Source organism: Cryptomeria japonica, chromosome 10 (genome assembly GCF_030272615.1).
Source record: "Cryptomeria japonica chromosome 10, Sugi_1.0, whole genome shotgun sequence".
NCBI lineage: Eukaryota > Viridiplantae > Streptophyta > Pinopsida > Cupressales > Cupressaceae > Cryptomeria > Cryptomeria japonica.
Genome location: NC_081414.1, coordinates 630,533,831 through 630,605,919, shown reverse-complemented (window position 1 = coordinate 630,605,919; position 72,089 = coordinate 630,533,831). Strand labels below are relative to the sequence as shown.

Genomic DNA, 72,089 nt, shown 5'->3' with positions numbered 1-72,089 from the left:
CAAACTATGAACTTCATTTCCATTAATTCTTCAAAATATACTAGCAAAGCACAAGTATTCAATCTATAGCCTATTGCTAAATGTCTTTTGAAATAAAACACACTAATGATTGTTACTAAACTTGGACCTTAAATAATCAATTATTAGACCCTCAAAATGAATTTTGAAATTACATTTATAGGGAAACTTTTTCCTCAAAATTAGAGATTAAATTACACCCAAAACCTTATCAAACTAAGAGGTACAATCAACACACGAGATACTAGCCTATAACTGAATTAAGAACTATAAGTTGACTCATGAAAATGAAATATAAGTCAGAAGGAACTTAGAATATGGAGTCAAAGAAGCATGGAGAACAAGAAAAAGAGGATCTATCTAGGCCCCCATCCCCAAGATGACTCCTCCAAAAATTTTAAACTTAGGTGCACAAGCAACAAGATGAAGAACAAAGGCCAAAGTAGGTTGTAACTACCATGAACCCATCCATCCAAAGTGATGAGAATCTAGATGTTCCTAAGTGGCTACAATTCAACTTTGAAAGGATAAAGAAGAGAGTATTGAAGAAAGTAAGTTTGCAAAAGATGATCACTGAGGTTGAGGCCACAAGGAACCCAAATAAGGCAATGACTTTGTATGCCACCTAAAACTATGCAAAAGGAGAGATAGTTGCCAATACCATAAAATAGAGAAGATTTAGTAAAAACTACCAATACCCTAAACTAGGGTAACCCGAGATAGTAAGAAAATGGTTTGGGGGTCATATAGACTAGCTTTATAATATATGTTAATTACAAAGTGATAAGTTGTGTGGTTGGAGATTTTCAGTCCACCCCTTCTAGGTTAGGATTGTGCTGAACCGAACACAACTGTATCTCCCTAGGGCCTTCGGGTTGGGTGTGTTAGGCTGGCTGGCAAGAGAAAGAAAGGGTTTCCCAAACAACATTGAATGAAGGTTGAAAATCACTTGAATAATATTCAGTCCCATTGTTTTCTTGTGCGTTGGTTTGATCTCCATCAATTTAGCAGCTGAAGGCAGACACCGCCCTATATATTAGCTTGTACAATAGTGATCAATCAACACATATACGAGAGGAAGGGATTGCAGTGACAAAATTGAATGCTCACTCCTCAATCACAGTTCTATGGTTTTACGAGGAGTGGATTCCTACAGGGTATTATGCATTCAGGGAACCACACCTTTAACTAGGAGCCATCCAGCTTGAGATTGGATAATCAATATGAATATGAGATTGACCAATTTGCATTAAAAACTAGGGCAATTAACCACCACATGTCTCGTTTCCTAACATCTTTTGCATAAAAAAGGAATCTCTCATACTCCAAGAGTTGATTCCACAATCGGTCAATATCCCACAAGAATGTAGGCATAGCTAGCATGTATAAAAGCAAGCAAAAGTTGTAGAATCTCTTGAATGGTATATTTTTTGCAACATGAAATTAAGGTGAAGAATCTACCTCCTGCGCAGGATTGCAAGCAATGCACAAATGCCTTCGACGCGGGTTTGATGTTGTTGGGAGTTGAAGTTTCCACAGATGCCTACGTGGGATTGCAATGCACAAATGAATTGCCCTCTTCTTTTTTTTAAGTAATGGTCGTTGTCATTGGAATTACGACGAGCTCAAGCACTTTTTTGAAAAAAAGAAAATTTTCATTGCTAATGCCTTCTTCGTCAAGACCAAATGGCAAATTGTTGTCAGAATTACGACGAATTCGAGCATTTTTTCAAAAAAAAATCAAATTTGGTCACAATATACCTTCTCCATCGGAAACCTTAGTCGGAAATCTAGTCCAAATGTATTAGTGACTCTAGGCTAGGAGGACCCTACACAAGGTCTATGAACACTCACTTGGTATTACAATAGAAAGAGCCTTCCTCTAGAACTATGTTTGCAACACACACATCAATATTGGTAATAATTGTTATGATGGATGGTCTATTAGGACGGTAAATAAAATGCTTATTCTTTTTCCACCCTTTGAAACTACAACAAGTTATTTGACTTGGTAGGGTCCCCACACATCACTTCAACAACAAACATTAGGCAATTCAACCTTTTTCCTTCTCAATGCATTTTTTTTTGTCTTTCACTAGTTTTCTCAGTCCGATACATAGGGATATTAGACCTTTCATGGCATCATCACACACGCCTTCCAATATGTAGTCCTTTCATATTTTAGGTACCTACACACTATGTTGTTGTTAAGTATTGATGTAGTCTTAAGACATCTCATGACTCCATTACATGTCCACACTTGGGTTTACAAACACAACTCTGTCAAAACAAAAACAATATCACTAGTAAAACTATGACTGTGACAATCAATACCCTTAGGACAGTCATAGAAATTTAATCTATTTCATTTGGTTTTGATTGACAAACCCTTCAGAAGGTTTCATAGGGTCCCCTCACCCCTCTCTCTATCATCAACCACTCCAAAATACCAATTGCTTGGTCTTCCCACCAAATTTTTTACTCTTACTGCCTTTTACTGACTAATAAATAGAGATATCAGACTGTCCTCATGCCCAAATGTACCAAATCTAATTTGGAGCCCTGGACACAACATAATATGTTACATAGCATGAAAAAAGGTCTTCCCACACATTTGGATGAATTTATATGCATGGGAGACCAAACTATACATTATTTACTCCTCTCGGTAAACACTAGGCAGGGTTTTGACATTTTTTGGAAAAACTATGATATCTAATTTAAAACACAATTAAATTCAATTCCACACAAATAAAAAATGAAGTTAACTCACTTCTCTACCACATCAAATCGACTTCCCATCAAATTATGATGATTTTCACAATGAAAAATGAAGAAAATCAGACCAAACGTCAAAAAATGCACATAAAACCCCAATTTCATTAAGAAAAACTCTTGGATGGCATGCCAAAGGCCTATTTATTCCCATCCAAGTGGGTTACAACCTCAAACCATCATAAACTAACTTTCCAACCATATTTTAAAAAAGTTTCTATAAGAAATGCAAAAGTTGTCATGGCAATATGACAACTTTCTTCCCAATGGACCTCAAACTTTCACAATTAGCTCTCTATTTGTTGTTAGAATGTGATCTATGACTAAGTATTAGAGGATCTTACTAACTTGGGTATCATGCTTTTATGTGTCTCTGACATGACTCCTAGTAACTATATAAGGATCTTACTAGTCCTAGATCTATGCCTTATCTTTTTGATATGGTTCCTAGTGAGAATATATGAAACTTACTAGTCCTAAATGTCATAACTTTGTGTTTTTCATGCTCCATGTGTGTTACCAATGTTACTCATATTACACACTTTGTACTTCCCTTTTATCTCAATATTGTAGATTGACAATATCATAAGTCTTGGGAGCTACCACCTTTCCAAACTTGTAGTCATATTGACTGTTCCATATCTTGGTGAAAGAATATTTGGTTTCTCCATATTTTACCAAGAGTACATGAGCATAATTTCATACTCTTGCTAAGAGGGGGCTAGATATTGCATCATAAGTTGTATCTCTTTAAAAATATACACTAGGTTTGGACTCACTTTAGTGGTTGTGCCTTATTTATGCCTAATTGTACTTAGGTTTGACAATGCTTCCATAAATTTGGTTCATTCCCTTATTCATGATGTTCCTCATGGCTCATTTTTATAGGACTAGGGTCTTGGGAACCCTTATTCATGGAAATTGGAACTAAAATTTGAAAGATGAATGTTGGATTCACAAATAGTAGGAATTTCCTCTCCAAATTTGGACTTTTGCAAAATTTCAATTTGAAAAGGTGCAAGGACCATCCATATAAGGTCCATCTTGAAAATTAAATGATAATACCATCCTGTGTAGGAGAAAAAGTGACACTAAGCAAACATGCCCTAATCTCACTTTCAACCACACACTTGTGGAATACGAAAGAGCCTAGAGGTATCACACAATTGGCTACTTCTTCTTGTGAAAGAGAGAGCCACGGGCTACCTATTAGGATTTCTATTCCTTTGTTGTAATTGAAAGATAAAATGATGCAAGTTCAATCCCAAACCCCAAAGTGCAAGTATGAACTAATAACAAGATTTGCAGAATTGAACTTAAATAATGGAAAGCTGTAAACACAAGGACAAGACAAGAATGTAAATGCGTACCTGGAGTTAAAATCTAACTGAAAATGTTCAGGACGGGGGCGCGGGCGCCACTGTCCTGATTCTGCACCTGAAAATGCTCCTGAAACTACTGTTTTGCAACCTGAAAAGCTGTCAAAAATGCTGAAACTTGCTGTCTAACAGAAGGACCAGGGCGCCCAGCGCCCCTGTCCCAAGGACCAGGGCGCCCAGCGCCCCTGTCCCAAGGACCAGGGCACCCCACGCCCCTGTCCTGGTCTTTTGCTCTGCAATTTGGTGTGTTGTCCCGTCTCAGTCTGCTTCCATCGGATCTGCAACTTGCGGCGTCGTCTGAATCCCGAAATCTACACTTATATCTGAAAAGGTGTTTTGGGCGGCTATATAGGGTTTTGCCTTAGTCAAACCCCCGCTTCGGTGATTTCCACCTCCACGAATAGCCAAGTTGTATTGTAAAATGTATTGTGTGTGCAGACCTAGTGTGTGTGCAAGGTCCTTAAATGCAAGAAAGCAAACTAGAGCAACCTAGAAAGTAAACCCTAATTGCTTGTAAATGATAATGTAAATGCTCTAAATCAAGATGCAAAGTGATCTAAAGCATGAATACAAATGATATAATGAGGCTTATGCAAAGACATGAAAACAACATGAAATCATACCCAACCCCAAGGGAGGGGTACAAGCCAATCTTCAGTCGGTAATCTCTTATTGCTCTTCAATGTCTTCCAAGCCCTAAATGGATGAATGAAATTGATGAATGCTTGATGGATGGATGTTGAATGTTGTTGAAGTCTTCAAATATCTTCTCTTTCGCTGCATAGAAGGTTCCTCCAAACGAAAATCGGATCCTTTCCAATGAAGAAAGAGAGCTCTTATATATGAAACCCTAGGTCTTAATTTTGACTTTTGGCCGACCTAGAGATTGAATCTCCTGCTAATTTCTTGGGGTTAAGCTTTATTTTATGATTGGATCGCGCTCCTAAAATTTCGAGAAAAATGTCCGGGACCGTGTGCACTCCGGGCGCCATGGTCCCGACAACTTTTCACCAAATTTTCAGGGCCGTCAGATATGATGATTTTAGAGAGAATCCCGAAGTTACAGGTGATTTTAAGATGTTTTGACCCCCAAAATCAAGCCCCCAAGTTCAAAATAGGACCTAATTAGGGTTTTTGATTAAATGATGTATTGGAGGAATAAAATGAAAGGGGCACACTTTAATGAAAGGGCCCAACTTTATGATATGGGAGATGATAAAATAGGACCTTAGACCTAATTAATTTAATTAATTAAGTGCTAAAGGGGAAATGCAATGCAAGATGCAAAATGCGCCAAGGCGGGTGCTAAACTAGGTGTGAAATTGTACCACCCTAGCAAGTGCGTACAATTTACGACGCTACATATCCATGCATATTAAATGATATAGTCAAGTAATAAAGAAGGAAAACCATTTCATGAAGTTGTCAAATGATTTTTAAGATGCACAACAGTCCACTAAATGCAATTCACTAAAAAATATAACAAAGTATGCTACAAGATAGTGGGTAAGATGCAAGGAATGAAGTTAAATAGACAAATAAAAACCATGAATATTACCAAGTCAAAAGGAGTAGCTATGACCTCTTAGGTATTTTTTCGCTTGCATAAATTAGACTTCTTAAGGATAGAAACACATGTAGATAGTAGTATGAAGTCTTTTTGATGATTTTTGAAGTAGTTGAAGGAATGGCTTATTTTAGTTATATCTAACCCAAGACAATTTCAACTCAAAGTAAGGAATAAAACCATATATCCTATAAGTTTGGGAAGCTAATTGAGTAGTTGGATAAGGTAGAGAATGACTATAGGGTAGTCTTGAGACTCTTTTAACTCAATTAGAACATGTACCAAGTATCTAGGAGCTTACAAAGCCAATTCAACCATATTTCAAGTGAAAGTGCAGCAAAAGGAGTAAAAGCTTTGAATACACCTCAAAAACCACTCCTAGGGCTTAGTTCATCTTAGTTCTTTAAATTCTATGCCAAGTGCTGTAACTAAAAAAATTCTTACAACAAGAGATATTATTTAATATCATTTAAGGTTGCAGTAGTGCAAGGAATATAAATATGAAAAGAGAAGGGATGAAGAAGTTAGGGACCTTGAAATTATACATCAGAACTATCATACAACTAGCTGGGATATAATTTCCCCCTCATTGGGAAAGCCATTTGACTCCTATCAGGATAGCTGAACAAAGCCAAAGAAGGTGGATAAAGACAAGGGCAAGAAGAAGGTTAATGAAGAGGGAGATGTTGAAGAGGAAGAAAAGAACCAGAAAGATCAACAAAAAGAAAATGAATAAGATTAAGATGTGTAACCTAGTTTGATGTTTTATCTAGTTTTGGACTTGAAAATTATTTATGCCTTGACAATATTTTATGTTTTATGGCTCATGAAAACTCATGATCTAGTCACTATAGTATATGAAACTCACAACAATATGAAACTCTCTCATAGAAAATTAGAAGAACTAAGGAAGAAGGGCCTATCTTTTTATTGCAGGAAGAAATGGGAAAGAGGACACACTTGTAAACAAGATGAAACAGAAGAGGGAAAGATGTGTTTTTATGTGCAAATATCCATGGGCACCCAGGCATAAATGTAATGCAAGGAATATTTAAAGAAACAACTTGTGTTATAAATGCAAAGAAAAAAGGGAAAGTAGGACATATATGTGGACGCCAACTACAAAAAATAGAGGCAATATCTGATGAAAAAGCAAAAGCAAACCTGAGAAAAAAAGAAAGATATGGTGAAGGAGAGAATGCCATCAAAAGAAGAGGAGACAATTGAAGAATGGAGTTTTGTGGAGGAACCAATCCAATAATCACAACACCCTCATAAATATGATAGAAGAAACCTCTTCATAGAACCTCGAGGTTTCATTGTTAAGTAAAGAGTGAATGCATTCTACTAAATAAGAAGGATCTAATAATAGTACATATATTGGCATGTGTATACTTTGTACTTGGTTCATGCTTAATGTATTTTCAAGAATGATGCTTAACAACTAAGAGAATAAAAAGAAAAAAGAATTTATTCAAAAGAGAACATATGTTTAAGGTCATAGATGTGTGGCATGCTTCTAGACACTATATGGAAAGTTTGCCCTTATTTTGTCTCATGATTACAATTGATGAGAGAAAAGTTGTCTTAATATTACAAACCTTGGGAGGGGGATGATATATTTGATCATCTAAACCTAAAGTTGCTTAAGGACAAGAAAATTTTGGAGGGGAGGACTGTGATGCCCCCGATTTGAACAACTGACATTTCTTCATGGAAGGTCCAAATGATGAAATTGTCTTACACGGTAAGACTACACAATTTCATGGAGGAAATCATTGATTTACTATAGTCAAGCTTATATGGATTAAAGACAATAAAATATCAACCCTCACCATTAATCTCTAGCGATGGTGAATATTTAAGAGTGCTAACATATTAAGGGTGTGTAATATTATGAAGAGGCATGCCACTTGTTAGGAGGAGACATCATGGTTTAGGAGGGGATGCCACCACTCCAACAATCACCCCTTATTGAGTGGTCACCACTTCTGTACCCAATGAAGAGTTATAAGTAGTGCACTCCCAACAGTTTGAAGATCATCAAACCAAGCACTTAATACTTGATAAGGCACTGAATATAAAACAGATTGATTAATTAATACTATTTGGTATGAATTCCTTTGTATATAATAGAATGGATGTTGGATTAATCAATATACTTCTACACACTAATCATTGAGAAATACATTGTTGGCAGTTCCATTATTACCCAGTAAAGTATCAATCTGATCTTGTTGGGGAAGCATCTCGCGATCAAACCACAAGGTCTTACTGCCGATTAGTCTATTGTTACTAGGGTTCACCCTCTAAATTGTGAAATTTTATAACTTATTTATTTTATGCTAAGTATTTTTTTGATACTAGAATCTTTCATATGATTGAGTGCTCCCAACCATGGTAGAAGTGAAGTATGCTTGCAAGAGTGGTACGGTGATGGTTATGTGTGGGCAAAGGGTTACAAAGCGTACTGGCCTTGGGCGTAGAGGAGATGGATTCTATGGAAACCTATTGTAACCTCTTTCCCCTATCATGGTAAAGATTCAAATCCGAAATTCTGAAATTCCTCATCCAAACATTATGCAAATCCAAAATTCCTCATGCAAATATTATGCAAATACGAAATTCCTCATGTAATTATTATGAAAATGCGAAGATTCAATGAATGAAGGTGGAGATTAAACAATTCCTCATATTATGCAAATCCAAAATGAAGGTGAATTTCAGCAATTCCTCATATTATCCAAATCCAAAATGAAGGTGAATATCCTACCTCGAATGGTGAGTGTGTCATTTGATCTTACCAAGGGTTGAGCTCGACGTGGAAGCCTGCATGGGATTGAATGCACAAATGAATTGCCCTCTTTTTTCTTTTTTCTTTTAAGTAATGCTCATTGTCGTCAAAATTTTGACGAACTAGGGCACTTTTTCAAAAAAAAATCAAATTTGGTCACCATATACCTTCTCTGTCGGAAACCTCCGTCGAAATTCTAGACCAAATGTATTAGTGGATAGACCGGTTAGCTTAGTTTATCTTTCCTTGAGCTAATTGAACCTTTGATCATTCAATACCAAAGTTGTTTCCATGTATTGTAAGTCATCACTTTTTCTTACTAAAAAACAACACCACTCTACCTATACCACTTCATCGGTTAGGTCTTCACTGGTAAGTGTTGGACATCAATGCCAAATCTTAGCACATATATCGGTTCTCTGGATTGGCCGGTTTTGTCAATGCCAACAATCCAACAATCTCCCCCTTTGGCATTGATGGCAAACACTTCAAAATATAGCTAATTAGTTGCATGTTCCTTTATCTCTATACCAGTCCAGTCATTACTTCTGCCCTAAGTAATGAATATCTCCCCCTGTCATTGGTCATACTCTAATACAACAATTTCAGCTCAATCACTACCTGCCAATGCTCAAGCACTTTAATCATATCTCCCCCTTTGACAACAATGCCAAAGAGTCCTTTCTGAACACTTACAAGACTGCTCCCCCTAACTGGAGTAGTCCACACTCATCAATCTAGTCATTTTAAAAAAAAAATTTGAAATCATACCAAATTGATGTAGAACCCTGTTTTCTTACTTTACTAAATGGAGGGGCATAACCCCCAACTTACTTCTAAGATAGTCAAATGTGTCCTTTTGTAGTGGCTTGGTGAAGATATCAACCGCCTTCTCTTTTGTTGATATGTACTCCAATATCATTTCCTTTTCTTGAACTTGTTCCCTTAGATAGTGATATTTGATGGCTATAGCATCACCAAGTTCTTGGATATGTCAATGGCACTAGTGTTGTCACAATGAATCACTACTAGTCCAACCACTTTTTCTTGTATTCCTTCTAGCAGTTGCTTGATCCAAACTATTTGTGTGTAGTTGATTGCAATAGTTACATACTCAACCTCAGCTATGGATTGAGATATGCAACTTTGTTTCTTACTTTTCCAAGATACAATCCTATCTTTGAGAAAGAATGCACCTCCACTGGTGCTCTTTCTGCCATCGATGTTTCTAGCCCAATCTGAATTAGTGAAGACACTTAAACTGAAGTCTCCCTTGTGTAGATACCAGAGACCATACTCATCAGACCCCTTTAGGTATCTGAATATTCTTTTGACTGCCATCATGTGAGTCTCTTTCAGATTTGCAGAAAATATGGCAACCAAGCCAACAACTTGTTCTATGTTCGGTCTGCTATTTATTGCATACTGTAATTTACCTATCATGGACCAGTAAAGTATCTCATTTACTTCTACAGCCTCATCATGTTTAGATAGCTTGCAACCTATAACCATTGGAGTTCCAATAGGTTTGTAATCTTCCATTCCAAAAGTTTTTCAGAATTTCCCTTATGTACTTAGTTTGACTGATGAAGATGCCATTCTTTAATTGAGAGACTTGTAGGCCAATAAAAAACTTTATCTCACTAATCATGGACATCTCAAATTCTTGTTGCATTTGTTTTGCAAATCTTCTACTCATCTCATCATCTCCCCCAAAGATGATGTCATCTACAAAGAACTCAACAATTAGGTGTTTTCCTTCAACTCCACTCTTTAGATACAGGTTACTATTATCACTGGTTCTTTTGAACTCTATGCTTAGCAGATATGAGTGTAACCTCTCATTCCAAGCTCTTGATGCTTGTTTCAGCCCATACAAAGCCTTCTGCAACTTGCATACCATATTCTTCCCATCTTCAGATGAAAACCCTTATGGTTTCTCTATGTATACTTCTTCCTCTAACACCCCATTTAAGAATGTTGATTTGACATCCATTTGGTAAACTTTAAACTTTTTATAAGAAGCATAGGCTAGCAAAATTCTGACCCCTTCCATCCTAGCTATTGGTGCAAAGGTTTCTCCATAGTCCAAACCTTTTTCTTGAGCATAGCCCTTACAGACCAATCTTGCCTTGTTTCTTATCACCTTACCAATTTTATCCATCTTATTTCTAAACACCCACTTGGTGCCTATTACATTTTTATTTTCCGGTCTGGGCACTAGAGTCCATGTATCATTTTTCTCTATTTGCTTCATTTCTTCTTCCATGGCTTTGACCCATTTATCATCTTTTAGAGCCTCCTTTGTTGTTTTGGGCTCAAAATTTGGTAGCATGCACCCATTCTCTCTTTCTCTTCTTCTAGTTAGAACTCTTTCATCCTTGTCACTGATTATATTTTCTGCAAAGTGATTATTTCTGGCATATTTAGCCAATACCGGTTCACTTCTTGGATCTTCTTCTACCGGTTGTGTAGGTTCTACTTCACAGGCTTCTTCATTTGCCACTTCAACGGGATCTTCTTTAGTAGGTTCCACCGGTACATTGTACTCAAACCCTTTATAGCCCTCTGGTTCACTCTTATTGTCCTGTTCATTTTTCTCAAAGTACTCATTTACTCTAACATTTGCACTTTCCACAATCTTACCGGTCCTTTTTGTTTAAACACCGGTATGCCTTGCTCTTTGTTGAGTAACCTAAGAAGGTTCCTTCATCACTATTGGGATCAAATTTTCCAGTGTACTCATCCCTTTTGATATAGCACCTATTTCCAAATACTTTGAAATAACAAACATTAGGTGAGTATCCACTCCACAATTCATAGGGATTTTTTTTTGTCCCCTTCCTTACCTATATCCAGTTCCAAGTGTATATAGAAGTGCTTATTGCTTCTCTCTAGAAGATATGTGGGATGTCCTTCTGTATCATCAAAGTCCTTGTGCAATCAATAAGAGTTATGTTTCTTCTTTCAACAACTCCATTCTGTTGAGGTGTTCTGGGTGCAGACGTTTGTCTCATAATCCCATGTTCATCACAGTAGTTCATGAACTCTTGAGAGGTGAACTCTCCTCTTCTGTTTGATCTCAGGCACTTCAGATTCTTACTGGTTCCTCTTTCTAATCAAGCCTTAAACACCTTAAACATGTGAAAGGCTTCATATTTTTCCTTCAAGAATACAACCCACATCATTCTTGAGAAGTCATCCACAAATAACATAAAATATCGGTCTCCATAGAAACTCTTGGTTCTAATGGGACCACATAGGTTTGTGTGAACTAAGTCCAGCACATTTTCAGATGAGAAAGTTTTACTGCTGAAACTGGACCCAGTCAACTTTCCTAGTTAAAACCCTTTGCACATAGCATTTTCATGTTTTACTTTGTTAGGCATACCTCTGACAGATTAAATGCCTTACTGACTTTAGCTATGTTATCAAAATTAACATAACACAATCTTTTGTGTCACAACCAATTGTCTTCAACCTTATCCACTAGACAATTACCTATGGTGGTGTCTATATGAAACAAATTGCCTCTTAACTGTTTACCAGTTGCAATCAGACTTCCAGATTTGCCATTTATTTTACATATCCCTTCATTAAACTCTAACCGGTAACCCTTATTGTTAAGTTGTGCAACACTTAACAAACTATATTTTAATCCTTCTACCCAATAGATATCATCACAATTTGTCTTATCATTCAAGGCTATAGACCCCTTACCTTTTACTACACATGGGGCATCATTTATGAATCTCATTGTTCCTCCATTGCAATCTTCAATGCTGGGGAATTTTTTTTTGTCACCGGTCATGTGGTGAGTGCAACCACTGTTGATCACCCATTCTCCACACCAATTTGTGCTAGAAATCAATGCCATATATCCTTCCTCTGTGTTGTCCTTCTTGACTACCACAAATTCAATACCATCTCCATCAGATCCCTCTGATTCTTCATCAATGACTCCTTCTGCAAGATAACATTCCTTCTTTCTCTTATCCCTATACCTTCTAAAATTATCCTTCCTATCTCTATCATTGTCAGGGCATCTCGAAGCAATATGACCTATCTTATTACAGGAGAAGCACTTTAAGGGTAGTTTACCTTTGTATTTTCCTTTACCTCTTAGCAATCTTCTTGCCAATCGAGCTTCAATTTCATCTTGCTCCTATTCCTCAGTGAGCAGATTGTCACTCTCATGGGAATGACCAGTTCTGGTAGTAGAACTACTACCGGTTTCTTTCCTTCTCCTTGTTAGTGCATGCGTCATAAATTCTTTGAAAGCAACATCAATATTTGGTACGTTGTTGTCATAATTACTCAACTCAAAAGCAGTCAACTTACCGATTAGTGATTCAAGAGTTATATTGGTTGTTCCCAAGGATCTGAGTTCCTAGATAGCAGAGACCCTTATGGCATATTGTGGTAGCAGAGTTCTCAGGATTTTGCTAACCACATCATTCTCCTCGAGATTTCTTGCAACACTTTTAATGGATTTTACTACATCTTTTATCATCTTCCTATACTGCTCTATGTTTTCAGTTTCCTGCATTCTCATCTCATCATATTTTACTCTTAGCCTGTCTACTTTGGCCTTTTGAACATGGGGATCTCCCCCATAGTCTTTCTTCAGCTTATTCCATATCTGAAAAGTTGTTTTCAAATCTTGTACCTCAGAAAATTCATTATTTGAAAGAGTGCTAACAATCAAATCCATAGCACCAGTATTATCTTGCCTTTTCTTGATCTAGTCCGGAGTAAGAGTCCCTGAAGGTTCATTGTACTCAGTGATCACATGATTCCAATAGTGTTCACATAGGGATCTTAGATAGAGTTTCATTCTTCCACATCATAAGGTGTAATTCTCCTTAGAGAACTTAGGACCCTCCTTACGCATCATCTTGGATCTATCCCTAAGTTGATTGAGCTTCTTCTGATTCTAGGGACCTGATGCTCTGATACCAGTTGTTAGTCCCAATCGGTGCTGAGAGGGGAGGGGTGAATCAACACTTAATCAAATTTTTACAATTTAACTTTTAACTTAAATTTGCATTCATCTAAAATCCAACAATATACTTAATCACTAAAGTAAAATATGCAAGCATGAAAAGTTGACAGTGACACCAAGAAGTTATCTCGCGGAAACCCAAAAGGGAGAAAACCATGGTGTGAGTAGGAAATTACAAAATTTGTACTCTTCTGAAGTACGCCCTGTGAGGAGCCATCACTGTTAGGAGATTACAAAGACAATGTTAGGTGCCACCTAGTTAAGGGATTTTGATCAAGGTCGGTTAGTGCCTTTACCCTATTAAAGGTAGCCTAGTTAGAGGACTTAGAACATCAGTTAAGATGTCACCCGGTTAAGGGATTTTACAAATAGGGACCTATTAAATTCCACCTAGTTAAGGGATTTATGTTGCAGTTGTTAGAACGCAATAGATGGATGATATGTTGAATTAGATACTAATAGCTTGATCAGATCTCAATATGCATCACACTCAATACACATCGATTGTGTCTTCTCTGCACATTATTGGTTTCCTTCTTACACCTTCGAATCTTCACTCAACCGGTCACCTATCCCTCGGTACTGCACTCTACTGATCCTCAGACCTTTAACTTTGCACTTTGTCGATCCCTTGACCTTCGGCTCTGCACTCTGTTGGTCCTCTGATCTTCGGCTCTGCACTTTGTCGATTCACTGTATCTTGACTCTGCACTTAGTCAATCTACCTCAAATACACTCTACTGTGCTCACACCTCTTAGCACTTCCTCTCTCTCTACTCTTCACTTTTGGATCACCTTCAACAAAATCTCCTTGTAAATTTCACGATCAAACTTTCTGAATGAACTTCAAGAACACTTTATACTGTTTTTGTCGACATCTTTAGGCATTCCCTTAATCAAACGAATCATGAATTTCAGAAGATTTCAAATTCAAAATCTCCCACTCTTTCTCTACGCACATTACAACAATTTCACCAAGTGTTCCACCAATTCTGCCACCGCATCTCCCAAAGATAGAAACTTCTGAGTCGTGTTTAGCCAAATAAGTGTGAACTAAAAAATCCGCATGTAATCATGTTTGACTGCATGATAACGGAAAGTTGACCTTACCAACATATGATTTTGCATAGACACAAGCTCACCAACTCATCCTTTGCCACTTCAATTGAATAACCAATCACCGCTTTGATATTTATGGTGATCACATGTCTTCCTTCTATCATACCGGTGTACCGGTATGCTACTACACTTCTATATTACCGGTTCATCCTTTGATTGTCGGTTTTTTGTGCTAGCACCAAGTCTCTTCCCCTGTTTACCAATGAGTTACCAGTTTGTATAAACAAACTAGTTTTCTTGCCCGAGTCACCTTTTATGACTTCACCATCATCAAAGTGATCGATCTTCTTGAATGATAGACCGGTTGGCTTAGTCTATCTTTCCTTGAGTTGATTGAACCTTTGATCATTCAATACCAAAGTTGTTTCCATTTATTGTAAGTCATCACTTTTGCTTACTGAAAAACAACACCACTCTACCTATACCACTTCACCGGTAAGTGTTGGACATCAATGAAAAATCTTAGCACATATATCAGTTCTTTGGATTGATCGGTTTTGTCAATGCCAACAATCCAACACTAATATGAGTCTCCATTTGGATTTTCCATATCCCATCATTTGTTCCATCAAGCTTAGGGATTTCTCTTCTGAAAAATAGTTGTTGATGGATTTGAAGTATTAGTTGCCATAGGATCTACCTCAAGCAGTTAAGCTTCTACAAAAGAGGACCAAATATCTGATTCCAATTGTTAGGATAACCGATGGATAACTGAGAGGGGAGGGTTGAATCAGTTGTCAACATATTATAGCACATAAACATTGAATACTCGAATAGTAGAAACAGATACCGGTAAGCAATAAAACTTAAGAAGGAAATAGAGAATTAACACAATGCAACCATACCACATAACACCATGATTTTGTACGTGGAAAACTGGTAAAGGGAAAAACCATGGTGGGAAGGCTACCCATAGTCAGATGATACTTCTGTAGAAAGTATGTGATACAATAAGGGGCCTGCACATGCAAGAAGGCACAGTGCCTAGAGCGCACTACTCATTACAAAGGAGTCTCACTGACTATAGAGAGGTTATAACCACCTCAAGATAATTGGACAACAATCTATAAGAATGAACTACCAGTGATAGCATCTACCATGCCTGAGTATAGTCTCAGTTAAGCTTGTAGACACCCAAAATTGTCATGTCTAATTAAATAAATATTTTATTTATTTAATTATCTAAGCCTAATTCTTCTATTAATTAAATAAATTTTTATTTATTTAATTAATTCATTTATCCTCTTCTAGCCTTATTTCTCATTTAAATAAATACATTTATTTATTTAAATTATCCCTTTCCTATATTAAATAAATATTTTATTTATTTAATTGTCCTACTTCTTCTATTAATTAAATAAATCTTTATTTATTTAATTAATTCATTATCTTTTTCTACACATGACACATGTCATTCATCTCTTATTTCCTACACTACCTACCTCTTTCATTATTTTGGTATTTCTTATACCTACCCTCTAATCCTAGCCGACCTCTCTTTTTACACCTCTCAATCTTAACCCTCCATTTCTTATTGTGTCTTCTATTTAAGGAGATGCTCTCTTCATTGCCAAACCCTAATGACATACCCTAATGACTAATCCGAATGACTAATTTTGGAGTACTTGGCTACACTACGATCCTACTTGCAACCACATTCCGTTCTTTGTTGACCTCTTGTGCCTACAAAAATCTGAGAGCAAGCATATCAAACAAGATCAATGGAGATAGGAAGAATGGAGATCAAAACCCTAGTGGACATGTGATGGTATAATCTTTGTGATTTTTGAGTTATTTTGCATTGTCTTAGGTTATCTTCATATGTTATGGTGGATCTTTGTTCATTGTTAGGTTAGGGTTTGGTGGTTGAATCCATTTTAGTCTTTCAATATTGTTGTTTATTGCTATCCATTTTCACCATATACAAAGCTCAATACCGAAGGCCTTTGACCTCTTACATAAACCCAATTCGATCACCTATGATCAACCAAATCGCCTCCGCATATGATATTTCATTCCACGACCACGACACATGATCTACAATGAGATCTTACACCAATTTATACAAAACTTAAGGCCTAAACCAATTAGATCGGCCACCTAAAAGATATTACAATAAGATCATTACATACATCCATATTACAATGATATGCCATGTCATCTTTAGACCAAAACAACATTAACCAATCCATAAATCTTCCCGGTAATGTGTAGAGAACATGTTAATATGATACCGGTCCATAACCTAGATAGGTACCAGACCTAATCTGGGTCCACCACAGCAAAGGGATGTTTCCAATCAGTCGAGGCACGATCAAGGATCACCTTCTACATCCTGAATTCCATCTAGAAGTTGCACCAACACCACTTATGCATCCTATCAAAGATTCTCAGTAAAAGCTCTATTGATAAAGCCTAAAACCCTTACCTGTAACACTAGTTCTTCTACTGGTAACCAAAACTTGTCTGTCGATAACCAACCATAACAACTAGTGTTGACATCAATGACAAAACATCAATGCAACACATAATCAATTCCTTCATATTGCCAATAGGATATACTTATGCTTTTAGTGCATTTAATTTTTTAATTAGTTTGACTAGTCATATCATAGAATTAAAAAGTTTGAATCAAACTTCTATTGTCTACATTTATTTTGTATTTTACTTAATTATATAAATATCATTTCTCTTTTTTTATTTGGTTCATATAACCCACAATGGGTGCAAAAATAAATTTTCTTTTTCTTTAAATTCATTTAATTCCTTACCTCAAATATCATATGTCATGAATAAAATATTTACACAAAAATCAAGGTGCTCTAGGAAATTTTAATGTGTATGGTTACACCTCGAAATCTCTACGTCTTTCCTAACCTCCCTCCATGTCATGCACAATAATATCATAAAGGCAAATAAATAAATATCAATGAATAGCCTTTTCCTTTAATTATTATGAAATGTTGTTATAAAAAAATATTTACTAGCAAATGATAGGAATTTTCATATAACTTATGAAGATTTTTTTTTTGTTTATGTCTAGTCAAATAATGTTTACTTTTTTAATTATAATATTATATATTGAATTTTTTAATATACATATGATTTATTTTTTTATTATTTTATTATATAATAAAAAAAAATCATCGGTAATTGGTATTTGTATTAATTTGAAAGAAAATTGCATCCCATATCATCAATTTATCAACTATGCATAACAGAAGGTAAATAATCAGTCCAATATATACAACCTTTCACCATAATTCAAAACTTGTGATCTTAACCCCTAACAATACGAATTGATCTTGTTGGCAAAAACCAAAAAACAAAGCAAAGTACCACCATCCATCCTAGTCCTAAACAAAGCAAAGTATCACCATTCATCCTAGTCCTCCTCAATGATCGCTTTCTCTTTGTCTTTCGTCACCATAGTCGATGCTACATTCTGGCACACAATCTCTGGTTCGCATCTATTGTCGAAGGGTTCACCATGCATTAGACATCAGATCCTCCTTCTCTTTCTTGAACCTACAAGGCGGTCATGTTTGTGCTTAGGAGGGGCCAACTTTGCCTTCAGTGCTCGATAGCTTTCATGTGGTCCCCATTTTGCCTACTCCAACCTAATCTCCCAAGCATCGACCAACTCAATGCACGAATTCACCCCCTGCATCCCAATCTAAGTCATTGCCCTCCTCACTTCCTTGTTGCAATTAGCGCTCCATAATAAAAACAACTTCAAGGGTGGAGCAAATTCGCTAACATAAATCCACACTCCACATGGGCTAACGAACCCCTCCTTATCACGAGCAATTTCCAAAAAACTACCCATCCCTTGTGTTGGAACCCTAAAATTTGCAATTTTTAGAATTCCAAATTCCAAGACAAGGAGCAAGAAAAATTATATATATATATATATATATATATATATATATATATATATATATATATATATATATATATATATATATATATATATATATATATATATATATATATATATATATATATATATATATATATTGAATAGGTACGAGTAATATATTTTATATTTGTTGCACAATATGAAACCATAACATAAACACAATAATGGGCATAAAAAATGGAGTGTGAAACACCAAAGGGGTATTTACATCATTTAAAGACCATTTATCCATTATATACCATAAAATAGCCTTAAAATACCTCTAATATGCCTAAACAACTTGTAAAGTGACAATTAATTACATAAACTAAGGCAATTTCGGGATTTGGAATTATTTTTATTTAAAAGGGGGGTGTCTTTTCACCCAAAGGGGTATGAAAACCATTCAAACACATATATATGTGTGATGTAAAATGTAAAGAGAGGAGAAAAGAAGAGAATAGAGATACAAGAGGTGGAAGCAATTTTGTACTTTTAAACTTTTTATAAAAAATAACCAGTTGCATTTTCTTTCTCATATGTGTTGAGAGTTAACATATTTTTAGAAGGCAGTTGCTTATGATATTATCTAAAAGTGGATAAGGTTATTCATTTTCTTCCAGTAAAATTTTGTGTTTTATATTGTAGATTTGGATCAAAAAGATTTACTCGCGAATTGTAATTGTTCCTTGTATTTCTTCCTTCGATGGTCTCTTAAAAGTTAGGGTTAAATTCATTCAAGCAGTTTACAATATAGACATTGAAGTAGAGCTCATAAGAAACAGTAACTGACAGACTCATCGAGAGGTGGTGGGATTAAAAACTGTCTCATAAGTTTACACAATAAGTCCTAAAGAAATATAAGACTCTGTAGCCCAAATAGGAGGAAAGGCACTGATCATTTGTAAACAAACCCTTTAACCATACTAGTTACCCTTTACCTTTAAGTATTAGGATTAGTAGAGTAGGTATAGTAGGTAATTTAGCCAAAGTGTAACATATATACTTTTGTAAGATACATAGATCAATACACACATCTGAAATCAGTCTGTTTAAGAAACTTATGCCATTCTGAGAATAGGAGATATCAGATTAAGACATTAAATCTGCTATAAAAAGCATTAGTTGAAGGAACAACTAGTGAGTAGGTATACCCGCCTAGGTCCTGCAGAGCCTAAAGTGAGAGAGTTAGTAACCAAATAGGTTCACTCTATAAGTTGGCCAAGTCAATTGGAGGGTTTGATCATAGGAGTTGGCATTTCCTTAGAACCTATCCAATCTGTTGATTTGAGACCCAACACCTTGCAACCACTCTTTCTTCACACACCTATTCAAAATCTACACCACTTTGCTTCTTGGCTCCAACTTGAGGCACCACGCCATGAACAACGAGGCAACATCCAAATTGGTGCGATATCAAAATTCCACATTAAAATATTCATCTTCTAACACAATTTTTTCTGGAGTGATGAAAGTTTTGTCCTCAAAGATGAATATATTTGTGAGTCTTTCATCAGTGATTCAGCCCCAGAAACAAACTTCTTGTTTAGTCGCCTACAACGAAAAGTTGGCCTCCATCTTCAACCACCTCTCAAACTCTACACACCAATCTTCACCAAGACACCAATAACAAAAATGTCATTAAGAAATACCAGAAGATATAAAGTCACCTCTCACTTGTCTTGCTCCTTAAATGCCACTTCCAAGTTGCCATCCTTCAATAAATTTGGCAACATTTTCCTTGGATATAGATCCAACCCAACAAAATAAATATTTTGATTTTTGAACTCCAATTTTGAAATGACGGCCTTAATAAATTGCAAGTAATGCACATGCAAACAATATGATTTTCATATTCTTTCGTTATTTGTAAATTTAATTCTTGATTTTATTTCTCTATTTAAACTTGAATCTCATAATAAAAATCATAAACTAAATGATAGAAAATTTATTTTAATTTTAAAATTAATAGGGCACCCTACCCCAGATATAATTTACAAGTATAAACTAAAAATTAAAATTTTGCTAGTAGGTTTACAAGATGCCACAACATTCATCACCGCAAAAGATATCTTGAACTCTCTTTATGCAAATATCTACAATGCCACAATATATTTCAAATTATTTTATTACTAATAATAATTCTAGATTTTTTCAAGTAAATGGGTTTGCAATTAAAAACATCATACTAAATGCTTCTCTTATTCTACTTTCAAACTAACAATATTATTGACAAGAACTTGATGCATTGCATCTCTTATTATCTATTGTATTTGTCATATTACTAGCACTTTTTTTTACGATAAGCAGAAATCATACTTATTGTTTTTAGTCATCAAAAACTTTGATGATTACAAATTTTTCTAAGATAAACAAAAAAAACATACTTATTGTTTGTAATCATCAAACCATTTCACATCACATCTCACAGAAAGAAAATCATGATTATATTTTGCTGTCAACAAAACCCTTACCCCTATCAAATACTAGTAATATGACCAATACCATAAAATAACGTGGGAATGCGTTGTCCTCAAGAAACTTTGAATCCCACCATCCATGAGGTGGTCACAACCTAATATCATAATCCCAAAACCAACCACAATCAACAAAATAAAAAAAATTGACGTCCCTACCAACGAAAACCAGAAAAGGACTCAAAGCCATGAATGGTAGGTACTCAATTTTCATGATGATAAGTCTATAAAATTGGTTGTTGAGTGAAAGTGAGAACGCTCACCCTACAATTTCGCCTTTGCCCAAGATAGTGCGGAAAGTAACCAGTCAAATAATCCAACTCCACAAACGTAACAATCCCAACCATACCCACTGCTAAAAGATGGGCTGGAGACCATCTTGGAAACCAGTCTAAATGAATGAGCACACCAGTCTGAATATACTGCGACCAGTCTGAGCAATTGGATTACGGTATCTTGGGATGCCACAAGTCTAAAAATCTCAACACACCATTCGTTTAAAGCTCAATAGGCTGCTTATCTTACCAGATCAAGAGTTTCCCAATTGGTTTATAAAACTCCAAACAAGATTATTGTCCAATACAGTTCAAGATAGCCATGGACGGCTCTGGATCTCTGAACAATAGGTACTAAGCTTCTTATTTCTGTTCTTTTTTGTTTGTAGGGGTTCATTATAGTTTTTGAAGGCATTTAACCCCAGTTAATTTGAATTTCAGATGGTGGAAGGAGGAGACAGTGGGAGTGGTCACAGGGGCCAACAAGGGCATTGGGTATGCAATTGTTCATCAGTTGGCAGAGCATGGGATTTGTGTGATATTAACAGCAAGAGATGAGGAAAGAGGTAAGGCTGCTATCAAGAGGCTTAATGATGAAGGGTTTCATAACGTTGTGTTCCATCAGCTGGATGTGCAGGATGAGAAGAGCATCCAGGCGTTGGTCAATTGGGTGAAAGAAAAATATGGAAAATTGGATATCTTGGTATTGTATTATATTCTTCTTTGACGTACGTTTTTCTTTTATTTTGATAAGTAGGAGATATTTTTCATAACATGTCAAGGTATGATATTGCTATCAGGATTCAACTCTGTAATTTCGAATCAAATTCATTGACCTATGTTTCATGAGTAGTGGTTCACATGAACCCATCTCTCATCAGAATGAATGATTCACCTAGCAGATTGCATGCAGGTGATGCTCACCAAGGTAGGTTCTTATGAGTGCTAAGCGTACCATTCATTCTCATGAGAGATGGGTTTAAGCGTACCATTTATTCTCATGAGAGATGGGTTTTTGTAAACCACTACTCATGAAACATGTGTCAGTGAGTTTGACTCAAAAACTACATAGATAGTAAACCAGTAATCTCTTTATGTGTTTATTTGGAATCGATTTTCTTTTTCAGCAGACTGGTTTCTTTTCATTAGACATCCTTTCTACAGAGCCCATCCTTATGAACTTGAATGGTTCTCTTTGAAATCAGGGAAGCAACCAAAGATTGTCCACTGTATATGGTGATGTTATAATTTATTTCCACAAACTAATTAGGGAAGAGGATCCAACAGTTGAGCTCATTCCAATAACTGTGATAGCACTTGTTGAATTGATGCCCAATGTTTTTGACAATATTACACCAATATTATGACTATAAAATTGTTATTGCTGAGAATGACTACCCATAATTGAATGAAATGTATCCGTTAGATTTAAAAAGCAACAAATCATGTTATTCCACATCAATGCACCAATAAACATGACTTAGTGCACAAGTGTGAGACTCACTTGTTTTGGGGTCTTTTTGTACACCATGGTAAAAAGTATCCTAATGTGGCATAATATTTGATGATATGGCCTAAAACCTTAGTTATTAGTAAGGGACTTGCCACCTAAGTTGTTGCAAAAAAGTGGGAGTGATTTGAAATTTCCACATAGGATTTTGAGAAGCACGAAGCTAGGGTGCTCAATAGGGTGCTCAACTATTGAGTCCTCTCCTATGGAATTTTCTTCTTGCTTAAGTTTGGCTTAATTTGTCCAACAAATTTTTTGTTGTTTTTTAAGTCTAATAATTTTTAAACTTTTTCTTGATCTTTTTAAATCATTTTGCTCTTAACAATATTATTAATACTCAAATTCAAATAGATGCATAATTATACAAGATTTCTTATACACTTATAAGTACATGTTAATTTTTATTCTTGTTTATGTATCTAAATCTTTCAAACTTTTAAGATCATTTAATTTACTCTAAATTTTTTCTAATGAAAATACAGGTTAATAATGCTGCAATATCGGGACTTGAAATAGATTATGACATTTTGAAGGCCAATAATGCTAATCCCACCCAATTTTTTGTATGTCCTTTACCTGACTTTAATCATTCAAAGTTTTTATTAGATTTGAGATCATCTTACTAACTTTTTAACCTTGTCTTAAAAAGACTTCCCTTGGTAACACAATGGAAGGAATGTCTGAAACTTATGAAATGGGAAAGGAGTGCATTGATATTAACTACTATGGCACCAAAAGAATGGTAGAAGCTTTTCTGCCTCTTTTGAAACTTGCTAGTGAAGGTGGTGGTAGAATTGTAAATGTATCTTCTCGTGCTGGTGTCTTAGAGGTAAGTCGATAAATTTTAAATAACATAAATAATTTATTTTTATCTTTAATGATATATTTTTAAAAAATAATAGTAAATTTATCTTCAATTTAAACAATAGATAGTGTATGCAGTCCTCCTTAAATCATTTATTGATTTACTTATTATTGTTTGTTTGATATTTGTTATAGTACATTCCAAGCCAGACTTTGAGGCAACAATTGAGCAATCTTAATGATTTGACAGAGGAAAAAATAGATGTGTTTCTCCATAATTTTTTAAAGGATTTTCAACAAGGACTATTGGAAAGCAATGGTTGGCCTGTTCGACATCCAGCCTATTTCATTTCTAAGGCTGTTCTAAATGCTTATACCCGTCTTCTTGCACTCCAACATTCCGATTTGTATGTGAACTGTGTTCACCCAGGATTTGTGAAGACTGATATGAACTTTAATGCGGGGAAGTTATCAATTGATCAAGGAGCAAAAGGTCCTGTCAAGCTAGCCCTTCATCCTCTAGGCTCACCTTCTGGTCAATATTATGATCAAACTGAAATAGGTAGCTTTGATATTTTACCTAAAGTAGTAGGTCTATAATTTGAAAATATCAAACATCTTTGAAAAAAATTTAATGTTTGATTCTTCCTCCAAATCTAGATTTAATAAAGTATATTTTCATCATTAATGAAATGGTTGCATATGCACCTATAGTATATAGTATATTTTAATATAAAATTAATATATTATAATTTAGTATACTATAAATTTAATATATTATAATTTAGCTTCATAGAATATATCTATCTTATTTAGTAAATTTATATATATATATATATATATATATATATATATATATATATATATATATATATATATATCCATTTTTTAAAATCTTTGGTGGTTTCATTTAAGTTTTTTATAGAGTAAATTATGACTATTAATTTCTTTGATTATTGTAGTAGAAGTTTAAAATAACATCTTTAAATTAGTAGGTTTTTTTTAGAAACTCACACAATAATAATTAGTTTATATAAATGTATTTGAATTAAATAAATTAGTTTTAGGTATGATTATTAGTTTGAAAGGAAATGAAACATGATTTTCAAATAATTTAAATAAAATAAATATATGGCAATATTGAATATTTTAAAATTATTTAGTTGAGATATTAACAATCTTATATATGTAATTTTTTAAATAATAAAAGAAGGATTAAAGACTTATTTTGTAATGCAATAAATTTTAAATGAGTGTTTCAAAATTTAAGATTTATTGTTCAAACAGATTGTAAACTTGTTTATTCTCTACTCTAAATCCAATTCACATCTAAACTTTGAATTGACTTTCACTTGAAAAATAAATTCTCTGTCTTTTGATATGTGAAATATACTCACCTCACTATATCAACATATCAAATATGAATGCTAATTACAAAATGCATGGCCTTATTCTTCTCATATCTTGTTAAGAGTTTAGAGTAAGAGATTTAGGGAACTAACACAAAAGTAGATTAATAAGGATTAAATTTTTACAAAGTTTAATTTAAAATTTTATTAGTGTATATTCAACATTTTATTAGTCGTATATATCTTTTAGAAATATTAGTAATTAGTTCATTCTAAATTAACAAATTCTAGGTTAGTCATAAGTGGATCATGATTTATAAAATTTGATTTAATATATTAATTAATTTTAATAATTTACATTATTAAAAAAATTATCAATAAACTGTAGAGTAGGAGTATATCATATTAATATAGAAATTAACAACATTTACATAGGACATGACTATACTTGGTCATCCTAAAATGAAACCAAAACATAGAGCCCTCAACAAAAGGGACCTAGCCCAATCATCAGGGAATCACAAAACTAACCCAGGGATACATACATGCAAACAACGAAAGTATCCCAAAAAATTATCTAGAATGCCATCTATTAGAAGCATGAACCAAGAGAAAAACAAATTCCAAACAAGGTATCAAAAAACTAGAAGATTATTGAATACCACCATATGCTGAGAGGGAGGCGGGGGTGAATCAACATATACTAAAACTTAACCAGATTCAAATATTGAACATTCATTTCATCTAACATATGCATGAAAGTAAATAAGTAAGACCACAAAAGCAACCACACTAGAACAACAAGATGTTTACATGAAAAACCTAAGTTGGGAAAAACCATGGTGAGAACTATCTCACTATATGATAAACTGATTAGAAGGCTAGAGGCCAAGGAGCTCACTAACTCTGAGATGACTTGCAAATCTAAGGTGTACAACCTTAGGGCAAGATACAAAAAAGACTTGTGAATATTGAAGATCACTTCTTTGAGAAAACACTGTAACATTAACTTGTGAATATTGAAGATCACTTCTTTGGTGGATAGAAATATTATTCTTTGTGAACATTTTTTTAATTGGGAGAATCGCTTCCCACTGATGATAAAACCTTGGCATGAGGATTTCAACCCCTCATCTGAATCCTTTTGTAAAATGTCGATTTGGGTTAGACTCCCCAACCTCCCACTTCATTTTTGGGTGGACCAGCTCCTTGAGGAAGTGGGTGAGGCTTTGGGAGATTTCCTTATGGTGGATGTGGAGTCCTCTGATATCCTTCATTCTGCCTACGCACGTATTTTGGTAGATATTGATGCTTCTAAGGGGCTCCCAACAAAGATCAAACTTTCGACCCCCAAGGGTTTCTGGATTCAATCTTTGGATTATGAAGGGATTCCCTTCAGATGTAGAAGATGCTTCAAGACTGGGCATGTCGCAGCTAAATATGATTTAGAGAAAGTTAAAGTGAAGAAGCCCTCTTCATGGTGGAAAGGTGCCTCTTCTCAACATTATACAGTATTCAAGAGATCTTCTCAGATGGTTGGGCAAGATCTTCCCATTAATGTCTCTAAAGTGCATGTGGTAGATTCTATTGGATTTTCTCCCATGGTCCTTGTTGATAATGTTGTCCCTTTAGCTGATGTTTCAAAATGGTTTTCCTGCTTCGATTATTTCTAAGCTAACTGGTGGTTCTGATTTGTCTGTTGGATTTGCCCCTGTTACTGGATGTGATAGGATTCTTATGGGTACGTCTGTTGGTGCTGGCTCGTTGCCTGTTTCTACTTCTAATGCTTCTATTGGAGTTATTTCTATGTTTGTCTCATATTCTAGGGATGTGCCTACCCCTGGCTTTGTTGGTCCTGCTGGCTTTTTGAGATTTGTTGGTCTCTCCTTGGATGTTAGGTCTCTTGTTTTGGACTCACTAGTTTGGCAAGTTGATGTTGCTAAGGTTGAAGAAGGTTGGATTTCGGTTAAAAGAAAACATTTTAAAAGGTCTTCACCTTCTTTTGATATGACCCTTAGATCCCAAAAGAAGGGATCCAAAGGGAAATCCTAATGTTGGTTGGTTGCTCCAGGTTGGGGGTACCTGTTATTTGAACTACCTGTAGAATTTCCATGCATATGTTCTTATTTGTTAGGTAGCTTTTCTTTCTAGAGGGGTCCGTCTACTTTGATCCCCTTTCTTGGCTTTGTTCTGTCTCGTCTTTGTTCAACTTCATTTTGTGGATTATCCTAAATATTTTTAGTTATGGGTTTTAGGTCCCCCCTATTAAACCTGCTGTGTACAGGGTTTCGGGTCCCTTAAAAACCTTTTTTTAACTTAATAAAAAACATTGTAACATTAAATCTAATTTAATTGTAACATTGACTCTAACTCTAAAGCTAACATTAACATTATTACTAATTCAAACCTAATCCTAACTATAACACTAACTATAATATCTAATGCTAATTTGAATCTTAACACTAACTCTAATCCTAATTAAAACCTAATACTGACCCTAATCCTAAAATGATAACCCTAGTCATAACTTTATATAAAACTTAATAGAACCCTGATTCTAATGTACACTTTCCTTTATTGAACATCAAACATTAAAGCAAATACTGAAAAATGATAATCAGGGATCAATAAATGATAAAGGCTTAAATAAAACTTTCGCAAAGTGTTGACCTTAGGTTGGGAGAGTGATGATTGATTAATTGATTGATTGATTGATTGATTGATTTGGATTAGGATTAGGATGATGATTAATTTTATGTGCTAAGTCCTCAAAGATGGTATGAAAATGGTCATGGATGAATAGGTTGAAGAAAAGAAGGGAAGGTTACCTAGACGGAAAGATGACTCAATACATAATCTTTGGTTGGGCAAGGAGAGATTGTGAAATGCAACCACTCTTACTAAGTGATTGGAACAATGTTGACCTTTGGTTGAAGGCACGAGTTCTCAAGGGTTCTTCATCAAACTCGTTACCATAACTATGTAGATAATATGGAAATGGTGTAAAAAGACATGATGTTTCAACAATAGTTTTCAGTTCTTATACAAGAAGCTTCGATATTTGAGAATATATTTGTAAGTAGGCTTCTTCTTCTTGACTTGATGGTAAATTGATCTCTTGGGATGATTGAGAGACTTAGGTTTATGGTGCATGCAGGGAAATTGATTCAGAGTTTAGTCCAAGAAGAGATGTCGAAACAAAGGCAAAGACAACAAAATTTAAGTGAAGACGGTGATCCCCAATGAAGCACAAATGGTGAAACAAAGGCGAAGATGACAAAATTTAGGCGAAGGCATTGAAACTCAGGTTTGACAGTGACGAAGTGAAATTTGATAGATTTTGGTCAAATTTATAAATTTTTGGACTTGTTTGACTTGGCAAGAGATATCAAGCAAAGAATACACGTTGGCCAAGGTGACGCTTGAAACAAACATAAAAGGTGAGGGCCTAGATTAGCCCAACATGAAAAATTTACTAGTTTGCACAATAGAAAACATGTGAAATACACACAACCTAGGCTAGAAAGTGGATTCTACTTGTTGAATCCCCATTTGGATTTCTCCATATACTCAAAAAAAGTGGATAGATAGAGATCCGGTAGTACTAGATCCCCCACCACAACACTCACTTCTCAAGCATACTAGAATCTCATACCCCAAAGATTCAAAGATCTTATGAACTGAGGGACATTTATCTCTACTTTGAGTAGTACGATGTGGGGCGACTTCGGAGGTTTGACCTCCTGCACCAACAAGAAAATAAGATTTGAGCCACTACAACAAAGTGTCTAGTAATTTTCTGAAGGATCCGAGTCCACAATGAATCCGCAAAGCAAATTAAGCCTTTAACTGAGCTTATTGATGCAGAGAAGGCCTCCACATAGTTAAATTCACTCAACACTCTAACTATGTAACCAGATTATTTGTATAGCAGCTTGAAAAACACCGCTCGAGACTTGTTGGAAGAGATGATATCCCCAACATGCCTCAATTTTGAAACACTCTCATGGTGTGATGAGGCCCCCAAGAGGTGATTCTCTACTAAAAAATAATAATCAGGTGTTGTTAGTCACCTTTCTCTTTCACCCAAGGTCCACAAAGGAAAGGGGAGAGGATACTTGGTGTAATGGTGGGTTCACCCTACAGATGCGCAAGCGCACAAAACATAGAAGACAATTGTTCTTTTTAAGCACCATAATGAAAATGTGAGTTGATCTAAGACTAAAAACTAAACTAGTCTCAAAATGATGATTTCTTCGACACATGTCTTGCAACAAATAGCCATTTTGATTTTGGACTTTGTCAAGTGAAAAAGCTACAACAAAACAAATAAATATTGGCAAAAATATAAAAATGAGAACACTTCTAGCGGAGACACCAAATTGCAAGCGCAGATGTTGAAACGTCTCTGTAGACATCGATTAAGTCTCTACACCAAAACAATTAGCTTAGAAAATAAAAAAATTTAAAATAGAAAGTAGCGAGAAAATTGTAAGGCAGAGATGTCGATCTAACAACATAGACGTCACAATGTCTGCACAAACATCGATACACATTCTACAGAAAAATAGCTTGTTACAAAACCTGTACTATGCAGTGTTTATTAGAAAACAGAATGGTACTTTACAGAAATAAAAGCTAAAATAGGAAATGTACATTTTTGTGTTTTGTTATAACTATATATGAAAAAAAATTACTTTTTAGAAAATATTTCTACTAAAAATAAAATCCTACATAAAATATTAGTTCAAATGGAGACATCAATTTAGCCTAGCAGAGATGCTGAAACTACGACACAAACATTGATATGCAAACACATACGGTGACCCACAGTCCCTACAAAAAACATGATCAGCCATAATACCAGCATGGTGGAGACATCATTCTGGGAGCATAGAGGTCAATGGGCAGGCGTAGACATCAATGTACAAAGCAAAGACATCGATTCGTGACCTATGAAAAACTTTCACAAAAACTTGCAAAAAATGTTAAATTTAAGGGACTTGAGGTCCCACTAGGCATGTCAAAATGAAGAGGGGAAAACCAAGTTAGAGGTTAGTTGCATGAATCAAAACATGAAATACCCATAAGAATTCAAAACAAAATCAAATAACCTTTATACCTTGCCTTCCCTTCTTCCTCTAATTGAGCTAGAAGTGGAAATGTGCCCAATGCTCCACTTGATTTGCTCCTATGAAGATGGATTGTGGATTTCTCTCCACTACACAACAAAAGGGATTTGGATTGGATGATAATGGATTGGCTTAGGTGAGACAAGATTTTGACATTATAATGGTGTGATGGATGATTTTGGATCTCAAATGGACAACACGACAATACAATGAAAATTGGGGGTATGTGCAGGATCATGGTGTGCCAAAATAGGCCCTTAAGTGGCAATGAAATTTCAGAAAATCAGAGTTATGCAACTTGACATGAATATTTGAATAAGTTGTGAACATTGTTTTTAAAATATGTAAGAAGAGAATATATAGAAAATTGAATGTAGTTTCTAAGCTGCTAGTTGTTTTTTGAAAGAAAAAAAATCCTATTTGATGAAAATTTCAAATTTCAATGCAGTGGTACTAAAATTTCAGGAAAAATATAAGAAGTAGATGTATGTTTGACCACCCTAATCACAATCAAATCATAGTATTTTTTTATAATATTTATAATATATGTATTACATTCATGTTTGGACGTGACACATATTTTTTTTATAATTTTTTATAAAGTAAATAAATATTTATGATTTTTTTACTACAACTTTTCAGAAATTCAGAAACTCCTATGTCTGACCACCTTAACTTGGCCAAAACCTTATGAATTTTTATTTTTTTAAATTTTTCCCTATAGTAGACGAAGCATAGGATGTGATACATGTTTCAGATTCAAAAAATGTTATACCATTTGAAAGTTATGAGTGTTTTTCAATCAATCTATCAATCAGGACTATTGTCAGAATTCAATTAGAAAATAAATAATAATCATTTATTAAATTTGAAATAAGACAAGCCTTATATTGTTGGAAAGTTGAGAACGTCCTTAAAAAACCCTTTTTGTTTTATCAATTTTGGCTACAAAAAAAGTCGTCAACCACCAATGTAAAGTCTGGAAAATCAAGGAATATTGAAAAACAAGTTTTTTTCAGTTGACTTTCCAGGCTTGTCACTTCCAAGCCAAATCACAAAGCATTCCCAAGCCAAAATTTTTAATTTGAAATTTGTACAACAAAAATCGGATATTCGGTACAATTGGATATCTGATTTTAATAAGTAAATTCACTAACTAAATTTGCACATAATTAATCTATTATTTATTAATATTTTAATATATTAATTTATAAATAAATTAGTATATGATACTATGGAGAGAGAGAGAGAGGGGGGGGAAGGGAGAGAGAGATAGAGATTAGGGAAGAGGGAGAGAGAGATTAGGGGAGAGAGATAGGGGGATGTAGAGAGAGATAGAGATATTAGAGGAGAGGGAGAGAAAGATTATGGGTCCTATGGTGTCCTAAGGGGTCATATTGTGTCCTACGACCCCTTAGGACACCATATAACCCCTTAAGAGACCAAATTGTGTCGTTATGCATCATATTGTATTCTAAGGGGTCATATTCTATCATATGACCCCTTTAAGACACCATATGACCCCTTTGGACACAATATGGCCCTTTACAACTCTATACGGTGTCATTATGGGTCATATGACCCCTTATGACACCATATGGTGTTGTTAGGGGTCATATGGTGTCATAAGGGGTCATGGGACACCATATGACTCTTAAGGACAACATATGACCCCTTAGGACACCATATTGGGTTGTTATGGGTCCTATAGTGTCGTAAGGGGTCATACTGTGTTCTACGACCCCTTAGGACACCATATGACCCCTTAAGAAACCAAATTGTGTCATTATGGCTCATATTGTATCCTAAGGGATTATGGGATACCATATGACCCCTAAGGAGAACATACGACCCCTTATGACACCATCTTGGGTTATTATGAGTCATATGGTGTCCTAAGGGGTCATATTGTGTCCTAAAAACCCTTAGGACACCATATGACCCCTTAAGACACCAAAATGTGTCGTTATGGGTCATATTGTGTCATAAGGAGTCATGGGACACCATATGACCCCTAAGGACAACATACAACCCCTTACGACACCATATTGGGTCGTTATGGGTCCTATGGTGTCCTAAGGGGTCATATTGTGTCCTATGACCCCTTAGAACACCTAATTTTGTCATTATGGGTCATATTGTGTCCTAAGGGGTCATATTGTGTCTTAAAAGGTCATGGGACACCATATGACCCCTAAGGACAACATACGACCCCTTATGACACCATATTGGGTAGTTATGGGTCGTATGGTGTCCTAAGGGGTCATATTGTGTCCTACAACCCCTTAGGACACCATATGACCTCTTAAGACACCAAATTGTATCGTTATGGGTCATATGGTGTCCTAATGGGTCATGGGACACCATATGACCCCTAAGGACAACATACAACCCCTTATGACACCATATTGGGTCGTTATGGCTCCTATGGTGTCCTAAGGGGTCATATTGCGTCCTACGACCCCTTAGGACATCATATGACCCCTTAAGACACTAAATTGTGTCAGTATGCATCATATGGTGTCCCAAGGGGTCGCAGGATACCATATGATCCCTAAGGACATCATATGACTCCTAAATTGTGTCCTTATGGGTTATATTGTGTCCTTAGGGATCATATGGTGTCCCATGACCCCTTAGGACACCATATGGGTCATATGGTGTCCTAAGGGGTCACAGGACACCATATGATCCCTAAGGATAAAATACGACCCCTTATGACACCATATTGGGTCGTTATGAGTCATATGATGTCCTAATGGGTCATATTTTGTCCTATGACCCCTTAGGACACCATATGACCCCTTAAGACAATAAATTGTGTTTTTATGGGATATCATCTGACCCCTAAGGACAACATATGACCCCTTATGACACCATATTGGGTCGTTATGGGTCCTATGATGTCCTAAGGGGTCATATTGTATCCTACGACCCCTTAGGACACCATATGACCCCTTAAGACATGAAATTGTGTCATTATGGGTCATATGGTATCCTAAGGGGTCATGGGCCACCATATCACCCCTAAGGACAACATACGACCGCTTATGATACCATATTGGGTCGTTATGAGTCATATGGTGTCCATAGGGGTCATATTGTGTCCTACAACCCCTTAGAACACCATATGACCCCTTAAGACACTAAATAATGTCCTTAGGGGTCATATGGTGTTCTAATGGGTCATAGGACACCATATAACTCGTAAGGACAACATACAACCCCTTATGACACCATATTGGGTTGTTATGGGTCCTATGGTGTCCTAAGGGGTCATATTGTGTCTTACAACCCCTTAGGACACCATATGACCCCTTCAGACACCAAATTATGTTGTTATGGGTCATATTGTGTCCTAAGGGTTAATGGGACACCATATGACCCCTAAGGACAACATACGACCCCTTATGACACCATATTGGGTTGTTATGAGTCATATGGTGTCCATAGGGGTCATATTGTGTCCTACAACCGCTTAGGACACCTTATGACCCCTTAAGACACCATATTGGGTCGTTATGGGTCCTATGATGTCCTAAGGGGTCATATTGTGTCCCATGACCCCTTAGGACACCATATGACCCCTTAAGACATCAAATTGTGTCGTTATGGGTCATATTGTGTCCTAAGGGGTCATATTATGTCCTAAGGGGTCATGGGACACCATATGACCCTTAAGGACAACATATGACCCCTTATGACACCATATTGGGTCATTAGGGGTCCTATGGTGTCCTATAGGGTCATATTGTGTCCTATGACCCCTTAGGACACCATATGACCCCTTAAGACACCATATTGGGTCGTTATGGGTCCTATGGTGTCCTAAGGGGTCATATTGTGTCCTACGACCCCTTAGGACACCATATGACCCCTTAAGACACCAAATTATGTCGTTATGGGTCATATTATGTCCTAAGGGGTCATATGACACCTTATGACCCCTAAGGACAACATATGAACCCTTATGAAATGATATTGTTTCATTCTAGGTCCTATGGTGTCCTAAGGGGTCATATTGTGTCCTACAACCCCTTAGGACACCATATGACCCCTTAAGATACCGAATTATGTTGGTATGGGTCATATGGTGTCCTAAGGGGTTATGGGACACCATATGACCCCTAAGGACAACATATGACCTCTTATGACACCATATTGGGTCGTTATGAGTCATATGGTATCCTAAGGGGTCATATTGTGTCCCACGACCCCTTAGGACACCATATGACCCCTTAAGACACCAAATTGTATTGTCATGGGTCATATTGCATCCTAAGGGGTCATATTGTATCCTAAGGGGTCATGGGACACCATGTGATCCCTAAGGACAACATACGAGCCTTTATGACACCATATTGGGTTGTTATTGGTCCTATGGTGTCCTAAGGGGTCACATTGTGTCCTGCGACCCCTTAGGACACCATATGACCCCTTAAGACACCATATTGGGTTGTTATGGGTCCTATGGTGTCCTAAGGGGTCATATTGTGTCCTACTACCCCTTAGGACACCATATGACCCCTTAAGACACCCAATTATGTCGTTATGGGTCATATTGTGTTCTAAGGGGTCATGGGACACCATATGACCCCTAAGGACAACATACGACCCCTTATGACACCATATTGGGTCATTATGGGTCCTATGGTGTCTTTAGGGGTCCTATTGTATCCTACGACCCCTTAGGACACCATACGACCCCTTAAGACACCAAATTGTGTTATTATGGGTCATATGGTGTCCTAAGGGGTCATGGGACACCATATGACCCGTAAGGACAACATATGACCCCTTATGACACCATATTGGATCATTATGAGTCATATGGTGTCCATAGGGGTCATATTGTGTCCTACGACCCCTTAGGAAGCCATATGACCCCTTAAGACACCAAATTGTGTTGTTAGGGGTCATATGGTGTCCTAATGGGTCATGGGACACCATATGACCCCTAAGGACAACATGCGACCCCTTATGACACCATATTGGGTCGTATGGATTCCTATGGTGTCCTAATGGGTCTCTCTCTCTCTCTCTCCTGCCCCCTCTCTCCCATAATCCCTCTCTCTCCCCCTCTCCTAATCTCTCTCTCTCTCTCTCTCTCTCTCTCTCTCTCTCTCTCTCTCTCTCTCTCTCTCTCTCTCTCTCTCTCTCTCTCTCTCTCTCTCTAAAATATGAGTAATAAAATCAGATATCGGATTTTATTGGATATCTGATATCTGTCACTACCATTAATGTGGAAACAGTAAAAAAAAAAGTGGCAACAGGAAAAAAATTTGGGACCTCAAATTTATACATTAAAATCGGATATCTGATATAATCCGATATCCGATTTTTGTAAATAAAAAAGAGCCTTGTGGGCCATTTTGTGGATTCCAGTGGCCCACAGTCTTCACATTATGTTTTATGTCAATGATCACGGGTTTTCAAACAAGTTGAGACAAATTTGTGCTTTTGAGAGATTCTTAAAGTCAAATCTTACATTGTCAATCATTTAGGAGCATCTTTGTGGAGGTAAATGGGGAGTAGTAGTTGTCAGAAGTCTAAATGCAAAAGAAAACTTTCAAATGACCAAATTGAAGTGTATAGAGAAAGAGATAAAGAAGGTCATAGGAGGAGAAGCCAAGGTATGTTAAATATTGCTAATGTTACTTCAAGTGAAGAGGAAATAGAATTTGAAAATGTTGAACAAGTTATTGAAAATGAAAATGTAGATTTTGAAAGTGAAAATTTTGAATATGATGAAAATGTTGAAAGTGATAATGAAAATTCTCAACATGACGTGGGAATGGAAAGTGAAAATTTGGGAGTTGACAATGAAGGTGTCCATAATTTTGGAGTAAATATGAAATTTTTTGACATTGGAGGTGAAAATGTAGAAAATTTTGACATAGGAGGTGAACATGTGGAAAATTTTGACATTGGAGGTGAAAATGTGGAAAAATTTGACATTGAAGGTGGAATTGCTCAACCAAGTGAACAATATGTAACACCTAATTACTTTAGAAATGAAGACCCTCTCATGGATGAAAGACGAATTCCAAACCCAAGACCTTCAAGAACCCCAAAATGGTTACTTGAATTGATGAGAACATTATTGCAAATCTTGAAGGCAAGATGTCAACAAGAACCGTTCGGTTGTGGGCTACACAAATTTTTGACCAAAATTTTAGCAATAAGACATTGACCGAGCAATGCCAACTCTTTTTTCAATTGCTAAAGATGATAAAGATGAGACCATTGTTAAACAAATTGAATATTTGTATAAACAAGAATATGGAGAGAAATTCTATTATTGCCAAAAATCTATTTGATGATCTCAATTCTATTGGAAAGAATACCAAAGAAAGAGATAAGAGAGCCTCTCGAAGAGTGATTACAACCTCCTTAGTAAGCCATGAATTGAGGAAGGCTTGTCAAATGAGACAAACTTGTGTTGATTTGAACATAAACCGTAAAACTTTGGATAGAGCACTTGCACGAAGACAAAGACTTGACGATCCACTTCAACATGATACATGGGATTTTGGTGGGAGGCTTCCACGTGTTGATAGAAAGTTGTCTAACAATGTGAAGGAGGATATTCAACAATTAGGAGATTCAACAATTTTGGCACTCTAATTCTAGACTATCACCCAATGTAAATGACGTTTTGAAATTAAGAATTGACAACCAAGACCACACACCGCATCCCAAACATTTCTTGGAATCAAGCCAAGCAATGTTGTACAAATCTTTTTGTCAAGTACATCCAACTTTGCAAATATCACAAAGGGCCTTTGAATCTTTGAAGCCATTTTATTGTGTTCCTCTTAAGATTTGTAATATTTGTTGTTGCAAGTACCATGTGGAGTTTTCAATGTACCATGAACTTTTATGCCATATTCGTTCTACGATGCATACTAATGAGATGTTGCAAGAGTGTGGTGCAATTCTATTTCCAAGATCATCAAGAGGCTTGCAAGATCTATTTTTATGCCCTAGAGATGATGGTTGCTATTTCTATAGAAATGATTGTTTGAATGAGAAGTGCTCACAATGTGGTGGGTTGTCAAATTTTGTTTCATGTTTTCATGAGGGAAGCGAACATGAGTTTGGAAAGAATTATGTTGAGAAAAAAAGATATGAGATAGTGAAATATAATTTGAAGAGTGGAGGTGAAGGTTCTAGATGCGAATTAGTCTCAAGAGAAGTGAGTGTTGCTGATTTTATTTTGGATTTTAAGGAAAATATTTTTTATAAGTATGTAAGGCACACCCATAGGTCTTAGTGGTTGGATCAACAATTCATGATGTGTAAGAACTCTTTCCCAATTGGCACTATTGTATCGGTGGTTGATTTTGCAGAGAACTATACATTGCAACCACAGAATGAGGTACAGTCTCAGTACTACAATTCAATCCAGATTGTTATTTTTGTTCAAATTACATATAGACATGCTCCTGATAGTACAGAAGAGGACAAGAAGATAATTAGGGACTATCATTTTAATATGAGTGATGATAGATCACACTCCTCTGAGTATGTGCAACATTCTTTCAAGAACTTTTTCGAGTTCTTGCATGAGAAAGATATTGTAATTGATCGACATATTATATGGTCAGATAACTGTACTGGTCAATTCAAGAATGCCCGTATGTTTTATTGGTTGAGTAGAATGCATGTAGAGAGGCATATACCTCATATTTGGTGTTTTTTTGAGGTAGGGGATGGGAAGGGGGAGCATGATGGAGCAGGTGCATGTTTGAAGAGATCTCTAGTTAAGGAGCAATTGAGGATTTCAAGTGCAAATTTCTCTGATGCATGTTCTATTGTTGATTGGTGTAGTTTAGCATTGTCACATGGAGGTACTCTTGTTTCAACAGTGACCAGATTCTTTTGGTTGGTTGAGGAGAGCATGGTGGGATATAGACTGGATTGTCAAACAATTAAAGATTCTTCAAAGATGCATTCATTTCTCAACTCAGATGCAAGTACATGGACTATTTTGACATGAGCATTGGCTTGTTTTTATCAGAGTTGTGTTCAGTGTGATTGGGATTAGTGTGAGTCAAGTGAGTGGGTTGATATGTGGGTTCCCCAATATCTAACTCCTTTATCTCAAACAATATCCTTGTCAAATGATGACATGGAAAGTTCACTTGAGTATGACCATCTATCAAATCTTATATAGCCAGGACATGTTTTTGTAGTTGTTGCACCACAAGGGAATGAAGATAGATCAGAATATTCATTGGCACAATTTGTACAGGGAAAATAGAAGCTAACACAACTAGTGACAAATGATGATGGGTTCACATATCCTATAGGTTCAATTGTTGTCGTGGGAACTTGGTTGCGAACATACATGATTAGAAAGAATGACATACCTACATTTGAAGACTATGAGAGAGACAAAACCATTCTAATGTATTCAACCCTTATTATAGCTACAAATGTCAATTTGTTGAAGCATCAGGAAAAACCGAAGACCAAAGACCTATGGATAGTGACTACTGCTGATCATGAAGCAATACTGGATACTCTTAAGCAAAGAGATGACTCTTCAGGCATACTTGAGTAGTAGGTCTTTAATGGTGCCTTATTTTTTTTATCATGCATTTCATTTCAAACAATGATCATTAAACCTTAATGTTCAAGTTTGTTACATGTACATTAAGGATGTGTTCAAAATGCAGGTCTATTGATGAACCTTTTTTTTGGCACCACGGTTTTTGCATGCACATAGCGGGTACACTTGATATAATTGGAAGAGACGTATTTTTGCAACACAACTTATTATCATGCATTTGATGAGCTTTACAATTTTTGTTCTTAGACAACACTATTTGATAATTTTTAATGATAATTATCGCAAAACCTTTATGCTCATGCAGGTCTTTTTTGATGATATACAACAGTATCATATTATGATTTTTGCGTCAACATAGTGGGTTCTCTTGATATAATTCGAAGGGACGCATTTTTATGGTATATAATCCCACCTTTTAATTTATTATCATGCATTTTAGTTGAAGTGATTACCATAAAGCCTTTATGTTCGTCTATGCATTTTATATGTAGACTAACAATTCTTAAAAATACAGGTTCATGCTAGATCATTCGCCGTTGACTAGTTTACTCTTGGTGATGGTACATATTCCTTTGTGCATTAATGAGATTAAATTTTATGCATAAACACTAAGTCAAGTAAATGTATTGCTATTTATAAATGACCATATCTACCATCATCTTCAACCATGCAGAGAAATGCAGTGAGAAGGGATTTAATCAACATGCATCTTTCTTCAAAGTTATGCTTGTATACTTTGTAGAGAAACTGGCAAGTTTCATAATTATACAATCTTGTACACCTTAAAAATGTTTCAAATGATCTTGATGTCATGGAAATGGGGACAAGGAAACAACAAAGTTCAATGTTGATAAGTTAGTTTCAACCATAAAACCAGAACAAAGAACTAAAAACCATTTCAAACATATCAAAAGAGATTTCAAAAAGCATGAAAGAAGTTTAACAAAACAAAAGAAAGGAGAAGATCCTCCCTAAGATGCTTCCATGCTGCCTTTTTATGCTTCTCCCTTGTTTCTCCCCTCTCCAAGTCCCAAATGAGTGTAGCTCTCAGCTTTTAGCACTAGCCATGGATCCCATATGGAGATTCAAGATGGATGGATGTGATAAACAAATGCTATGCAAGTGTAGATAGTGATTCTATGAAAAAGCTCTATGCTAATACTAGTATAGCAACAATACTCTAATGCTTCCTCTTTTGCTTGAGGAGAAGGGTTCTATTTATAGAAGAAATGGGGAAATGAAGGGTTAAGATTGAGCAATCTTAACAAGGGTTAGGATTGAAAGATATTCAATCCATGTGAAACTTTCAACCCAATCCCATGTTGGAAAGTGTCACCATGAGGAGGCTTGAGAGGAGAGATAAGGAACATTAAATGCTTGAGGGGACATGATGGTTACCCTAGGGGGGTGGGTTAGGGTTAGGTTAATTCAATCCATGTGAAACTTTCAACCCAATCCCATGTTGGAAAGTGTCACCATGAGGAGGCTTGAGAGGAGAGATAAGGAACATTAAATGCTTGAGTGGACATGATGGTTACCCTAGGGGGTTGGGTTAGGGTTAGGTTAATGGATATTCCTTTTATCCGAGGGATAAATGAATGTGCAAGGGTTAAATGGTTACCTTAGTCAAAGAAATAAATATTTTGAAGAGACCCATGAGTCAAAAGGATGCTTAAGTTAGAGGAAAGTCTCTAACCAAAGGTAAAAGGTGAGTTAACCATAAATGGTTATGTAAGAGCCTTTAATGGTTTGGAAGACTTTAGAGGTTAACCATTTGAAGACATAAAGCCTTTAATGGTTATTGAAGACTTTGGAGGTTTTTGAGAAGTGACTTCCTTTTATTTAGGAATGTGACAATGATTAGGATAGGATTAGGCTAATTAGAAGGAGTTAGAAGAATCTAGAAGCGATTTAGGCATACAAGTGGATTTTGTAGGAGAATGCAAGTGGGAGGATTTTTGGGATTTTCAATTAAAATAAAATCATTTATTTCAATTAAATGGTGTAATCTACATTTTGGATAGATATTTAAATAAATGTTAATTTATTTAAATGTGAATGTCAATTTTAGATTTTATTTAAATAAATCTTAATTTATTTATATGAGAAAAAGGAAGATAAAGCATTAAATGCTTGAAGACTTTGAGGGAAACCTTTAAAGGCTTAAGAAGACTCTAGAAGGAAGCCATTAAGTTTGAAGACTTTAAGGGAAACCATTAAAGGCTTAAGAAGAATCTAGAAGGAAGCCATTGAGTTTGAAGACTTTAAGGGAAACCATTAAAGGCTTGAGAAGACTCTAGAAGGAAGCCATTAAGTTTGAAGACTTTGAGGGAAGCCATTAAAGGTTTCAAGTGGGTAAGGATAAATAGGATTTTAAATAAATAATTTATTTATTTAAAATAGTTATGCAACTTGCATTTGTAGGAAAATGTAAGTGGGTGGAGGATAAAGGTGATTTAAATAAATGTTAATTTATTTAAATGTGAGAGATGGGATTTTGGGGATTTAAATAAATATTAATTTATTTAAATGTGAGAGAAGATTTAATTAAACAAATATGATTTATTTATTTAATTAATGGTCTAAATTTGGTTAAGTGAATTAAAACAAATAAATTGAATAATTTATTTAATTAATAGGAGAAGAGGGTTAAGATGAATTAATTAAATATTAAATTATTGATTGATGGTTAACTAATCAAATAAATACTAAATATTCATTTAATTAAGTGAACAGATTTATGTGACTACGGATCTATTTATAATTTAACAAAATAATTTGTATTAAGTGTTATAATTTGTTTCTTGTAGCACATTCATTCCACATAAAAAAGGTTGCTTATTTTGGTCTTCATTTATATGCAGGCATTGCTATACGTAATCTTTTCTCTTAGTACATAAGGATGTCTAATGCAGATGAAGTGGGATGTTGTATTTGTATATGAATGTGAATTGGTGTAACTTTGTTATGATGATATACAATGTATCTGTACATGAGTACATTGGTGTAGTTGTATTGATAATGAAAAAAATCATGTTTGCATATCCCTTCATGGATGTCACATGCAAGTGTAATGGTAATTATGTGTATACAATACATGGAAATATTGATGATCATTATGTGTCTACAGTGTAATGCTTGTTTATCTATATTTTTCATTGAATGACTCTGATGATTTTTTTGCCAACTTTGCAAAACATGTTGCCCTAATAAAACTGTATGGAAACTTGAAAAACCAAGATAAAATTTAGTAGGGACCCCTCTCATGGCCTCGTAGGTTCAAATGGATCATTCATAGGTGCCACAGATTCTGAGTTAGGGCTCGTCGAAGTTTGGCAATTTTTAGCACTTAGGGTGCTCAAGGGACGACGTCGGTAGGGTATGACCCCAAGCATTTGATCGAGTGGGGGGGAAAATAGGAGCATGCATAGGGTAATAATGCCTAACTAGACATGTTAGAGTTGACATTTCGTTATCACGACGAGCAGAACAAGAAATTGGCCACGCGACAACATTCGATTGAATGAGACTGATGATTTTTTTGGCAACCAAAAAAATGCCACCCAAATAAAACCGTAGGGAAAATTAAAAAACTGAGATAGGATTTTGTGAGGACCCTTCTCGTGGCCCCGTAGGTTCAAATGGATCATTCACTAGTGCCATGGATTTTGAGTTAGGGCCCGTCGAAGTTTGACAATTTTTAGCACTTAGGGTGCTCAAGGGACGACACTAGAAGGGTATGACCCCGAGCGTCCGATCGAGAGGGGGGGAAAATAGGAGCATGCATAGGGTAATAATTCCTAAATGGAAATGTCAGAGCCGATGGTTTGTTATCATGACAAGCAAAATGAGAAATTGGCCACGCGACAACATTCGATTGAATGAGACTGACGATTTTTTCACCAACTGAAAAAATGCTGCCCTAATAAAACTGTAGGGAAACTTGAAAAACCGAGATAGGATTTTATAGGGACCCCTCTCATGGCCTTGTAGGTTCAAATGGATCATTCACAGGTGCCACAGATTCCAAGTTAGGGCTCATCAAAGTTTGACAACTTTTAGCACTTAGGATGCTCAAGGGACGATGTCGGTAGGGTATGACCCTGAGCACTCGATTGACTGGGGGGGGGGGAATAGGAGAATGCATAGGGTAATAATTCCTATCTAGACATGTCAGAGTTGATGGTTTGTTATCACGACAAGAAGAACGAGAAATTGGCCATGCGACAACATTCGATTGAATGAGACTAACGATTTTTTTTCCAACTACAAAAATGCTGCCCTAATAAAACCGTAGGGAAACTTGAAAAAATGGGATAGGATTTTGTAGGGAACCCTCTCATGGCCCTGTAGGTTCAAATAGATTATTCACAAGTGCCACAAATTTTGAGTTAGGGTTTGTCAAAGTTTGACAATTTTTAGCACTTAGGGTGTTCAAGGGACGACGCCAGTAGGGTATGACCCCGAGCGTTCGACCAAGTGGGAGGGGAAATAGGAGAATGCATAGGGTAATAATTCCTAACTGGACATTTCTGAGCTAAAGGTTCGTTATCACAATGAGAAGAACGAGAAATTGGCCATGTGACAACATTCGATCGAATGAGACTGACGATTTTTTTGCCAACCGAAAAAAATGCTTCTCTAATAAAACCGTAGGGAAAATTGAAAAATCGAGATAGGATTTTTTAGGGATCCCTCTCGTGGCCCCATAGGTTCAAACAAATCATTCACAGGTGCCACAGATTCTGAGTTAGGGCCAGTCAAAGTTTGACAATTTTTAGTACTTAGGGTGCTCAAGGGAAGACGTCGGTAGGGTATGACCCCGAGCGTTCAACTGAGTGGGGGGAAAAATAAGAGAATGCATAGGGTAATAATGCCTAACTGGACATGTTGGAGCCAATGGTTCATTATCACAATGAGCATAACAAGAAATTTCTCATGCGACAACATTTGATTGAATGAGACTGACGATTTTTTGGCCAACTGAAAAAATGTTGCCCTAATAAAACCATAGGGAAAATTGAAATATCGAGATAGGATTTTGTAGGGACCCCACTCATGGCCCTATAGGTTCAAATGGATCATTTGCAGGTGCCACAGATTTCGAGTTAGGGCTCGTCAAATTTTGACAATTTTTAGCACTTAGGGTGCTCAAGGGATGACGCTAGTAGGGTATGACCCCGAGCGTTCGACTGAGTGGGGGAGAAAAATTGGAGTATGCATAGGGTAATAATGCCTAGCTAGACATCACAGCCCACGGTTTGTTATCACAATGAGTAGAACGAGAAATTGGCCACGCGACAACATTCGATTAAATGAGACTGACGATTTTTTGCCAACTGAAAAAATGCCGCCCTAATAAAACCGTAGGGAAACTTGAAAAACTGAGATAGGATTTTGTAAGGACCCCTCTCATGGCCTTGTAGGTTCAAACAGATCATTCATAGGTGCCACAGATTCTGAGTTAGGGCTCATCAAATTTTGATCATTTTTAACACTTAGGGTGCTCAAGGGACGACGCTGGTAGGGTATGACCCCGAGCGTTCGACTGAGTGGGGGGGGGGGGGGAATAGGAGCATGCATAGGTTAATAATGCCTATCTGGACATGTTTGAGTTGATGGTTTGTTATCATGACGAATAGAACGAGAAATTGGCCACGTGACAACATTCAATTGAATGAGATTGACGATTTTTTCGCCAACCGAAAAAATGCTGCCCTAATAAAACTGTAGGGAAACTTGAAAAAACCGAGATAGGATTTTGTAGGGACCCCTCTCGTGGCCCCGTAGGTTCAAATGGATTGTTAGCAGGTGTCGCAGATTTTGAGTTAGGGCCCATCAAAGTTTGACAATTTTTAGCACTTAGGGTGCTCAAGGGACGACACCGGTAGGGTATGACCCCAAGTGTTCGACCGAGTGGGGGGGGGGATAGGAACATGCATAGTGTAATAATGAATTATATTGTATTGTTCGTTAAATGAATTTTATTGTATTGTTCATTAAATGAATTGTATTGTTCATGAATTATATTATTCATTAAATGAATTGTATTGTATTGTATTGTTTATTGAATGAATTGTATTGTTCATTATACAAACAACACTTATGATGAAATGAAATGAATTTAATTATTCATTAAATAACCATTATTAACCATTGTTAATTATTGAAATGAAGATAAAAGATTTCCATGATAACACCATGCACAGATAAGCAACAATTTATATGATCAAATATCAACTCTGTGTATATGAAAATGTCAAATGATTACAAGTGTATGTCCATACACAAATATGGCATAAACGCCAACTCAAACAAAATGTATGTCTATATACGTGAATGTATGTCCATATACAAAATATACATGCCAACTAGACATGTAAGCATCCCAAAACTATCTATAACATCCTAAGTTGTTGATGGATCATCAAAAATGATCCTCTTTGTTGCACTGCTCGGCTCTGAAGGATCGTGCATAAGAAAAAACAAACCATGGTTAAGATTAGTTATATTATATAACTCACATTCGAAAGGTTAACATAAAAATGAACTATAATTTAACTATTCTTGTTTACCTCATCTCCACGTTTTCTCTTCGTCTTTGCAGGACTCTTGATGTATGTCTTCGGTAGAGGAGGTATGTTTTCAATATTTTCATACACAACCTACATATGTTCACAAACATGACATTGATACAAGTTAGCATATAATTGTCACTAATAATAACAAATTATATCTACTAAACACAAAATAAAATAAACACACATGTACTCGAGTCATCTCTTCTTCTTCATCTTCAGGTATACTGGGTGTAGTCAACAAGGATGTGAAGCCAAGAATTCTCTGTACATATACACAACAAGTATATGAAACTATAAATCTATGTCTAGACGTGTATAATCACTATAAGCTATTTAAACTATTCATTCAATCATATTTGCATTCAATTACCTTTCCCTTGTCTCCCAATGCACTACCAGATCCTAAATCACACAGCCCCGCACTCGTGCTACTTGTGTCCTACAAGAGTCAAATAAGATATAAATGCAAGTTACTACATAATCTAATTAATACCAATATAAATGATGAGCATGTATGTACAATAAAATACAAATGACTAGGTGCAAAAATATATGTACCGTCAAGCTATCAAGGCCAAATGAAATGGCCATCAAGGTGCCCTCCTGGATCTGTGTCAACTCCTTCTCGGTCATCAACTGTTAAATAGACCATGTAAATAAAAATTAGAACTTAATATTATCTAGATTATAAATATTGATTTAAAATATAGACTGAACTGTGAAAATACAAATCTTACCACTGCATAATCAATGTATGATGAAGGTGCCTCCTCTCCTCTAGCATGTGAGGACTCCCCAGGGTATCCTCTAGTCTGTGTCATAACATCTGGTGCATCGTGCATCTCATGCACCTCATAATCTGCACTGTGCGCAAGAGGATCAACAGGCTGTCCAATTGGACCCAAGCATATGTGCCCACACATGACACAACTATGGGGCACACAAATGTGTGGAGCCAAGGAGGACGTGTCAGCACCACTGGATGCACCGCTACCATCAAAAGTAGGCTGAGCTACTGACCCAGCTTGAGAAACCGAAAGGCTACTCAAAGAGTGAATAACCGATATGGTCTATGATGTCACCTCATAAATGATATATGGATGTTGCACTGGAGGTGGGGGATGAACAGGAGGAGGGGGGACATATGGGCCTTGGACTACTCTGACTGCCCTAGGTCTATTTTGGGGCATACCTAAACCCACACCCTAGAAAGGTTGGATATCAAAGTAGTTCACATGTTTTCCTAAAATAAACTCAGCATACAATATTTTTATGAAGTAGAAGGGGACATCAAAATTGTTGTTGGGTGGTCTGTCGAAAACCATTCACCAATGATCCCAAAAAAATTTCACAATACCATCATCTGTGCACCATTTAATAGAATTTTTTTATTTTTTTGGGTCTATGGGTTGACCAGTGTGGGGATTCACAAACAATGCGGCAATAGTGGCTTTGGATATCTCAAGTTCCTTGATCTCCTTATAGGACAAGCCATTTGCATATTGTTCCCTCATAGAATCTCAACACAAAAGAGCGACATTGTGCTCCTCGGTGATGGTTTCCATACTCTTTATGATCGACGTGAGGGGATCAAACATTGGGTTTAGGTGATGGATCATACGATAGACATTTGCAATCCCCCTCAATTGGTTCAAATTTTGTGCAATTAAATCTTGAATTGAGGGGGGGTTTGGCAAAGGAGGGTTTGGTTGTTGAGATTGTGGTTGATCAATGTTTACATTATTATCCCCCATTTTTAACCTAATTGAATGTAAACAATTGAATTTAGCTAACAAATTTGAAAAAATTTGTATTTGATTTAAAAAAACCTAGTTTTCATGAAAAAAACCATATTTTCGATGAAAAACAAATAAACATTAAAAAAATAATAAAAATTGAATGAAAATGATTGAAAAGAATAAAAATCCTACCTTTTAATGTATTTTTTAGCAAATTTGGGTCGAACAACTGGATATCGGATTCCAAAAAATCGCACAGCCCATGGGTTAAAAATAACTCACGGGTTGTCATAGTCCAATTATATTGTCTCAGAAAATTTGATATCCGATTTTATCCAATTTTTATACTTAAATTATTTTAAAATAATATTATATTATATAATATAATAATATATTATATATTATATAATATAATAATATATTATATATTATATATTATATAATATATAATATAATATATTAATATAATATATAATATGTATTATATAATAATATAATAATATATTATATAATATTATAATATATTATATAATATTATAATATATTATATAATATATAATATATAATATATAATGTAATGGAAATGGAGTTCACTTTGAGTCATTCCTTCCCATGGGGCTTTAACAACTGGATTATCCTCACTTGTCAAATGTAGGATGGACAAATAGATGCCTCCCCCCCAATTCTCCAAATTAAATTTTGATGGGGCTGCTAAGGGTAACTCAGGGAAGTCAGGGATTGGGGTGATCATCTTTGATCATAATTCTAAAATTGTTAAAGCTACTGGTAAATACATTGGTGTTAGCTCCAATAATCCTGTTGAATTTCAAGAGTTATCTTTTCGTCTTGATCTTGCCATTTCTTTAGACATTAAGGACATCATCATTGAAGGGGACTCAATGTCGGTCTTTCAGTTGGTCTCTGCTAAGAAATGTGTCTCCTGACATCTACAGTACTTGTTAGAGCGCATCCTTACACAGATGAAGTGTTTTTCTACCTTTACTATATCTCATTGTTATAGGCAGATAAATGTTATTGCAAACTACTTGGCTAATAGGGCTATTGTTGAAGGTGCTGAGTATTTGGAAGTTTCCCCCCGGGATATCCCCGCTTCTTGTATTTGTATTCTTATTTAAAAATTGATTGGTCATGGTTGTAGCCTTCATCACACTCCTTGCTAGGTGTGGTTTTTCTTTCGCATACGACATTAGGGAGGGTGTTGTCTACCTTATGACAACACCTTTGTTGATGGCATACTCGGTAAGTATCTCCTCATGGAGCAAGGAGGGTGTGGAGGCTGTATTCGCTTGACCTGTATCCTTCCTGTTGAATTGGCCTTGTATTTGTTTTGGCTTTTCATTACTTGTTTGGTTGTGATGAGTTTGATCTTCATAGGACTGATGTTTCCTATTTCTGATGATATTATTCTATTTTTCTGAGTGTGGTGGTAGCATGAATATTCGGGCTCAAGAAGTTCATTGCTTGGGATCACTTACTTGTGCTCATTATTTGTGTACCTATTATTTTTATTGGGCATACTCTTATCATTATAGCTTTCTGGTTGGCGGTTTCGATTGGTAATCACGTTGTGAGTCTTCTCTATTGTTTATCTTCAATTGGGTAATCAGTGGGGGATGAGCTTTTGCAAAATGGCTTTGGTTCATCATTGTTGGGTGACTTCATTTTGCCAGCTTGGTTTTCCTTTCATTCTTATGATTATGTGGACCGTGTTATGTTCACTCCATTTGAACATTGCTTACTTATCATATTATGGAGTTGGTCTCTGCTCATTCGGTGAGGCTTCATGTTTTCTTTTGGTAGTTTTCACAATGACTCCTCTATTGGATTGGTATATATCGGGGCTCTATCATTGGCCTTCTCATGTTTTTTTCCTTCTATGGTGTCGCTTCTCATATGGTAAGATGCTCTATTTGTCTTGGTTAGGTTTGGAGGATGGCAGTTGTCTTTAAGAGCTTGGAACTTGCAGATTATTGTGTATACAAGATGGCTTCTCATCTTGTTTCTCTTTTCTTGGCTACTTCTGTGGGCTATTATGTGGCTTGGTTTTATTCTGGTTCCTCGAGGTCTTTAGCATCCTCTCCTTCTCCTTCTTTGGGTTATATTATGTTTGCTCACGATGTTTGTCTTGGCAGGATCTCTTATAATGATTTCTCTTCTGGTCTTTGGTATTTGTAGTCACATAAATCTGTCCAGTTTAATTAAATGAATATTTGATATTTATTTGATTAAAAATCCACTAGCCACCAGTTAATTAAATTAACATTTAATTAATTCATCTTCAATCATTCTTCTATTAACTAAATAAATTATTCAATTTATTTTAATTAATTCATTAAACCAAGCTAACAATCAATTAAATGAATAAATCCTATTTATTCAATTTAATCCCCTTTCCTCTTTTAAATAAATTAAATAAAACATTTATTTAAATCATTAAAACCCCCCACTTGCATCTTCCTAAAAATGCAACTTACACCTATTTATTGAAATAAATGAATTTTATTTTAATAAAAATCCTATTTTCTCTCACCCACCAAACCCACTTGCAATCCTAATCCCCTTCTAGATTCTTCTAAACCCTTCCTAATTAGCCTAATCCATCCCCTAAATATTGCCACATTCCTAAGCAACTTGGAGTCACTTCTCAAAGACTCCAAAGTCTTTGAAAAGCATTTATTGCTTTGTGTGTTCAACAATCTAACCTCTGAAGTCTTCCAAACCACTAATGGCTCTTACATGACCATTTATGGTTAAATCCACTTGCACCCATGGTTAGGGACTTTGACCCCTAACTCAACCCTTATGTAACCCATGTGTCTCTTCAAGCATTTATTGCTTTGACCATGGTTATCCTCACTAACTCTTGCACAAGAGTTTATCCATTGGATAAAAGCATTATTCTTTGGATAATGGATTTATTCACTCAACCCAACCTTAACCTTACCTCCCAAGTTAACTCTCAGGTCATGTCAAGCATTTAATGCTTCTTCCCTCTCCTCTCAACCCATCTCATGTTGACACTTGTCATCCTGGGATTGGGTTGAAAGCCCTCACATGGATTGAATACCATTCAATCTTGACCCTTGTTGAGATTATTCAATCTCAACCATCCATTGCTCTATTTTTCCTATAAATAGAGCCCATTTCTTCATACTCCAGATCCTGAAAACTTGCAAGCATTTACATTATAGCCATTTTTAGAGAGCATTTGCATATTCATTATTTTGTTTCAAAATCAACACTAGCTAATTATGAAATCTCTTATTTTAGCTCTTGTTCACATTTACATATCATTTTTATATTAATCATCTTTCATCTTGAATCTCCATAAGGCATCCATAGTGTAAAAAGTTGTTGAGAGCTACACTTATTTGGAACTTGGAGAGGAGAGGAATAAGGGAGGAAGAGCTACAAGCATGGTAGAAGACTTTTTGAGATGTCTTCTTGTAGTCATTTTCATAGTTAAATGCTTTACTCTATTTTTAGTGTCTCTCTTGGGATGCCTGCTTAGACTAGTTTTTGGTTGATTAACACTAACATTTCTCTTGGTTTCTTGTGTTTTCTTGTGTTATATGACCACGGGTTCTTGTCTAACATAACCCCATTTTACAGAGCATCAATATCATTCTAATCAGTGGATTGGAGAACTGTGCTTCATAGATAGGGGTGGCCTAGCTTCGAATATTATTGGCTGATCTTTTGGTTTTTTGGATGGATACACTTATTCCTGATGTTTCACTCTCACATTTTTCTCTTGTATGCCTTTCTGGCAGCTTCCTTTATATCTAATGAGGCTAGTTATGTAATTGGGTAGGGTTTTTGGATGGATTGTGTGCATGGGCTTCTTGTAAAGGGTAGACAAGCATGTGTTATTTGAGCAATACTGAAGGGTTTTCTTACTGCTTATTTCCCTTCGGTGCTCTTTGAACTAGACACACTGTAAAATAGATAATTATTAATATATTTCAGTGGTTTATCCACTTTTATCAAAATAAAATAAAATAATAAAATATATAATATATAATATAATAATATATAATATAATAATATATTATATAATATATTATTATATTATATAATATAATATAATAATATATTATATAATATATTATTATTATTATATTATATAATATGTAATATATAATATATTATTATATTACATTATATATTATATAATTTATTTTTTAATTTAAAATTACGTATAAAAAATTGGATATCCGATTTTGTGCGATATCTGATTTGCCTAGGTGTTTACCATGCCAAGGTGTATTGACACCCAGGGCAAGCAAAAGTCAACATGGATTTTTGCGTTTTTAGGCGAGTGAAGGCTATTTTTTCACATCGCCACTTTTTGGCCCCCCATGATCCTGCACTAACTCTTGGATGATTTGTGAGGAGCGAAGACTCCAATTTATAGATTGGAAGGGCCCAAAATAGAGGGTCAGGATTGAAGAGGAATGAAGGGATAGGATTGAAAAAGAGTGGGAAAGGATTGAGAGGACAAAGTGGGAGATCCAAGAGATTTTACATACAGGCATTTCTTGTCTCCACACTTTTCAAGTACATGGGGAAGAGTTCCCCAAGTACCTTGGGAAGTGAAGAAGGAATATAAAATTCCTTAGGAGAGGACAAGAGGAATTAAAAATTCCAAGATAAGGAAATGTGTTGGAAGAATAAATGGAGAAAGGAATTAAAAATTCCTTGGGAAGAGGGGGCATGGGGAGATTCAAGGAATGTGGGCTTCCTTGGAAGAGCCAAAGTTGGTGCATTTAAGGTTTAGAAGGTGAGATGGGAAAGCCATTTATGGCAAAGAGTTGACCCTTCCCTAATCAAGGTGATTAGGGATGTACAAATGATTGGGGGGACTGGTTAGGTAGGATAATGAGGGATTAGGGGTGCAAGTGGGAAAGTTAGGAGGATGGGACATGAGGAGAGAGAATGAGTGGATGAATATAAAATTGGAAAAAATAATAAACATGATCAGGATAGATTAATTAGGCTAAATGATGAGATTAAGAAGGATGATTTGTAGGAATCAAGGGGCTAGCTAATTACTAGAAATTAATTAGCTAATTAGTATTTGGAAAGAATATTTGGAATAAATGATTTTAGAAGAATAAGGAATGATTAATTTTGATACATTAATTATAAGGGCTATAGTGATAAAATTAATTAAATTTGATTAAATTAATGTTAAGGAGAAGAGGATTGACATATTTAATTTAATTAATTATTCATAAAAGGTTAAATTAATTAAATATTAATTTAATTAATTTTAGGCATCGACAAGATCCTTCATATCTTTCACTCAAGTCTCCTTGTAGGTTATGTGCTCTCCTAGATCACTTAAAACAATTCAATGAAATACCAACTTCTTTCTAATCTACTTCCTCATTTGGCCCCTTTGCCAAATTAAGCATTCTTGGGGTATATCTATGTTTCAACTTGAGTAAACATTAACTTGTTGAAGGGAAAACTTACATTGATCGATTTCTTCTCTTGTGTATCAATTTTAATGGCTATAATATTTGAGAAATGAATGGCCCTAAGGATTGAAAACCTTTTCAAGGTATCTAAGATTAATTGGATTCACATGGTAAATATAGGGATGTGTATGGCATTGCTCAAATCAACTATTTCTCCTATTTTCAATTTGTTGCAATAAAAAAATATTAGTCATGTTGTAGAGAGGGCTTCATAAAGGTGACCAAGTAGAGTCTTTCTCACATTTGGTCCCCTAAAACTCAAAAGTACATTATACCTCGTATCCCTTTGGAAGGCAAGTTTAGTTGTAGGAGGCTTGGATTGTTTCATCTTAAGATACAAATTTTAATATGAAGGCTTACTAATTACAAAAAGAAAATAGGGGCTTCAACCCTAATTTTTAAATTTGATGCAGTAATACAAATTTTTAACTCCTTCTTGATCATCTACCACCCCTACATATCTATTTCCCAAATGTAGCATGTACTATGCCTATGATAACACTATTTCCATGAGTATTGCAAGCCCACATAATCCTCATCTTCTCTCCCTCCTCCATTCACATCCTCCATTTTCATGACAATTTGCATGAGTTTTTGTAAGGGGAAAAACGGTTTACCTCCTTTTGTCATCCACCAAACTTCTTTCACATCAATCTTCTTTTTTAATATCTCGACACCCATGTTGTCTACCAAACTTCTTGCAAATTGCACTAATATATTGATAGAGGTCCATGCTATGTTCAAGAGCTTCCACCAATTTCTATGAAATCAATTTTATTATCCTTAAAATACTTGTAGTCATCACTTTCTTATTACCATATTCTAATAAATATATTTGTTAACCACTTTATTTTTTATATAATAATTATGGACAAAAATGTATACGACATATTCATCTTTCTTTATTTTATAATATATTTATATACTATTTCTAAACTCAACTACTTTAATGTACATTTATTATATATAATTCCTTAATCAACATAAATAGATATAAATAGCATCTCTTTTATTTATTCTCAAAGTTCAACGTCAACATCCTAACCCATCTTTCATTCAAGTCATTGGTAAGTTATATACGTGTGGGACGTTGATTGGTTGGTTGGCTAGCTGATGGGGCTTATTTTTTTATAAATAAAATCGGAAAAAATGACATAAGGCTTGCAACCTCAACCTAAATCTTAAGAAATTACCACATCTATCATTTTACCTACTAATCATGATAGTGTTAAAGAGTAAATAATCTATTCAAAAATATAATCACTTCAACACCACAAACATCAAAGTAAAAAACCCCACATAGAAAATTAGACTGCATAATAACCCATACAAGCCAGTCTTTAAAACACTGGAATGTGAATTATAGCTAAAAGACCAAAAAAAACTTGAAATGGGCACACCAGTGTGAACATTCTGTTACCCAATCAGAGCATTTTGAGCAAGTCTTAGTCTCAACACACCATTTGTTTATAGCTCAATAGATTACTTATCTACCCAGGTTAAGGCCCTTACAACTGGGTTAAAAGGGTACAAACAAACTCATTGTCTAATTCACTACAAGACAACCATGGATAGCTCTGAATCTCTAAACAATAGGTACTGATTTTGTCATCCTTGTTTTCTTTTGGTGGGGTTTCACCATTATAGTGTTTTAAAGCATTTAATCCCAGTTAATTTGAATTTTATATGGTGGAAGGAGGATACAGTGGGAGTGGTGACAGGGGCCAACACGGATATTGGGTATGCAATTGTTCATCAGTTGGCAGAGCATGGGATTTGTGTGATATTAACTGCAAGAGATGAAGAAAAAGGTAGGGCTATAGTAAAGACTCTCAATGATGAAGGGTTTCATAATGTTGTGTTCCATCAGCTGGATGTGCATGAGGAGAGCAGCATCCAGGCATTTGTCAATTGGGTAAAAGAAAAAAATGGGAAACTCGATTTTTTGGTAGGATCCAGTTCATTTTTGTTTTTTGATGATGGATCATAAATCATAACAGTTTTTAAGCCATTAACCATGGAATTTTCTTTAATTTAATATTGCCTAGCTTGCTCCAACACTAAGTATACCTTGTTAGGACCCGGAGGCAAATGAAAGGGAGGGGGGGGTGAATCAGTTGTCTCTTAATTTCAACCCAAATATAACTTAATCAAACTTGATGCATAATATCGGTAAACCAAACTTAATGCCAGTTGACAGTTTAATAGTTAATAACAATACCAGTGAAGCTTAATGCATGAAACAAAAAGAGAAATCACATCCACAACACATAACACAGATATTTGTACATGGAAACCCTGTAACGAGAAAAACGACGGTGGGAAACCTTACCCACAATCAGATGATACTACTGTAGATAGTATGTGTGTACAAATGGGGTCTGCACATGCACAAAGGCCAACTGCCTAGAGCTCACTACTCAATCACAAAATAAGAGTCACACTGACTACAATAGGATGGTTAAATCCTATATAATGTAATGCTCAAAATAGCATCTTCATATGCTAGATTCAGTACTGGTTAAGCTCTGATTATCTCCCTCAAACCTTCCTTTAATCTTCAAATGATGTCTACATGAGTAGATCTGCTTATATTCACATATACCAAATATCACAACCTTATTTTATCTCCTATCCTCTATATCATTATTAGTCTCACAATTGAGATCTTACATATATACCAAAACCTAAGACCAAATGTGTAGGTCGACTCATTAAGAATATTACAATTAAATCAATTACAAACAAATCAATATGTGATGCATCATGTCGGCTCAATGCATTTATAATAATAACCAATCAATAAATCATCTCCATAACATGTCGTGCTGATCTGGAATGGATAACGCATGCCGGTCTATAACCTAGACCAATTTGCCGATAACAACAAATATGTCAACTCGATTAGATCAATAACCAAATCACCAAAACCAAGTGTCCAAGCCATGTATTCGACATAACCAAGTAATCTCCAGATGATAACAAGTCATCCTTTGTGCCGGTGAACAATATAACCTATCGGTGAACCAGATACTAGTGACTGTACATAAGTCACTAAACATGCCGATGAACATAACCAAAGATCTCCAGAAAGATAAGTGTTGATAAGTGTTGACAAGTGTTGACAAGTGTTGACATCAATGATAAAACCAATGCAACACATCCATAATACCAACAATCTCCCCCTTTGGCATTAATGACAACACAAGATGGAAAAACCATCTAAGTGCCAAAGCAGAAATGCCAAAAACCAAAAACCAACAATCTCCAAAATAGATCAATATCAGAAATTAAAATACAGAATATCTCTCCCCCTTTGACATCAGATGACAAAGCAAATAGAAAAGCCAGATACAACCAGTCCATAGAACTTAATACAAATACCAACTACTCCCCTTGAGAAGTAGCTCTCCTCCATCAAAGCCAGAAAAAAGTTTCTCTGTAAATTCTGTTGGTCTGATGCCATTCTCCAACTGTTTAAGTCTCTACCGGTAAGGGTATAACCCCAAGCTACTCTTTGAGATATTCAAAAGTTTCCTTAGGCAAAGGCTTAATAAAGATATCTGCAATCTACTCTTTAGTATTCACATAAACTAGTTTGACTTCTTTTGCTTCAACATTCTCTTTCAGAAAATTGAATTTGATAGAAACATGTTTAGTTTTAGAGTGAAATACCAGATTCTTGGATATATCAATTGCGTCCATATTATCACGGTAAATGATTATAGGTTCTTTGCATTTTACCTTTATGTCCTTCAACATTTGCTTAATCCACAATACCTTAGTACAATTAGTTGTTGCTGCAACATATTTTGATTCTGCTGTTGATAATGATGTACAACTATGTTTCTTGCTCAACCATGAAATCAATCTATTACCAAGAAAGAATGCTCTATCGGTGGTGTTTTTTCTATCATCTACATCTCCTGCCCAATTAGCATCAGTGTATGCACATAACTCAAATTTTTCATCTTTAGGATACCATAAACCAAGATTTGTTGTGCCTTGTAAATATCAGAAAATCCTTTTCACTATTGATTCATGATTTTCCTTAGGATTACTTTGAAATCTTGAAACAATACATACTGTATCCATAATATCAGGTCTTGTTTGTGTTAAATATAGTAAACCTCTAATCATAGATTTATATCTTGTCAGATTAACAGGTGCTGAATCATCCTTCAATGATAGTTTGTCAGTTGTAGTCATAGGAGTACTTACCATTTTAGAGTTTTCCACACCAAATTTCTTTAGTAGTTCCTTCAAGTACTTTGATTGACATATGAATATACCTTTGTCAGTCTGTGAAATCTACAATCCTAAAAATAATTTTATCTCCCCAACCATAGACATTTCAAATTCTTCCTGCATCTTATTAGAAAAGTCTTTACACAATCCATCTTCTCCTCCAAAAATTATATCATCAACAAAAACTTCAATAACCAAGATGTCATCATTAGTCACTTTGAAATATAAGTTGTTGTCAACATTACCTTTAGTGTAACCAAGCTTCATAAGATATTTGTCCAATTTAGCATACCAAGCTCTAGGAGCTTGCTTCAATCCATATAAAGCTTTCCTTAACCTGAAAATCATATCTTTGTCATTTGTTAAAGAAAATCCATCAGGTTGTTCAATGTAAACTTCCTCTTCAAGATCACCATTTAGAAATGCACATTTAACATCCATTTGATATACTTTATAGTTCTTGTGTGCTGCAAATGCTAGGAATAGTCTAACTACCTCAATTCTCTCTACCAATGCAAAGGTTTCATTGTAATCAATTCCTTCTTTCTGTGAATATCCCTTACACACTAATCTTGCTTTATTTTTTATTACCTTACCATCTTCATTAAGTTTATTTCTGAATACCCATTTAGTTCCAACTACATTTTTATTTTTAGGCTAGGGAACCAATGTCCATGTGTTATTCTTTTCAATTTGTTCCAATTCATCTTCCATAGCTTTAATGCAATGTTTATCTTCACATGCCTCATTAACTAATGCTAGTTCAATTTGATAAATTAAACATACCTCTTCATTTGTCAGTCTTCCTCTTGTCATAACTCTTTGATACTTATTCCCAATTATTTGACTTTCAGAGTTATTCAATCTTACATACATGGGTGTATTCACTTGCTGTTGTTCTTCAGTCACTATGGAATTACCTGATGATGCCGATGTGACTAGATCAACATTCTGTACTGGTGCATCTTGTATAGGTTCATTTGTGATTATCTCAATTGTCGGTTCAGAGTCCATAGACCTTGAATTTCTTCTATAGTGTTCATCAATCTTCACATTTGCACTCTCAATGATTTTATGCAGTCTCTTATTAAAACATCTACATGCCTTGCTCTTAGATGAATAACCAAGAAATATTCCTTCATCACTTCTAGGATCAAATTTGCCAATATACTCATCTCTCCTAATATAACATTTTCTTCCAAATATTCTGAAATATTTAAGACTAGGAATATTACCAAGCCATAGTTCATGAGGTGTCTTACCAGTTTCACCTTTGATGTGAACTCTGTTGAAATTTTAAACCACTGTACTCACTGCTTCTCTCCAATACACATGAGGTAGACTTGCTTCTGATATCATGCTTCTAGTTGCATCCAAAATAGTTCTATTCTTCCTTTCCACAACTCCATTCTACTAGGGTGTCTGAGGTGCTGATAGCTGTCTTCTGATTCCATTCACTTCACAGAATGTATTAAATTCCTTAGATGTGAATTCACCTCCTTGATCTGATCTTAAACATTTGATTTTCTTATTGGTTTCATTCTCTTCCATTTCCTTGAATAGTTTGAATTTTACAAAAGCTTTTGATTTCTCCCTGAGAAAAGTAACCCAACACATTCTAGAATAATCATCAATGATTAGCATAAAATAGCTATCTCCTTGTAGACTTCTAGTTCTTGCCGGACCACATAAATAAGTATGAATTAAATCAAGAACATTATTGGATTTCTCTGGAATACTCTTGAAAGTTGTTCTAACTTACTTTCCAAGTTGACATTCCTTACATACTGGATTGTGAGGTTTTACAATCTTAGGTAAATCCCTTACTGTAGTTGTATTGATCTTTACAATGCAATTAAAATTCACATGACAAAGTCTCTTATGCCATAACCAACTTTCATCAATATGTGCAATCAAGCATGTCTTCTCATTGTTATTCAAGTGAAAGATATTGCCTCTAGTCTGATTACCGGTTGCAATTTCCAAACCAGTTCTGTTCAAGATTTTGCATTTACCATTCTTGAATTGTAACTGAAATCCTTTTTCAACTAATTGAGCAACACTCAAAAGATTATGCTTCAAACCTTCAACATAATAAACGTTGTCAATATTGTGCTTACCATCACAAAATATAGTGCCTTTTCCTCTGATCAAACAAGCTTTATTATCCCCAAATCTTACTAGACCTCCATTGTATTCCTGAAAAAGTTAAGAATTTACTTTTATCACCAGTCATATGATGTGAGTATTCAGAATCAATGATTCATTCATTCTTTTCTTCAATTTTAGCTGTCAGGGCTTGCTCTACTGGTTGTATAGTAGGTGCCGATGTATCTTCTATTATTGCACCAAAATCTCATCTATTGTCTGTTGGTTCCTCATCAGAATCATCAGTAACTCCTTCATCAACATAGTAACATGATTTGTCTCTATTCTTCTTAAATTTGTATCTTTGATAATCAAGGTTAGGCTTATATGTCCTTTTAGCTTCTTCTCTCAATCTTGCATGTCTATCAGGACACCTAGATTCTATATGACCAATTTTATTGTAGTTAAAACATTTAAATGGTGCTTTACCTTCATACTTACTTCCAACTGGACCTTTAGGCATTTTTCTTGCAAATAGTGCTTCAAGCTCTTCAAGTTCTTCATTTCCCCTTCTGATGTCTTCAAGTTCCTTTGCATAGAGTGCTTTCCAATCAGATTTATCAGCTGATTATGATGATGTTGTAGATGATGATCATGCTTTGAAAGACAAATCTATCTTAGTTGTAGCAACATGACCAAACTCAAGCTCAAAAGTTGAAAGTTTTCCAACCAAAGTATCTCTAGATACTGATGTATTAGGCATTGTTCTTAATTCATTGATAGCAGTTACTTTCATTTTGTATGCCTGTGACAATGCTCTTAAAACTTTAGAAACAATCTCATCTTCACTTAAGGATCCTCCACAACATTGTATACCCAAAAAAGTTTCATTAACTCTTTCCATAAAAGCAGAAATTCTTTCATCTTCTTCCATTTTCAGATTTTCATACCTGACCCAGAAGCATTCCAGTTTTGCAATTTTGATAGTGGTATCACCTTCATTCAATGTCTCCAATTTGTCCCAAATAACTTTAGCAGTAGATCGATCTAATAATCCCATGGTTTGCTGATCTAACAACGCGTTCAAAAGTGCTTCTCTTGCTTTGCAATCATTCTCCCAATCTTTAGCCAAGTTTGGTGGATTAGGTTGACTCTATGTAGGACCAACATAGCCATTCTTTGTAACATCCCATATGTTTCTTCCAACGCAATTCAGATGTGTCTCCATTCTGATCTTCCATATACCATAATTAGTTCCATCAAGTTTCAGACTATCTTTCCTAAAACAGTCAGTTTCCATAGAATCTCCTCAAGCTGTTAAACTTCTGCAAAAAGAGGACTTAGCTCTGATACCAATTGTTAGGACCCAGAGGCAACTGAGAGTGGGGGGGGTGAATCAGTTGTCTCTTAATTTCAACCCAAATATAACTTAATCAAACTTGATGCATAATATCGGTAAACCAAACTTATTGTCGATTGACAGTTTAATAGTTAATAACAATACTGGTGAATCATAATGCATGAAACAGAAAGAAAAATAACATCCACAACACATAAAACAAATATTTGTACATGGAAACCCTGTAAAGGGAAAAACCACGGTGGGAAACCTTACCCACAATCAAATGATACTACTGCAGATAGTATGTGTGTACAAATGGGGTCTGCACATGCAGAAAGGCCAATTGCCTAGAGCTCACTGCTCAATCACAAAATAGGAGTCACACTAACTACAATAGGATGGTTAAATCCTATATAATGTACTACTCAAAATAGCATTTTTCATATGCTAGATTCAGTACCGGTTAAGCTCTGATTATCTCCTTCAAACCTTCCTTTAATCTTCAAATGATGTTTGCATGAGTAGCTCTGCTTATATTCGCATATATCGAATATCATAACCTTATTTTATCTTCTATCCTCTATATCATTATTAATCTCACAATTGAGATCTTACATATATACCAAAACCTAAGACCAAATGTGTAGGTCGGCTCACTAAGAATATTACAATTAAATCAATTACAAATGAATCAATATGTGATGCATCATGTCGGCTCAATGCATTTACAATAATAACCAATCAATAAATCATCTCCATAATGTGTTGTGTTGATTTGGAATGGATAACGCATGTTGGTCCATAACCGAGACAAATTTGTTGGTAACAACAAATATGCCAACTCGATTAGATCAATAACCAAATCACCAAAACCAAGTGTCCAAACCATGTCTTCGACATAACCAAGTAATCTAGATGATAACAAGTCATCCTCTGTGCCGGTGAACTAGATATCGGTGACTGTGCATAAGTCACTAAACATGTCGGTGAACATATCCAAAGATCTCCAGAAAGATAAGTGTTGATAAGTGTTGACAAGTGTTGGCATCAATGACAAAACCAATGCAACACATCCATAATACCAACACACCTTATTCCTCTTTTCAGTCCACTTGAACTATCATGGTATTACTGATAAATCTTGAAAATACAGGTTAATAATGCTACAATATCAAGGCTTACAATAGATTATGACATTTTGAAGAAGAAGAAAAGCAATAACGTGGATTATATTTCAAGATTTCATTCAATTTGAGATTGTTTATTAATAGTTTACCACCTGGAAGCACAGTGGAAGGAATATCTGAAACTTATGAAATGACAAAGGAGTGCATTGAGATTAACTACTATGGTACTAAAAGGATGGTGGAAGCTTTTCTGCCCATTTTGAAACTTGCTAGTGAAGGTGGTGGTATAATTGTAAATGTAACTTCTCGTGCTGGAGTCTTAGAAGTAAGTTTAGCAAAATAACATGTTTAGCAATAAATATTATATACAATGTCTCTTAAATCAAGTACTAATTTATTTATTTTCATTTGTTTGGAATTTGATATAGTATATTTCAAGTAGGACTCTGAGACAACAATTGAGCAACCTCCATGACTTGACAGAGGAGAAAATTGATGTGTTTCTACAAAAATTCGTGAAGGATTTTCAAGAAGGGATGTTTAAAAACAATGGTTGGCCTATTTTGTATTCTGCCTACTTTGTTTCTAATGCTGCTCAAAATGCTTATACTCATCTTCTTGCACACCAACATTCTGATATGTATATAAATTGTGTTCATCTAGGATTTGTAAAGGCTGATTTAAATGTAGATGTGGGAAAACTATCAATTGATGAAGGATCAAAAGGCCCTGTCATGGTAGCCTTTCATCCTCCAGGCTCACCTTCTGGTCAATATTATGATGAAACAGAAATAGGTGACTTTAATGTCTTACCCAAAATATATTGTCCATAGGGTAGACATAGATAACAATTGTAGGTAAATGTAACAATGTATAATTTGGCTCATGAAAAAAGTATATTAATTAAGAAAATAAATTTACTCTATGAATCTTTCTTTTCAAAAGTACTAGATTTTAAAATAGTTTAAGAATATATTTGTTCAAAGTTTCTATATTTATTTAAAACTTTAAATGGTAAATTATGGTCATATTATTTTTTAGTAGAAGTTAACAACAATATAACATCATTTTTAAATTAGTTAGATGTTTTTTTAACATAATGTGTAAGTTTTGCAATAATATATTATTACCTATATTTATGTTATTTTCTATTTAGCTTTATTTTGAGGAGTGTTTTGATATATTGATACATGATAAAATTCTATGTGAAATTGGGTCCATTTCTCAATATCATCTATTTATCTATTGCAAGCATTCCCATACATTTATCCCTTACCTCATCCATATGTTCACATATCTTTATTCATTCATAGACATGAACCTTTCAAATTTAAAATTGAACTTGTCAACTTCCACCATTTTCTATAAGGATTGAGAAACTCAAATTGTGTATATTTTATTATTGTTTATCAACATCCTAAATATTCATTTTACACATCAAATAATCTCCTCCTTATCTATAATACACAATTCTCATCTTATTCTAAGACATAACTACATTTCAATGGATGCAAATAAAAGGAATCTTGTTCCTCATTATAGTGCATCATAACAATTTCGAGCAACTCCTATTTGAAGAATCTGTGATGTGAAGAAATTATGGGATATGATAACATGTCAATCCTAATCATTCATGGATATCCCTTGCATACAACAAAGATCTGCAACCCATATAAGAAGTATGCATGGTTTAACTAGAATATAATGTTTTTCCATTCAAAAAGTTCACATTACTCTAGTTTCATTTAATTTTGTAAATGAAAGAAAAAAACATTAGAAACATAATCTGTAAGAAGTTTGCGCAGAAAAGCATTTAAAAAATATATAATCTTTTGATTTGTAATGGTTATACGATATACACAAATCAAATTAAATAAAAAGACTTAGAATCTTTGAAACATAGATAAAACAAATTAAAAATAATCTACATTTCTAATAACCCACAACAAGGTAACAACAAAGTAACTAAACCTTTTGGTACTGCATAGAGACTTCAACATAATATAAATGATATAGTCAAACAGAGTATAATTTTTCATTGCATTAGTTTTAAAATTCATGCATGTTCCATGAACGGTAGGTACTCAAATTTTCATATATGTCTATGGAATTGGATGTTGAGTGAAAGTGAGTGAAAGTGAGGACGCCCACCTTTGCCAAAGATATTGCGGAAAGTGATCAGTCAAATGATCCAATTCCACAAACGTCACAATCCCAACCATCCCCACTGCTAAAAGATGGGCTGGATTCACACTAACCCATATAAGACAATCTTTAAAAAAGTGGATGGTTGAAAATAAATATCTTGGGGAGCACACCAGTATGAGCATTTGCAATACGGTATCTTGGGGAGCACACCAGTATGAGCATTTGAAATACGGTATCTTGGGGAGCACACCAGTCTAAGAATCTCAACACACCATTGGCTTAAAGCTCAATAGGCGGCTTATCTTCCCAGATCAAGAGTTTCCCAATTGGGTTATAAAACTCCAAACAAGCGTATTGTCCAATACAGTTCAAGATAGCCATGGACAGCTCTGGATCTCTGAACAATCGGTACTAAGCTTCTTATTTCTGTTATTTTTTGTTTGTGGGGGTTCATTATAGTGTTTTTAAGGCATTTAACCCCAGTTAATTTGAATTTCAGATGGTGGAAGGAGGAGACAGTGGGAGTGGTAACAGGGGCCAACAAGGGCATTGGGTATGCAATTGTTCATCAGTTAGCAGAGAATGGGATTTGTGTGATATTAACAGCAAGAGATGAAGAAAGAGGTAAGGCTGCTGTCAAGACTCTTAATGATCAAGGGTTTCATAATGTTGTGTTCCATCAGCTGGATGTGCAGGATGAAAGCAGCATCCAGGCTTTTGCCAATTGGGTTAAAGAAAAATATGGGAAACTGGATATCCTGGTATTGTATTATATACTTCTTTGATCATCAGTTTATGTGTTTATTTGAAATCAATTTTTCTTTTTCCAGCATACTGGTTTCTTTTCATGACTATCCTTTTGAATAGGCATCCTTTATACAGAGCTCATCCCTTATGAACTTGAATGGTTCTGTTTGGAACTAGGGAAGGACCAAAGGTTGTCCACTGTGATATAATTTATTTTAACAATCTAAATATGGAATTTTCTTCTTCTTTAAGTTGTATTAATTTTTTTTTAAATTAGTGTTAAATATCATTGTATTTTATAATATATTTGTAATACTCAAATTCAAATAGATCTATAACTATGAGGAGGTTCCCTGCAAACTTGTAACTGCATATTATTTTCTTAGAAATTCTTTCTTATAATTCTAGGTTTTAGGTTATTACTGTATCTAAGTCTTTTCTTATAATTATAAAAAGAATTTACATCTAAATCTTTTGTTTTTCTCTTACAATTATATATATATTTTTTCTGTATCTAAGTTTTTCGAACTTGTTCTAATGCTTTTTAATTGAGACCATTTAATTGACTAATAAAATTTATGAAAATACAGATTAATAATGCTGCAGTATTGGGACTTGCAATAGATTATGACATTTTGAAGGCCAACAACAGTGATCCTGCCAAATTTTTTGTATGGCCTTTATCTGACTTTAGTTATTCTTAGTTTTTGTTACATTTGATATCATCTTACTAACTTTTTTGTTTTGACCTTGTGTTAAAAAGACTTCCCTTGATATCACAATGGAAGGAATATCTGACACTTATGAAATGGCAAAGGAGTGCATTGAGATTAACTACTATGGCACTAAAAGAATGGTCGAAGCTTTTCTGCCTCTTCTAAAACTTGCCAGTGAAGGTGGTGGTAGAATTGTAAATGTCTCCTCTCGTGCTGGGGTCTTAGAGGTAAGTCAATAAATATTAAATAAAACAAATAAATTATTTTATCTTTAATGAAATATTTTAGTATACAAATAATAAATTTATCTTGAATTTAAACAATAGATAGTATATGCAATCTTTCTTAAATCATTTATTTATTTTTATTTGTTTGATATTTATTATAGTACATTCCAAGCGAGACGTTGAGGCAACAATTGAGCAATCTTAATGGTTTGACAGAGGAAAGAATCGATGTGTTTCTCCATAATTTTTTAAAGGATTTTCAACAAGGGCTATTGAAAAGCAATGGTTGGCCTATTAGATATCCAGCCTATTATATTTCTAAGGCTGCTCTAAATGCTTATACCCGACTTCTTGCACTCCAGCATTCTGATTTGTACGTCAATTGTGTTCACCCAGGATTTGTAAAGACTGATATGAACTTTAAGATAGGAAGGCTACCAATTGATGAAGGAGCAAAAGGTCCTGTCATGCTAGCCCTTCATCCTCTAGGCTCACCTTCCGGTCAATATTATGATCAAACTGAAATAGGTAGCTTTGATATTTTGCCTAAAGTGGAGGGTTTATAGTTAGAAAATATTGAGCACCTTTTTAATTTTTGTTTATTATTTACTTCTTCCTCCAAAGCTAGATTTAATGAAGTATCTATCCATCATTGATGAAATGGTTGTATATGTACCAATAGTATAATATATTTAATTATAAATTTAATAAATTGTGATTTAGCTTCAAGGAAATGTCTATATTATTTAGTATATGAGTTTTTTAATGATTTTTAGAATAAGAAATTAAAAAATATTTTAAAATATCTGTTCAAATTTTTATCTTTGATTATTTGATTTAAGATTTTCATAGTGTAAATTATAGTCAGGAATTTCTTTAGTTACTTACCAGAACATCTTTAAATTAATAGATATTTTTTATAAACTCACACAATAATAATGAGTTTATCTCATAATGTTATATTAAATAAATTAGTTTTAGGTATGATTATTAATTTGAAAGGAACAGAAACATAATTTTTAAATAATTTAAATAAAATAAATATAGGATAATATTAAATATTTTAAAATTATTTAATTGAGATAGCAACAATATTATATGTATTTTGTAAAATAATAAAAGAGAGATTAGAGGCTTTTTTTAATGCAACAATGAAAATATTTTATTGAATTCTATGTTTAGATGGTTTAAATTAGTGCTCTATAATCCATTTAAGATGTATTGTTCAAATAAATTGTAAAATTATTTTTCATCTACTCTAAATCAAATTCATATATCATCTCTTGACTTTAACTTAAAATAAAAATTAAAAAAATTATATATTTTAACATGTGTAATATTATCACCTCACTAACTCAAAATATCAAAGCTCATTAACAATTCCTAGGATATAAAAAAACTTATAATTACAATGCTTCATATACAAATGAAATCATTAAATTTTAGCCAAAGTTTTAGATTAGAATGTATGTTTGTATATCCTTCACTTATTATGATTTAATTTTAAATAAAAATACATATATATTGTTTTTCTTCTATATTTTATAAAATATACAATTTAAAATTTTACTAATGTATATTCAAAATTTTATTAGTCATATATTTTTTAAAAAATATTAGTATTTATTTTAGTTAATTATAAATTAACAAATTTAAGATTAATAACAAATGATTCATTATTAGTAACATTTAATTTAATACATTATTTAATTTTAACAACTTACTTTATTAAATTAGTAATTAATATTAGTTAGTTTAGCTATCCTTTAATAAACTAGTTAGTAATTAATATTAGTTAGTTTAGCTATCCTTTAATTTGAAAATTGATAGATTGAAATAGCGTGCAATTTATAAACTAGTTAATTAACTTAATGAACAAGTTTTAAATAACTAGTAATTTAGTATAGTAAATAAGTTAATGTAATTAATTACTTTAATAAACAACTAAAATTTTTCTATTAAGCATAAGGAGAACAAAAAAGTACAATAGAGTTCAAAAGGAAGTCCCTCAGGGAGGATTAACCTCCGACTGCCGCCAAAAAAATCAGAGTAACAGAAAAAACAGCTCAATACATAAAGGTACTTGATAACCAACTAGTGAAGAATATCATAGAAATCATCGACCCAGGCAGTCCAACCTTGGGGGCCTTCCATCCAGATTATATTCTTATGCGCTTGAACCTGAGACAGCAAGGAGAGCTCTTCCATCCTGGGATTTGCATTTTTCCTAATTTCTTTCCTGAGCTTGTCACAAGCTTGGTCAAAGGCGTGAAGATCTTCCAGCGATCTCCGCCAAAGGTATCCATTTTTCAGCTCATAGTAGTAGAAGGACGCGTGACCAGTCTTGAGAAATCTTTCCAGCTTCTTTCTCTCTACCATCATGGTGACTTGAACCTGCAGAAAGATTTTAAAATATGTGAGTTTCCTGAAAAACTCAGTAAGAGCCCTTGGCTTACCTTGGTACTTCTCTTCGTTCCTGCATTTCCATATCTGCCAAAGAATGTTAGAGGACAGTATATTCCAAAAAAGATTTGAATCTTTAGGAAGACCAGATATATAACTAGTAATCATGTCAAGAATGCTCACAGTAATAGGATAGATAACACCAAACATACTCCAAATTTCTTTAGCAAATAAACAATTGAAAAGAATATGTCTCCCAATTTCTGGGAGTCTACAAATGCTACACAAGTCAGAATAAGAATTAAAGCTTTTAACAGGAAGCTTATCAAGCAGAACAAGCCATTTAAAACAGTTAATTTTTGGCTCAATAGGACTTCTCCATAAATACTGAAACAACTTATTCCACATCTTAGTATCAAAGGAAGAATACCAGACAGAGTTCACATGAACAATAATATCATTAGTTTGATTAATAACAGAGTAGATGTTCTTGGCCTTGAGGCTAGCCATAACAACTCCCCCCGGCCACTTGCAATTAAGATGTCTAAGAGAATCAACATGGCATAAAGAGGGGAGATCTCTAGCAGCTTGAAGGATCATATTGTAAGTTTTCTTCTGAGAGCCAGGAATGTCATATTTGGTCTTAATGGCATCCCACGAGGGGAGGAGACCATCCTCAAAAAAATCCACAAATTGATTTATCCCTTGTTTAGCCCAGGATCTGGCAGAGCATCCTTGGGATAAAGCAAGGGGCTTCCCATTGATGACCAAATTCCACCAAATAGATCTTTCTCCGTGGAGTTGATCATTGAAGTAACAGTCCTTGTTGGAGATATGATCCCTAACATGTTCCTAGGCCTTCCATATTGATTTGAAGACCACAGAACCTTGCACAGCAACAGGGAAATTACCTAAAAGAAGATCACTGAAAGGGAGGTTTTTCCAAGACTTAGCTTTCTTGGGAAAGCCTCTCTTAATGTTATGCCTGACAAGCACTTTCCAAGGGCTGTTACCCTCCAAGGAATGAAAGATCCATTTGGTGGAAAGGGCAATACCTTGGGTTTTCAGGTCTTTAAGCCCAAGCCCCCCAAGGATCTTGTTAGCATGGCACCAGGCCCATTTAACAGCATGCTGCTTTTTGTTTCCTTTACCATCAGACCAGAGAAAGGTTCTGATGGCACTTTGAATTTCTTGAATCTGATAATTACTGAACAACCAAGCTAAAGAATAATAAATACTGTAAGAAGACAAAATTTTCTGACAGACTTGAATCCTGCCAGCCAAAGAAAGAGTTCTATTATGCCATTTATTAAGCTTATTGAGAATCTTCTCTTTAATCCAGAGCCACATATTCTTAAGGGTAGGCTCCACAGAAAAGGGGATACCAAGATATTTGACAGTTTTGTTAGGGCCTCCCCATTGAAATCCAGAATTAACAAACCACTCAAGGGGGTGCTCGTCCCAACCAAGACAAATTGACTTGGCATGAGAAATACGAGCACCGGAAGCAGAATAGAAAACATCAAGCTTTCCTTGCAGATTTTTAAAATTATTTTCAGTAAGCTCAAAAAATAGAGCCGTATCATCAACAAACTGGCAATTAATAAGCTCTTCATCGTTGGGAAGAAATATACCTCTGACATCGGGAGACAAGGAGGAGTCTCTGAAGATATAGTACAGGGCTTCAGAGGCTATGACAAAAAGGGCAGGGGCCAGAGGGCAACCCTGCCTGATAGATCTACCGAGCGGAAATGAGGGGGAAAGAACTCCATTAACTTCAATACGCGCAGAGGCGTCCTTAAGAAGAGTTTGAACAGCAAGACAAAAATAAGGAGGAAAGCCAAATGCTTCCAACATCATCAGAATAAATTTCCATTCAACTCTGTCATAGGCCTTCTCAAAATCAAGAAGCAACATGGCAGTGTTCTGGTGAGAATTTTTAGCCCAGTCCATGGCTTCCCAGCTGGTGATAAGATTCTCCAGTATGTACCTGCCCTTAATAAAACCAGTTTGGGAGGGACCAATGAACTTAGGCAGGATATCGACTAATCTAAGAGCAAGAATCTTCGCAAGAACTTTATAGGAGACATTAAGCAAGGTTATAGGTCTCCAGTTTTTTATAAGAGCCTTGTTGCCATCTTTTGGAAGTAGTTTGATAATACCTTGATTAATATCTGGGCCAAGAGAGCCATTAGAAATAGCCTCATTATAAAGATCAAGAAGGTCCTTACTAATCCAGCTTAGATTAGCCTTATAAAATTCCACCGAAAAACCGTCCGGGCCCGGGGCTTTGTCGTTGCTAAGGGCTTTAACCGCAGCCTCAACCTCAACAATGGAGATGGATTTAGATAAATTAGAGATATCTTTAGAATCAAGCTTGCTAGGAATTAAAGGTTTACACTTATCCCTACAGACTTCAGCCTCCAACGAATCTTCCGAAGAGAACAGGGCTTTGTAAAAGTCAGCAAAGGCATTAGAGATAGCATAAGGATCGGAAACATCCTGATTGTCTATTGAGAGCTTATCTATAGCTTCTTTACAATGTTTGTGCTTAAGAAGGTTAAAGAAAAAATTTGACCCTCTGTCTCCAACTTGGAGCCAATGAGCCCTGGATCTAATCTTAGCACCCCTAATCTTAATTTGCTGGTGGATTCTAAGGGCATCTTTAGCAACCATAACCTGAGATAACCGATCGAGGTCAGCAGGATTGTCCTGAATGTTACTCTCAACAATTTGCAGATTGGTATTTAACTGTTTTTCAACAAATCTGTAATCCTTGGCCCTTTTTTGGCCGATAGTTTGAAGGAGACTCTTCCAGGTAGAGATATTACACAACCATCTTTCCAGGTTAGAACAATGTCGAAGGTTATATTTATTAATGCCACTAATGATCTGGATAGCAGCCAGGACATCATTGTCCAAAAGAAGACTGGAATTAAGGATGAATTTATAATCCCTAACTTTAGGAGTAGCAGGGGCAGTGATGAAGTTAACACAAGCAAAAATAGGGTGATGATCCGAAAGAGTAGTAGCAAAAGTCTTAACAATGCAATCCAAATCGAAGGGAATAAAGGAAAAGGAGTGCTTATTAGCATAAAAACGGTCAAGCCTAGAATATATTCTGGATTGACCCTGTTGAAAATTGCACCAAGTGTGCCAGAGACCACGGTAGATAGATTTATTACCAGCTAGGGGGTCAAAAAGGTTCTTAGTATTAATAAATCTATTCCAATGCATACATTCATTATCTTTCCAGTGAAACAGGATGCCTCCAAACTTATCCTCTTGCAACTCAACCATGTTGAAGTCTCCCCCAAAGAGCCAAGGGATATCAGGGAGAGTACTTAACCAATCCCACAGGGTGCTTCTTTCTCTGGGGTCATTAGAAGCATAGATGGAACAAATGCCAAAGGTATGATTGTCATGTTCAATAATACACCACACGGCTCTCTGACACGAGGAGCAACCATGCTGGGAAATATATTTTTCCCATTTTGGGTTAATCAAGATAGCAACTCCCCCTCTACCTCTATCATGTTTAGTGAAAAATTTAACAGCATCTTTCCATATAAAGTTAAGATTAGAATCTAGCATAAAGCCAGTAGCCTTAATCTCTTGCAACATAAAGAAATCAATGGATTGAAAAGAAGAAGCCACACGCTTGATAACAAACTTTCTGTCGGGGGACTCAAGCCCCCTAATATTCCAGGATAAGCAATTCATAAGGAAACCTTGTTAGAGTTTAGATACGCCTCAATATCACAATTAACATTAGAAGAATCAATGTCCATGGATGGCATAGCAGCTGGAACAGCTGCCAAGGTACCTGCAGGAATAACCTCCAGAATGTACTCATCTTCTATCTCCTTAAAGGCTTTCTGAGGGGGTCTTTTAACCGTATTATTAGGTGTGGAATACTTGTCAACAGCCACAATCTGCGAGTTATTAGTGTTTAAGACAAGGTCACCAGATAGTTCTTCCTGGCGGCTTTCGATGGGCTTAGATCCTTGATGGATAGTGGTGACCGACCTGTTAATGGAATCAGAGGCCACTATTTTCTGCCGTGAGCCATGATAAGCTTTACGTTTTTTCTTTTCCTGAACAATGATAAAACCATCATCAAAATTGAGATCAATGCCTGAATATCCAGCGGGAATAATTTGCGAGCTGAAATGAGGTTGGGCAACACTACCAGTAGGATTAGGTGGGTCTTTGGGGGGCATGTTGGCAGTAGCAGAGGGATTAGGAGAAATACTGGGATTGAGACTCTTTGAAATAGAGGAAGGGTTAGGAGAGGACGCGACCTTCACACCAGTAGGGCTAGTGTCATTATTTGGAGGAGGAACCTTAGCGTTAGCGGGGCTCACATTTTTATTAGGCGGGTTGACGTGCGCAACACTAGGGCTATTCACCAACTTTCTCTTTAAAACAGGGCAATCCCTTCTACGTTGTCCTTCCTTTCGACAGAGGAAGCACGCATTGAGCCCACCCAAAACTTCCAAAGGGCAAACAAAGGTTTCATTCAAAATATCA

General features: G+C 35.3%; 1 protein-coding gene across 3 annotated transcripts; it reads left to right on the top strand.

The window, feature by feature from the left end:
• Positions 1–21,293: 21,293 nt before the first annotated feature.
• On the top strand, positions 21,294–65,865 carry LOC131036158 ((+)-neomenthol dehydrogenase-like). Of its 3 annotated transcripts, none has more exons than XM_057967944.2 (5): positions 21,294–21,661; positions 21,752–22,013; positions 23,303–23,383; positions 23,470–23,649; positions 23,820–24,317. In XM_057967944.2, exons 1-5 carry the CDS (start codon positions 21,633–21,635, stop codon positions 24,222–24,224), a joined length of 957 nt encoding a protein of 318 aa, XP_057823927.2. In that variant the 5' UTR covers positions 21,294–21,632; the 3' UTR covers positions 24,225–24,317. The 3 variants fall into 3 exon arrangements, with proteins under 3 accessions (XP_057823927.2, XP_059067999.1, XP_057823959.2); XM_059212016.1 differs by lacking the exons at positions 21,752–22,013; positions 23,303–23,383; positions 23,470–23,649; positions 23,820–24,317 and adding exons at positions 63,963–64,224; positions 64,801–64,881; positions 64,974–65,153; positions 65,315–65,865 and having other exon boundaries at positions 21,327–21,661; XM_057967976.2 differs by lacking the exons at positions 21,294–21,661; positions 21,752–22,013; positions 23,303–23,383; positions 23,470–23,649; positions 23,820–24,317 and adding exons at positions 63,645–63,871; positions 63,963–64,224; positions 64,801–64,881; positions 64,974–65,153; positions 65,315–65,865.
• The last annotated feature ends 6,224 nt before the right edge of the window (positions 65,866–72,089 follow it).

Excerpts from the sequence above, each read along its gene's own strand:
- LOC131036158 (XM_059212016.1), top strand. The coding sequence starts at position 21,633 with ATGGACGGCTCTGGATCTCTGAACAATAG. Across the intron at positions 64,225-64,800 it reads ATGGGAAACTGGATATCCTG|ATTAATAATGCTGCAGTATT; the intron begins GTATTGTATTAT and ends ATGAAAATACAG. Across the intron at positions 64,882-64,973 it reads GTGATCCTGCCAAATTTTTT|ACTTCCCTTGATATCACAAT; the intron begins GTATGGCCTTTA and ends TGTGTTAAAAAG.